The following is a 71,012-nucleotide window of genomic DNA, read 5'->3' on the forward strand; positions in this document are numbered from 1 at the left end:
CATTTTGCTTCTCTGCCCCACTCACCAAAAAATCAAGGCAACTGATTTGTAATAAAGCTCTATATAAATCCTGAAAAAAAAAAAGAAGGGTTGGGTAGGGCTAGGGTTGATGTCTGGGGTTCTCAAATCCTGTGGGTTCCCGTATATCACGCCTCATTTAGCTTCCTGTGTGCTAAGTGCTTTGCAAACCTCATTTCTTCATTCAATCAACAAATATTTGTGGAGCACCTACTGCGCCCCTGGCTCCGGGCCCACGCTGGGATATCATAGTGAACAGAACAGAGAGAACTCACTACCCTGTGGAGTTTATATTTAGGGGAAGAGGGCACACAATGAGCAGGGTAAGTGCAATATTATCTCCTCTGGTGATAAATATTATGGGGGAAAATAAGTCAGGAAACGGGGAGATAGGGAGGACTGGGATTGGGGTGGGTTGCAATCTTGCATGGGGGTGATCAGAAAAGGCTTCTCTGAGAAGGTGATATCTCAGTAAAGAACTTCTTCGCTCACTTCCTTCAGCTACTGGGGGCAAAACATTTCAGGCAGAAGTCACAATCAATGTAAAGTTCCTGAGGCAGAAAGGTGCCTGGTATGTTCAAGAGGCAAATGTGACTTTAGCTGAGTGAGCAAGGAGAAGGCTGCTAGGAAGTGAAGGTCAGGGAGATAGGGGGGGAAGGGGCATAGCTGGATCTCAGAGGCCACAGTGAGGACTTTGGTGAGATAGGAGCCCTGGGATGGTTTTGAGCAGAGGAGGATGGTGGCCCGACTCACTGAGCAGAATCTCAACAACGCTGAGCCCACTGGTGCAAGGTTACTATCCCCACTGTACTGGAGGGTTGTCCCTGCTCATCTCCGGCCTTGTGTTTCTCTGTTTGTGTGACAGCAGCTGGTTTAGATCAGAGTTTCTTAACTTTGAGGCTCCTGGATGGGTTTTGATGTTGGGTGAATTTGATGCGTTTTTTGGGGGGGAAAGCTCCACAGCTTCTAACACATTGCCAAAGGGGTCTGTGCGGAATCTATAAAGTGTTCATAGCAGTCTTGTTCATGAAAGCAACCAATTGGAAACAATCTAAATATCCATCAAAAGGAGAATAGCTAAATACACTATGAAATACCATGTGGCTCTGGGAAATCATGAGACAGCACTTTCACTTTCAGGAATTTATACTAAGGATATACTCAAATGTGTGAAGTGATGTATGTCCAGGAAGAGCAGCCAATTGGAAAAAACCCATATGTCCATCACTAGGGGATTGGTTGAATAAAGGCTGTTCTCTCCATGTAGCGGAATATATATATGCAGCTGTGAAAAAATGAGGAAGCTGCCTTTATCCTGAAATACTAAGGTCTCCAAGTACTTTGTTAAGTAGAAAAACAAAACGAAACCATTTGCAGAAGTGCAGGGTAATATGCATAGACTGCCACCACTTGTGTTTAAAAAGAATAAAAAAGAAAATATATGCATTTGCTTGTAACTCACTAGGAAACTGATCACCATGTGGCTGCCTCTGGGGGTGAAAAGGGAAATGTTTGTACTTTTAAAATTATATACCATGAGAGTGTATTACTGATTCAAAAATGAAATAAAATTACAATGTAAAGGGAAGAGGTCTGGACCCAGAAAAGATTAAGGGAGACTGCTTTGTTTCTGGGGTTTCCCCCAGTCTGAGATTGTGTGGTAAGGAGACCTCTGAGAACCAGTCTGAGGAACTCACCTGGACCCGTGACTGGACCTGAGAATCACTCAGTCACAGCCACCTGGAGGTGGGACCCGGGGCTTGGAGGTGGGAAACACCCTGTCAGTGGGCTGAGGGCTCCGAGGTAGGAGCATTTCTAGAATTTACTTTTTTTTCTTTAACATCTTTAATGAGATATAATTCACATATCATATTATACAATTCACCCATTTAAAGTGTACAACTCAATGGTTTTTAGTATATCATAGAGTTGTGCAACCATCAGCACAATTAATTTTATAACATTTTCATTAACCCCAAAAGAAATCTATTAGCAATCACTTTCCATTTACCCCTACCTCTCAGACCCTGGTAGCCACTAATCCACTTTCTGTTTCTATAGGTTTGCCTATCCTGGCTCTTTCCTATAAATGGAATCATACAATATTTGGTCTTTTGGGACTGGTCTCCTTCATGTAGCATAATGTCTTCAGGGTTTCTCTAGAATGTACTTAAAATTTTTTAAAAATTTTTTTACTTTTTATATTTTTAAAAAAATTTTATTTGTTTAATTTATTTATTTTTGGCTGCGTTGGGTCTTTGTTGCCGCATGCGGGCTTTCTCTAGTTGCGGTAAGTGGGGTCTACTCTTCGTTGCAGTGCGTGGGCTTCTCATTGCCGTGGCTTCTCTTGTTGCGGAGCACAGGCTCTAGGCATGCGGGCTTCAGTAGTTATAGCCCCTGGGCTCAGTAGTTGTGGCGCACGGGCTTAGTTGCTCCGCGGCATGTGGGATCTTCCGGGACCAGGGCTAGAACCCGTGTCCCCTGCATTGGCAGGCAGATTCTTAACCACTATGCCACCAGGGAAGCCCTAGAATACACTTTTAAAATGCCCAGAGAGGGACTTCCCTGGCGGTCCAATGGTTAAGACTCTGCACTTCCACTGCAGAGGGCACAGGCTTGATCCCTGGTCAGGGTCCCGCATGCCATGCAACGTGGCCAAAAAATAAAATAAAATGCCCAGTTACTCCAGCAGGTTGCATAGGGGTTGTCTCTGGGGTTGGGATGTGGGATCAGGTCGAGGACTCAGATTGAAGGTGGACCTTCCCCTTTCTGTGAGATGTACTTCTACATGACTTGTTGTTTCATAATAATGTATTCCTTATATTAAGGCTAATTAAAATGATAACACATATTCATTATAGAGAGTTTGGACATATAGATCAGCTCTAAACAAGATAAAAATCATCCTGTCCCCACACCTATAAATGCATAGAGATAACTTCTGAATATTTAAGGATTTGGGCAGGGTGTAGGAGAGGCAATTTCTGCACTGGGGAGCAGCAGTGTGTGTGTGGAGGTGTTGTGGTCCAGGGATTTCCAAGATTCCACTTAAAGAGGCTGTGACTTTGATTTTTGGTTACTTGCTGTGAACGTCCTCCCCCTCCCCACCTTCGTCTCTGTTTACTTATTGCAAGGTGGAACTATGCATTTATTTGGGGAATCATTTATTCATAAGCATTTTGCAGTAGATGCTCAATAGAAGGTAAAAGATAATGAAACAGACTCTATGACCCAGAAATAAATGTGTGTTTCATTTTTCAGTTATGTCACTCATGCAATCTTCAGTTATTAATCACCTACTGTGTGCCAGGCTCTGGCTAAGTCCTGGGGAGACAGAGATGAGTAAAGCCACCCTTCTTGGCTTCCCTAGGGACTTTCATGTGGTCTTTTCCAGGATCACTATCTAATTCAATAATTGTGATGATAATGATGACGGTAATGATCTAAAGTAGTGGTTAGGATTTCAGGCTCTGGGGTGAGGCAAACGGGATTCATGGCTTTGTGGCTTTGAGAACTGTGGTGCTCCGGGCACGAAGTCCATTCTTCCCTGGGCCTCAGTGTCCTGTTCTACAAATGGATCCTAGCTGTGCCAACCGCTGGATTGTGATGGAGATGCACTGTGACAATGATGCAACGTGCTGCATCTGGCCTGGTCCCATGTAAAGTGGTGGTGATTGCTGAGAGCTTAGCATTGACTCCACTCCCCATTTGTCTGCAGTTCACTTAGCACCACTCCCAATGGAATCCTTCCAGCCACCAATGACTCAGGTACCACCACCTGCATTTTGCGGATGAGGAAACTGAAGGTGCAGTCAGCTAAGGAGGGAGTGAGGACGTGGGCTCCCTCACTGTCTCACTCCCGGGTAGAAGGGGCCAGTGGGCTGCGGGTTGAGAGGAAGGGGCTCTTCTCCTCGACCCTCTCTCTCCATTCCCTGGGAAAATCCAACAGGTGGTGGGGCCTCCGCTCTGGGGGGCCATTGTGTGGGGGGCCTGGGAGGGTCGGAGGGCCCAGTGTGTGTCTGGGAGAAGATGGATGCCTTCATTACCATGTGAATCCTGGGAAACTGCCTCCCAGGCTGGGTGGTGGGTGGGCGTGGGCCGCGGGGCTGGGGGGCTGGGTGTTCTCAGGCCTGGACCACACAGCGGCTGGGAAGGGGGTCTGCGTGGAATCCTGAGGGACCCATTAAAAAGAGATAATGGGGTTTCCCCTCTTGTTTAATTTCTTATTTTAGGACATCTCCATCCTGTGGGGCTTAAAAGAGACACAGATTGAAAACAAAAAGTTTTTTTTTTTTTCCTCTCAGTTGCAACTTTCCCACTGATGTGCTGCACATCTGGGCCTGAACAGTTCGAGTAGGAGACTTTCACAGCATAAAGCACAAATCAGCGTCTCCGTGGGGCATTTCCCAGCGCTGTTCCCTGAATGGCTTTTTTGTTCATGGAAAGTATGTCCTAGGTAAATCCAGGGTGATTAGCAAATAGTTGCTGAGCAAATTGGGAGAAGCAGGTTTTAGGCTTAAAAAACAAGGTGTCATCAAGTTGACTGGAGCAGTAAGGACTGGCCGGCATTTGGACAGAAGGCCGGCGGTAGAGAGAGAATAAGGTATCAGAATCCGAACAGCACCCGGTGACTGGGTGTCCTCATCTGTAAAATGGGGCTGAGGCTTTGGAAGGACCCAGGCAGTGGGGAGCACAGACCATAGCACGAGACCTGGAACACAGACCTACTCACACATGAGGGCAGAAAGTAGGTGGATCAGCACACGTGCACCAGCTCGAACCAGCAGAGCCTTTCCGCAAACCCTTTCCCACAGTCACACGGGATGGTCCTCTCTTGCTCTCTCTCACACACACACCAATGCAAGCCTGGCTCACAAGCGTTCTCACAAACACACACTCTTAAAGACGCCAAGATAGATCCAGATGCATAAGCATGAGTTCACAACCACCACCAGGTAGAAACACATCTGCGTGAGTTCACAACCACCACCAGGTAGAAACACATCTGCAGCTCTGCCCCACGTAAGTTTTCCGCATCCTCACACTTACCCACACACTTGTACCAACCCCAAACTCACACAGATTCCACAAGAACACACACTCTTTCACCCTCACACACAGGTATAGTTGCACAGAGAACCTCTCAAGCAGAAAGGGGCCTGGCCCCTCCCCCCAACTCCACACCATGGCAGCTGGATTTCCGGCCTTGGCCCCTGGGTTTTCTCTACTCCCCACCCCCCCAACCCCCGCCCCATCACACCTTTGACGTGTGTGTCTTGTGTGCCTCCACCTCCCCTCCCCACTCCAGGGCCCCAGCTGGACCCTAGGGTAGCCTGAGAGGGGGTGGGCACGCAGCTCTTAGCAGCAAGGGGGGTGCCTACTTGCGGGGCACGGGCACATGGAGAGGCCCTGAATGCAGTGCCGAGGGGCTGGGCCTTCTCTTGGTCCCCTCTGCTGCCGCCCACCCTCCCCAATAGCTTGTCTCAGGAGGGCAAGGGTCTGGGCCCCTCCACAGCTTTGAGGAGGGTAGGGTGCAGTGGGGAGGAAGGGCCCATCACTGACCCCAGCGGGCCTCATCCGCCTCTCAGGCGTCCGCCTTCACATGCAGATGGCTTATTTGTCTCACCTGGTCTGCCTTAAAATGACAAAGAGGTTGGATGCTGTCTGGGTATTACAGAAGATGATACCTGACCAAAATGAGAAGGGAAAGATTGTCAACTACGGAAACAAAATAGATGTCAAAATAGTTTGCACTATAGGTATTATTTGTGCTAAAAAATACATAATAGAAAAAAACCCCTGAAATTTATGTTTAGCTGTTAACAGCAGTAATCTCTGGGTGGCAGGAATGTGCTGTTTTATTTTCCCATTTTTTTTAACACATATTCTAATTTTCTACAAGGCATGGATGCAACTTCTAGATAATAAAAGGTTTTTATAAATGAATTTTGAATGACATGAAAAATGACAAGGGGGTGGTGGCCTCATGTGAACTCAGAGCTGGGGAAGCTCTTGATTACTGTGTGGGCAGCTCCCTTCTCTTTGCCTTTATTTCCTCATCCGCATGATGGAGACTCACCACATGGAGAATGGAAGCACTAGGGATGGCGCTCGGCACACACTAAATGCTCAGTAATGGTGCTGCTGTTCTTCTTCTTCTTCCATGAAGGTTTCTTTTTTCTTTTTTTTTTTTTTTTGGCGGTACGCGGGCCTCTCACTGTTGTGGCCTCTCCCGTTGTGGAGCACAGGCTCCGGACGCATAGGCTCAGCGGCCATGGCTCACGAGCCCAGCTGCTCTGCGGCATGTGGGATCTTCCTGGACTGGGGCATGAACCCGCATCCCCTGCATAGGCAGGCGGACTCTCAACCACTGCGCCACCAGGGAAGCCCCATCCATGAAGGTTTCTGTTCACACTGCCCAGTACAGATTGGACACCTCCTGGGTGCCTGCAAGGATGGGTGTGCACGAGGCCCCTAGGCTGGTGCACATGCAGGTTCACACACATATAGGTCTGCCTGTGCGCTTATGTGTGCCTTGGGCACACCCAAAGTATGCACATTGCACTAGGAGCACTGCACTCCCATAGGGGCATCAGGCATATGCACAAGTGCCTGCAAACAAGATCACAGGCCCTTCCCTCCGAGTACACGCTGGGGTGGAAGAAATGCTGTCTCAGTCAGTTATCTACCCCAGCACGCGCTCATCCCTTGGTTCCCTTCAGCTCAAAGCTGCTGGGAATTTAGGCTTCTTTCCTGGCACCAGACTAGACTCAGGGCCCCTTCAGGGGTCTTAGGACATTTTTAAGGGTGGGAGTGGTATGGGTTGAACAACCTCCAAGGAAGAGGAAATTGGTAAGTAGAGTTGGGACACGTGGGTTTATGGCCCTGCCATGCTGCTGAGGGATATCTGGATGACCAGTGGGTCCACTCTCTGGCCTGCTTTGATTTCTCAATCTCTCTTGTTCATCTGCCCCTGGGGCCCTTGCCCTTTTATCACTCAGCGCATCACTATCACTGACCTGGGGCCCCATCCTTGGCTTCCAGGCCTTCCCAATTTTAATGCTTAGGAAGGACTATGTCACTCCCCGGCTCAGAATCCTTCCTTTGCTTCCAATGCCTCCAGGATAAAGCCAAAGCTCCACGGCCTGGCCTTGTGAGATCTGCTCACCTTTCCTTATCTCTCACTCTTTTCCACTCTGCTGCCCTCTTCCCTCTACTCAGACAGGGATCCTCTCCTGGAAACAGTAATGAAGGCTAAATGAGCCTCCTTTCCTCACTCCTCTTTGTTTTTAATTTGGAGTCTGACAGATTTGTGTTCAAATCTCATCTTTGCCATTTCCCAGCTCCTTGTGACTCAGAAAGGTTTTGGACCCTTTCTGAGTTTTAGGGGCTTCCTTTGACAGTTGGAGATAACAGCTGACATTTCTTTTTGCTAGGGATGGATTTATTTTTATTTTCAATTGTATTTGTTTTTGAAAAATTCAAAAACTAAAGAATACAAAGTATACAAAAGATTACATGTACAGTAAAAATTTCCTTCCAAGCCACCTTCATATTTTTCTTGTCGTCAAATGTACCCAAATTAGTATCTCTTTTTACACATCTTGTAGACTCTTCCATAAATATCATTTATTGGGGACCTGCTGTATGTGCTTTCCATGGATTATTTCAATTAAATCCTCACAGCCACCCGTGGGGCAGACGAGGAAACTGAGGCTCAGATACCGGAAGCTGCTTCCCTGAAGCCACACTGTGGGTAAGCAGCAGACCCAAGGCAATGTGAGCGTGTCCATTTATGAAGTGCTTTCTATGTGCCAGTCCCCTAGGATTGTCCTAGACCTGGGGCATTCAACAAGTCATTCAGCAAATACTGAGTGCCACTCTTTAGGTCACTGGGCCAGATGCTAGGTGACAACGGTGGGGAGGAAAGCAAAGGCTCAGCCCTCCCAGAGTTTTATCTCAGTGGAGATGGCCCATCGCTGTCGCCCCATTTTCTGGGTAAGAAAACCAAGGAACAGAAGGGAAAGAAACTGACCTGAGGTCACACAGTGATAAGAAAAGAGCTGGGATAAGCAGATGCATTTTACTGGTGGGGAAACTGGGGGACAGAAAAGAGAAGTGACTTGCCCAAGGAAACCCTGATAAGCAGGCGGCCGAGGCAGCGTCCCACGGCTCACAGGGTCTCGGCCGCGCCTGCGCCTGAGCCCTCCCCTCAGGGGCCGGGGCCACTTCGGCCCCGCCTCGCCACTCGCGTCCGCCTTCCTGGCAGCCCTGGCGGCTGTTTCCTGCCTGCGTAGCTGGGCGGGCGGCCGGCCCATCTGGCGGCCCCCGCCGGGCGGCGCGGGGAGGCGGCCCAGACTCGCTGGAGCCAGGCGCCGGCCCGGGCCCCCCTGACCGCCTGGAGAGCCCAGGTGTGGCCGCGGCGGGGGTGGGGGTGGTGCCTTCCTTCCCGCTCGGCCCTTCCTGACGCACCCGGGCAGGATGCTGCCTCCTCCCCAACCTCCGCCTCTCACGACCCGGCCTGGAACGTGGAGGGAATCCTAGCGGTGGGAGAGCCGGGTGGGCAGGGAGCAGCAGGCCCCGCCTCTGGTCTCCACTCCTTAGGAGACCCCCGGCAAGTCTTGCCCTTTTTTTGGCCTGGGGCCTGTGGCACCTCTTCTGCCTGAGGTCTTGACATTATCATTGACTTGACATTATCCATTTGTTCAGCCGTTTCAAGGCTGTCTCCCTGATCACAAGGTCAGCTGGGGAACCCGCGCTTGACCTGTGTTCCCTGCTGTGTCCAGCGGCTTGACCGATGCCCAGCTCATAGATGGTGCTGAAGCCCCAAAAGGGCATCTCAGGGCTTTACTCCCAGATTTGGAGCCACCCAGGAGGGTCTTACCCATTTCACAGCTGAGGAAACAGGACAGAGTGGGCAGGCCTGCCCGTCACGTTGCGGTAGGCAGCCCTGCTGTCGGACGCTGACCCTCTCCTCCACCACCACCACAAGACCGGGAACCGGAATTTAGCATCCTGACTTGCATCACCACCACCTGTGGTGAACATCGTGATTCTGGAAGCCAGGCACCCTGGGTTCAAATCCTCCCCTTGGGCACTTAATGTCTCTCTGCTTCAATTTCCTTTACCTGTAAAAATGATAGTACCTACCTCACAGGGCTGTTACATCGATTACATAAATATTTCCAAAATACATAGCATAATGCTAGACACATGTGAAATACAAATGAAATAATGTACTGGAGCTCTCAGCAGGGCTGGCCTTCTCCCTTCCCCTACATTAGACCCCTCCCACCTACCATAGTCAAGGGAGACTGAGGCCACACAGAGGGACACCTAACAAATCAGGGGCAGAATATGGGGGCTTTGGAGCAGTTTCCCAAGAATCCACTCCCACTCCAGGGTGAGGCTGGCACTAGGCCCACCCAGGGCCCTGCCCACCCCCACCTCTCCGGCGTGCAGACCCAATCCGTGCCCGGCCTGGTGCCATTTTTCCATGGGACTCTGGCTGTGGCGGTTCACATCTGGAGTCTAGACTCGGAGGCTCTGCGGGCCGGGCCTACCGCCCGGGCTGGGCCACCACTGCCCGCTGTTTGCTCAGCTGAAGCTGGTTAATTGGAATTAGAGTGGCCTCTGCGGTGCCGGCTGGCCGGCGGGCCCTGGCCGGCCGCTGCCGAGGTCTGTGGAACATCTGGCCGGGCCAGGACGGTCATTAGGTGGCAGGCGCCCGGCGCCACTGCCACCTCAGCCTCCGCCGGGGGCCGGCGGTGACTCAATGAGGCCTTTGTGGGCTCCGGGCTGCAGAACCAACCGTGCTGTGTGCCTGGGCTGCCTGCCCCATCTTCCGCCCTCAGAGTGGCCTTGTTCCAGGACCACACGGCCTCCCCTCTGGAGGCGGCTGGAGGCGGCAGAGATACGAGAAGTCCCTGAAAGGGACCCCCTGGACTGGGAGAAGCTTTTGAGATTTCCTACCCCTCCTTTCCAGAAGGCCCAGAGAAGTTGGTAGGGACTCAGGCCCAGGGGTCTGCAGAGGAGTTGCAAAGTCCTTAGGAACTCTGGAATTTGATTCAGATTGCTCAAGGTCAAATCCATGTCTATGATTAGGTAATCTGCCTCAACTCTCTCACTTGTGCAATGGGGCTTATACTAGCACCCACAGCCTGAGAGTATGAGAATTAAGTGAAATCCTGTATTGAGGTGCTCGGTACACGTAACAGCTCCCCTTCTCTGCTCCTACCTGTGCTTTAGCTCCAAACTGTCTGGAAGCCCCTGTCATTTTCAGCCTTTAAACCTGAAGCTCAGGCAAGAGAGATCTCTGGGTGGGGTGTTGAAGGTCTGAGTCTCGGGCCAGTGGCCACCCTCCCCCACATCAGTTTCTCCACCCAGTGACCCCACCCCAGGCAGGCAGATGAGGGCTGTGCCCACCCCTGGCTTGGTCCACTGGGGGTTCTCCTACAGGACAGAGCTGCTGTCTTCAGCAAACCTTGGAGAAACCCTAGCTATGGGATCTCCAGCTCTCGGGCCTGGATGGCCTCTCGGAAGCACTGGGCCCAGTCCTTCCACCCCCGCCCCCCAGCCTCTCCAGGGGCCCTGGGGGCAGCTCCTAGAATCAGGATCTTTCTGGCCTTATAGTAGTCATTTTGGGAAGAATCTCAGGAAGGGGCAGAATGGGAGCAGTGGGGCCTTCATCTCTAGGGCAACCTAGAGTCCAAGTGCTCTCCAGCTGAAGCCATGGGGACATCAGGATCACAGATGACTTCTGCCAGCCTGGGAATAAAATCCAAACTCTTTCCTGGGGCTCACGTGGCCCTGCCCATTTCCTTGGCTTTGCGGATAATGATCCCCTTGCTGAGTCAGGCCAGCCTTCTGGTACCATGACCTCCTCCCTGCAAACCTTTCTGCCAGTAGGTAATGCATCCAGCACCTGTCCAACACCCTCACTGCCCCCAAGTATTGGGAGCAGCATGGCAGGAAAACTGGATGGCAGGGGAGAGGGCTCAAGGGCCCCCTCTTCTGGCCAGAGGGTATCCTGGGGGTGCTGAGCTGGCATACTGGCCAGGCACTGGGTGGGCATACAGGAAGGAGGGGCCCAGAGGTCAGGGCCTCAACACAGGTTGCGACGGTCCACAGTCCCCTTCCTTACAGGAAAGTCCCTGGGTGGGAAGGTGAGACCTAGTATACCCACTGTAAGATACTGGGTAAGAACCTTCCAGAAGCACAGTGGACTGCCCGGGCAATGGGATGAGTTTTTAATGCGAGGCAAAGTCAGTCCACAATACAAAAGTCTAAAAATCAGACCCACTTTTCCCACCTGGCACCTGGGGGGGTGGGGGCAGTTGGGGGCTTCCTTTGCGGGCAGGGATGGGGAGGGGCACAGCGAGGCCAGAGACGGGGGAGAGGGAACCAGGCCCCGGAGGCCCCGCTGGAGGGAGCCTGCTGCCCCTGCCCCTCTCCCGGAGCCGCCGGTCCCCTTCAGCAGGACTGCGGTCGTGCGGGCCCGTGTGCGGGGGACCACCCCACCCGTGTGTCTGGCCCTCAGAGAGGGTCAGGCACCAGCCGCATCATTTCTCCTTCTTCTCCAGCCCCTTCGATGTCGAGGCCTCTGTTCCCTCTTTGGATTCTGTCACTGCTGCTGGATCCTTAGGATTTGACTCCTCATAACTGACCAAAAGAACAAAACAACAACGGCGACACACTTAGAGGAGGGAAGAGCAGAATCTTTGTGCCCCACCTCCCACCATCGCGGGGAAACCCCTGGGCGCACACATCCTCGGCCCAGCACCTTCCAGGACTTGGCCCGGCCCCGCTGTGTGCCCTCCTCAGACAGGCTGCCTGCTCCGCTTTCTCTGTGCCTGGTGGTGCCAAGAGGTGGCAAGGGCAGCGGCAAACGGGAGAGGTTGGACTTGGGCTTGTGAAGACCAATTTTAAGCTTCTTGAACCTTCCACTGGAGAGAATGGGGGGAGAAAAGGGGCAGCCAGGATGAGGCTACGGGAGATGCGCTGCCTCCCAGGGCACACGGCAGGAGTCAAAAAGCTCAGCCCCAGGGGTGCGGGCAGGCAGGGGGCTGCTCTACTGGCAAGTGGCAGGGTGCCACTCTCCCAGGCGGACACCCTGCTTAACTCTTACTATGGGCTCCACTTATTGAGCAAGTGAGCTCATGCCAAGGACAATACTCACATTTCCTTACCAGATCAACCACACAAGGCAGGCATGTGCCCACTTACAGATGAACAGAGAGGTTTCCGAGAGAGGAAAGTGACTTGCCCAAGGCTATACGTATAGGGTATACGGTATACGGAGAGTGGTAACAGTGTCTACTGCTGTATGACAAGGGCTGCTGACACCCACTCTCACATGAGTCCCACCGTACTGGTGAGGACACCAGGGTTCTGAGGCCCTGCTCCCCCACCCTGCGGCTGGGCACCGTGACTGCCTGGTGGTGGTGGAGGAGCTGCCTCTTGCCACCTGTCCCTGGCAAACCTCCCTGCCCTGTACACTGGAGCTGGGGTGTCTGCCCTACCTTGGGCCCCAGGGCAGTGGGGGGAAGTGGGCAGGTGGGCACCCGCTGGGCATTACATGGCGCTGGGATTCTGCGGGCGCCGGCGGCGAGGGCCAGCTAGCTTCTGCTGCATGGAGTCCGCCAGGCTGGCTGGGGAGCCCGAGACTGTGGGGAAGTGGGTGAGCCTCGGGGTATGAGGCAGGATTTCCGCTGAGGACTCGTAGCTGTGTGAGAGACAGACAGAGAGACAGAAAAAAGAGATGGAGAGGAAGAGACTAAGGGAGGACAGGGAGCAGGAGCAGGACTGGGTCTTACGTTTACCTATCTCTGCACTTTCAGGCTCTGTGGAAAGAAGCCAGTGTTACTTGGAGAACAAAGAAAAAAAGATGCACCTACATAGGGGGACACTCTGCGAAAGAACCAGGATGCCCTAGATGTATACGTGCTGCTGCGAAAACATCTCTCAGATACACCCTTGTGTGAAAAATCAAGACGCAGAATGCTCCAAGAATGCCATCATCTGCACAAGAATGTGTACACACATACGTGCTTTTAGGTGCAGAGATGTCTCTGAATGTCCAGGGACAGAGCTGGCCTCTGGGGGTGGCTGAGGTCTGAGGGGTTGTCCCTCTCATGCTATGGAGTTTTTTTTTTTTCATGCTGTGGAATTTTGACCGATGTGCATGTGTTACCTATTTAAAAAGTAAATGAATTTTAAAAAAAAGGAGAGTGCCAATAAAAAGAAAAGTAAAACCAAAGATAAGGTGGAGAATTAGGGAGAGAGATGGGCAGAAAGAGAAGAGAGAGACCATTTGCTTTATCACCTCAATCTAAGAACCTCCTGGGGAGTGGGGGACAGAAAGGTGGGGCGCCCATGTGGGTGAACATTTAGAGAAACAAAGCACCGAGTGGTTAAAGGCAGGCACTCTCTGTCCTGGCTGGGGAGGTGACCCCAAGTGGGGGCTGGGAGCCGAGGGTGAGGGTAGGGACTGAGCTCAGGGCTCAGGTCCCACCCCTGCCCCCAGAGCTCCCCCAGATCTGCCCCCAAGTTTACCACCAGCCTTGCCTCAGAGTCCACAGGGCTTTGCCAGGCCAGGAGCCACGAGCAGGCAGGTTGGGAGCCTGGGGCTCCTAGGAAGGGCAGAGGCAGGTACGGGGGAGGGGTGAGTCACAGGTTCCCCTGCAGGCAGCCAGGTGCACAGAAGGCTCTGGCAGCTGCTCGAGGGACAACCGGGAGGCCAGGCAGGTGGAGCTGGGTGGAAGGCCCCTGAGTGGGCAGCTTCAGTTGCAGCTGGCAGCTATTTCTGGGTCCCTGGCGGGCGGGGTCAGTGCTGCTGGGGAGCAGACACCTGTCGGAGTCATGCAGGCCTTGGGGTCAGGGTGGGGCTGATCATCGGTGTGGCACGTGTGCGGACGGCCATGGGGAAGGGGTATATGTGCGACTGAGACAGAGAGAAAGCAGCTAGCTGTGGGTTACGGCCACAGAGGTGACTGGATGGGGATTGACACTTGACTTCTAACAGCGCATTTCCATCACACTAGGGTCTCCTCTACTACTCATGTGTAGAAACTGAGGCCGGAGGAGGGGAAGGACATGCCTGAAGTCACATGGCAGCAGAGTCAGGAATGGGAACGCAGGGCTCCCAACAGTGGGGCAGTCTGGGGGGGAATCTACACCAGCCAGTTCCTTCTCAAGACTCAGCTGGCATCTGGGTGTGGGGGCTGCCTCGAGAGCCCCAAGGCCTTGCCCTCCCCTGGCTCCTGGCCCCCAGGAGGGTTCCGCTGGTGCCCACGGGCCTGGTACCCATGTGCTGGTGGAAAGGGCAAGGGGTAAGGCCGGTGGTGGGAACAGTGCTCCCCTGGAGACATGTACCAACCGCCCTGGCAGGCTCCACTAGCTGCCTGCAGCTGCACCTGTGCCATGCAGACTTCTGCCCCCTGCCGCCTCTTACCTGAACATCTCTGTCACTTCTCCCTTGGCCAGTGCCACCAGGACAGGAAAGCCGATACAGGCGGGGACCAGGTACAGGAGTGCAGGCTGAGAGAGAACACAGGCTGGTGAGGCAATGATGGGCAGGGCACATGCTCAGGGCTGTGCCCATCACCCAACCCTCTCCCGGGTGTGACTGAGGGACACTGACTGCCCAGGTTCACAGAGCAAGTCAGTGGCTGGGCCCAAACCCAGGGCTCCTGACTCCAGACCAGGGCTGTTCTTCTCTGGGAGGGAACACAAGAAACCCAAAGAAACTCAAGTATGCAGGGCTTTAAGGGCGCCCATTAGTCTGGATGGCAGCATCCCAACTGCCCAGGACATCAGGTTCAAACTTGCAACCTCCTGAGTTGGTCCTATTCCCAGAGACCCTGCTTGTCTAGGTCTGGGGCTGGAAGTCTGCACTTTTAGCAATGCTCCAGGAGATGCTGTTAGAATGACAATGATTACGACATAGCTGCTATGGATGGAGTACTTTCTGTGGCCTGGATTGAGGTCACCCAACTGGTCATTGGCTCCACCGGGATTCATGCCCAGGTGGTCTGGGCCCACAGCCTGTGAGGAAACTCCTGGTGGAGCTGGGTCTGGAGGACGGGACAATGACACTAACAGGTCCTGCTCCCAGAGTACCTACTGGGTGCACCGAGCTCAGCCTCTGGGGAGCGCTTCAGTCCATCTCCACACCCGCTGTGACCATCCTCCTTGTGTACGGAAGGGAGGCTGATGCTTCCGGAGGAGGGGGTAGCCCAGGCCTTGGAGGCCTAAATGGCAAACTGGAGGTTGAACTTGGGCACCCCCCAGACTCCAAAGCCATCCTCCTCCTTGCAGCATCTGAAAGCTGGACCTCATGCTACTGATCAACCCTCCGTGGCCCCCAATGCTCCCAGCAGCCTGAAGTCCCCATGAGACGTGAGCCCTGCTTCCTTCTCCAACCTCCCCTGCCCTGCCCTACTCTGGCCACACTGGTCTCACTGCGGTCCTCCTTGTCACCTGAAGCTACAGGACCTCTGCATGTACCGTTTCTGGGATGTTCTTCCCACCTGTGCCTAGGTTCCTCCTCCATCAGACCTCGGCTCAGCTGTCACTTGCGTGGGGTCAGGCCCTCTTGCTGCACGCTCTCAGCTCCCCCACTCCCCCGCAATTCTTCACAACATTCTCTGGCAACTTGGACTGAAACATTCCTGTTAGGCTGGCGTTTCTCTCCTGTTACGCTGTCAACCTCATGAGGGCAGGCCCCACAGCTGTCTTGTCCACTGCTGTATTCCTAGTACTCAGAAGAGGGCCTGGTAAATACGAAGCCAATGGCTTCCTCACAGATGCTCACAAAATTAAGGGGGTGTCCTGGAGATAACTAGGCTGAGGGTGAAGGAGACATCACTCCAAAGGCAAAGCCAGCACCTGACTAGAGAACAGGGCTCCACAGTCTCCTGAGGCTGACCATCAGACCATTTCCTGGCTCCTGCCATGTGTGAGCTGTGAACTACCCCACTTCTATATATTATCCTTGAAACTAATAACACCCTATTCATTTGGATCTGAGTTTTACAGATGATGCTATTGAGGTTCAGAAGGAAATGACTTGCCTGAGGTCACACAGGGTGTTAAGTGGCTGAGTTGGGATTTGAACTTGGGCGGCTGAGCTTCTTCTCCTGCATCAGGTATTTGCTATGAGATAGGCTTTGGGCCAAGAATGATAGAAATCACAAGACGACTTGTGAGAGGCAGCCAAAGCAGTACTCCGGGGAAAATTTGTAACCCTAAGTATATTTACTAGAAAGACTGGAAATAAACAATCTCAGTTTTCAAATCAGGAAGCCAGAAAAAGAATAAAATAAACACCCCAAAGTAGGAAGAAAATAATAAAGGCAAAGCAAAAATTAATGAAATAAAAATAAAACAAATATAAACTGATTAAAATTTAATTTCTGAAAAGTAGATCACTTTTATAGATGAAGAGACTGAAGATCAGAGGAGAAAAAAAGATCTGCTCTAAATCACACAGTTGGTCAGGATACAGACCCCACTTCCTCTGTCTCTAAGTCCAGTATATTTTCTTCACCAAGGCCAGGCTGGGCAAAACAGAAGGCTTCCCAGGAGGAGGGTGCGTAGAAGTCTGGCCCCACCATAGCCTGCTGCACTTAAGAGCTGGCAGCAACTGAGGGGCTCCTTTGGGAAGAACTGAGTTTGCTTAGTATCACAGGGACACAAACCTATTCTTTTTTTTCCTCTCAAGGCACCAGGGAACCTCTCCAAAGAAAGTCAGTGCTAAGGAGAGGATGGGATGTACAGCTTGGGGCAGTGTGGGGGTCAGGACTCCTGCCTCTCCATCTTGCCTTGGCTTTGCTGTGTGACCACAGATAAACCACGTTCCTTTCTGGGCTTCCCTCTCCGTCCATATGATGAGGACACCTGATCATCATTAAAGGCCTTTCTAGGAGGCTGCTAGTCCTGGCTTGGAGTGCATTTTTTTTTTTTTTTTTTTTTTTTTTTTTGCGATACATGGGCCTCTCACCGTTGTGGCCTCTCCCGTTACGGAGCACAGGCTCCGGACACGCAGGCTCAGTGGCCATGACTCACGGGCCCAGCCGCTCCGCAGCATGTGGGATCTTCCCGGACCGGGGCACGAACCTGTGTCCCTTGCATCGGCAAGCGGACTCTCAACCACTGCGCCACCAGGGAAGCCCTGGAGTGCATTTTTGATAGAAGCCAAATGGGAACACAGAGGCAGAGGTGACCCCTACCTAGGGAACTGCTCGCACTGGGACTGCCTATGTCTTGGAGAGGGAGAAGGAGCTCAAAGAACAGGTTTCCCTTGTGTCCCAATCCCCATCCCAAAAAAGATTTTCAGAGAGATGCCCGTGTGGATGACTGGGGAGAACAGTTGGGCTGCTGCTGGGGAGTAGCAGAGGCCTGAGACCAGGAGTCTAGGGCTCTAGCCAGGTCTCAGCTTGACTTGCTGTGTCACCCAGGGAAGGCTCCTTTTCTCTCTCCCACAGAGAGGACCACCTCTCCCACCTCTGCCCTGAGCCTGTGTGAGAGCTCCCAATGGAGCCTTCTCTGAGTCTAGCCCAGGCAGAAGGCAAGCCTGCCACCTGGTGGCCCTCTGTGGAATAGCTCTGGGCTTGGACTCTGACGGGACTGACAGCTGGAGAACAGACCTCCAAGGAGGCCCAAGCACTCTCTGCGCCCTCCTTGCCAAGTGCATGTCCCTCTAAGCTTGCAGGAGCTTCCAAGGCCATTTGGGGCAGAAGTGAATGAGAGGTGCTTCCCCACTGGTTCTTGGTTTCTCTATGGGCCAGGGGACCTTGGACCTTCTGTAAAGCATCAGTATCAATTTCACAAACACTGTAGATATGAAAATATTGTAAGGACTAAATGAGTTAATGAGCGAGAGGGCTTAGCACAGTGCCTGGCACAGAGTAACTGGCCAGCAGCTCTTGTGATTAACTTAAATGTGGCTTCCCTGTGGCCGGTGCCCTGGGGAAGCGGGAAGGGAGGAGGAGGAGGGGAGGGTGGAGGGGGTACAGTAATACTAACTGGGCCAGGCATGGTTCTGAGCACTTTACTTATATTAACTCATTTCACCCTCAGACGACCCCAAGGTGGCTACTATTATTTATCCTCATTTTCTGTTTTCACGAATCAATGAGGAATCCTGACTATAACTTCAGCAACTTGCCCAGAGTCCTGCAGAAGCAGACGGTGGAGCCTGGATTCACACCAGCGCTCCCTTAGCCTCCACTCCACACTGCCTCTCCCATGGCCGGGGGTTCAGAGCCTGGGCTTGGTCTTCACGTGACACAGGTTTGAATCCTGGCTCCACCACACACCTGCCACGTAGCACCTGAACTCCAGTTCCCTCATCTGTTCACAGGATCCTCCTGAAGTACTGAGCAGAGCCTGACCCATGGGGAGTGCTCTTATTTCCAGAAGAAGGCAACCTTGCTTGCCGGCTTTCCCCTCGCCAGCTCTTCTCCAGGCCACACTGACAGCTTTCAGCCCCAGCCCAGCCTGGTTCACTCTGTGGCAGCTCAGTACCCATCTAGGTGGGAGAAGGGGGCAGAGCCTGGCCTGCTTGGGGAGTGATGGAAGGGGGGCCCTGACATCCTATCACTTACCTGGTGGGTGGACAACGGGCTGAGACGCCCAACACCCACCTGATCCCGTTCTGTCTGCTCCCACTACCGAGGCTGAGAAGCCATGGCCACATTACAGCTGGGGCCCAGGGACACTGATCTGTCCCAGGAGATGTGGGCAAAGATCTGCTGAGAGGACTCGGAGAAAGGTGTCGCCTTCCTGATGAAGGTGACAGGCAGGCTGGCGTCCTTCCTCCTTCTCCTCGCCACCAGTGTGCGTGTGCTGCCTGAAGTAGGGCAGTCACCTTGCAACGACCACAGGTGGAAAGGCCAAGAGAATCACAGACACGCTTGCTCTACACCACTGGACTGCTTGCATGTGGGACAAGTAAGTGCCCATCACTTGCAGTGAAAGCACTCCCGATACACTGAGGAGTCATGCTCACCTGGGCGTGTTTGAAGATGTGCATGATGAAGATGGTCAGGCCCAGGCCGAAGATGTAGGCTGCAAAGCTGGTGTAGAAGTAGGTGTGGGTGTTCTTCTTCAAGCTTCAGTGATGGTGTGGGGAGAGAGGAGGGTGAGATTGAGGCACTGCAGAGCAACAGTGAGGAGGAGGGGAGCTGGGGAAGACCCTGGAGGCTGTGTGGGGTGGCTGAGAGCTCTGGGCTTGGAGGTGGGCATGCACTCTGATTCTGCCCCAGCTAAGTGTCTCTGGACCAGTCACTTTCCTTCTTTCAGCCTCAGTTTACTCATCTTCAAAATGGGAAAACCATGAGCCATCTCCCTAGTGGTTGTTGAGTATCAAATGCTATAACCTAGAACAGTGGCTAGGAAGCTCAGGCCAGAATAAAAATCACCTGGACAGCATGTTAAAAAAATAGAGCTGTATGGGGGTTCTCTGGTGGTCTAGCAGGTAGGATTCTGGGCTTTCAATGCCGTGGCCGGGTTCAATCCCTGGTCGGGGAACTGAGATTCCGCAAGCCACGCAGCACGGCCAAAAAAACAAAACAAAAAACAAAACAAAAACAAAACAAAAGAAACACCCAGAGTTCTAAGTCCAATTCCCAGGGAGTCAGATCTAATAGGTCTGGGGATCTGCATTTTTTTAAAAAATTTTGTAATAACTTTATTTATTTTTGGCTTTTTTTTTTTTTGGTATGTGGGCCTCTCACTGTTGTGGCCTCTCCCGTTGTGGAGCACAGGCTCTGGACGTGCAGGCTCAGCGACCATGGCTCATGGGCCCAGCCGCTCCACGGCATGTGGGATCCTCCCGGACCGGGGCACGAACCCGTGTCCCCTGCATCGGCAGGTGGAGTCTCAACCACTGCGCCACCAGGGAAGCCCGGCTTTTTTTTTTTAATTGAAGTATAGTTGATTTATAATATCATGTTACTTTCAGGTGGAAAGCACAGTGATTCAGATATATATATACAGATATATATATATATTCTTCAGATTCTCTTCCCTTACAGGTTATTACAAAATATTAAGTATAGTTCCCTGTGCTATACAGTAGGTCCTTGTTGGTTTGGGGATCTGCATTTTGAATCTGATACAGGTGGATCATGCTTTGAGGAACACTGATACAGAAACTGTACAGCTAAGTTCTTTTAAGCGCAGTGGAGCTAATAGTTCAGTAACCCGCTGTGAATACTGAATGGATGTTGATTACATGGATAGAACGCCACTGGCTTTCTGGGCGATTCACCCAAGATCAGCTTCAGAAGAGTTGACCCGTGCAACCTGGCACTGCCATCACCTGATGCCCTTTCACAGTGCCAGCTCAGGACCTGTGCCTGTGTCCAGCAACATCTGTGGAATGAATGAGTGCTTCTGATGCCCTTCCCTCCTTACCCTGGCGGCTTCTGAGCCTGGAGCTGCAAGTACACTGAGACCTGTCCTGTTGTGCAGCCTGGAGGGTAACGGATTCCCTGTGGGAATGTCACGCAGATTCTGGAACCATCTTGGAAGGACCTGCTTATCCTGCAAGTCCAGGCCCGGAAGGAGATCCTTCCTCCGAGGGTGCTGCCAGCTGAATCTGTATCTCTAGCAAATGGCTGGGAGGCTCTCGTGGGTTGCTCTTTGTATTACCTCTGAACATCTAGGGGCACAGCAGCTGGCACAGATGTGCTTCTACTTACAGACTGGCCAGGTCCCTTCCAAAGGCTCCACAGTGGCACTACCCAAATAACCCAGATCTATGTCAGTGAGGAAAAGTTAAAGTTTCACATGCAACTTGGATTTCCATGACACTGGCACTGAGTTTCTCACTACCACTTTCAACACTATTACTGTTTTGGCAACTACTGGGCACAAGGAGATTAAGAAAAGTTCATAAACCACCTCAAAATTAAGCGCATACACAGCAAGCCCTCCACTGGGAAGACTGAGCACCACTTACTGGTGGCAGGCCCAGCTGACCAGGTGCATTAACTCGGGTGTGACCTTTTCTGAGTTTTAAGGGGTGGCTCAACTTGGCCCCCTTCCCTCGCCCTTGTGCTCACTTTCTACAATGGACTGAAAACGTCTGAGCAAGGAGAGGGTGCGGAACAGCTAGTGCAGCTGGGACACGGTGACCTGACCCCGGGCTGATAAAAAGCGATAATGATGACGACGGTGCCTGCAGCTGGACTTCCCTGGGAGCCGCTGGGGTCAGCCTGTGCTCAGCACTCCCTCCGCATCTTCTCGGTCAGCCCCAGGCAGGAGCTCCTGTTTACTACTAACTTAAGGATGAGAAACCTTCCCTCAGAAAGGTCAGTTCACTTGCCAAGATCACACGGTGAGAAAGCTCTATGGGTACCACCAGGACCCTCTGGGTTTAAACCTCACTCTGTGATTCATACCTCCCCCAACCTCTCCAGGCTCTTTGAACACTTAGAACCTCAAGATGCAAAATGCAGATAAAATCGGAATTGCCCTGGCTGCTGCGGGGGTGGAAGGTGTGGTCCCGAGTTACCTCCTTTGGGCTCCTGGAAGCTGAAGAACCCCAGAGAACCTCCCTGCCCAGGGGAGGCCCCTCACTTGTGGAACCTGAGCATTAGGGTGCCTAAGCGGCTTACCTGATGTCAAAACGCAGCAGCAAGGCGATGAAGATTCCTGCAGGGAGAAAGCCAGGTTAGACAGTGGTAGAGGAGGAGCAGGGTAGTCAGCTAATATGCAACTGGGTCCCCACTTGTTCTCAGCCACGGAGCAATCATCAGGGGCCAAGGGTGTGGCTGACACTGCTAACTGCCAGCAGAACTCCCGTTTCTCCACCTTCAGGCCACCTGGAACAATGAGACGGTCCCAGGATTTTGCTTTGGTCTGGGACCACGTTGACCTGGCACCTCATAGCACCACAGTGTGGCACACTGGGCCCACCCTCCCAAACATTTACAGGATGCCTAAGCACTAGGCACTGTACGCAATACAGGGGGAAGCAAAACCACTGCTCTCAGAGCCCAGCCGAGGGGGCAGGGCATGCTGATCGAATATTAACAAAAATCAATGTAAGTAATCGGAAAAGAAGTAGTAAAGCTGTCATTGTTTGCAGATGACATGATACTATACATAGAGAATTCTAAAGATGCTACCAGAAAACTACTAACCAATGAATTTGGTAAAGTAGCAGGATACAAAATTGATGCACAGAAATCTCTTGCATTCCTATACACTAATGATGAAAAATCTGAAAGAGAAATTAAGGAAACACTCCCATTTACCACTGCAACAAAAAGAATAAAATACCTAGTAATAAACCTACCTAAGGAGACAAAAGACCTATATGCAGAAAACTATAGGACACTGAGGAAAGAAATTAAAGATGATACAAAAAGATGGAGAGATACACAATATTCTTGGATTGGAAGAAGCAACATTGTGAAAATGGCTATACTACCCAAAGCAATCTACAGAGTCAATGCAATCCCTATCAAACTACCAATGGCATTTTTTGCAGAACTAGAACAAAAAATTTCACAATTTGTATGGAAACACAAAAGACCCCGAATAGCCAAAGCAATCTTGAGAAAGAAAAATGGAGCTGGAGGAATCAGGCTCCTGGACTTCAGACTATACTACAAAGCTACAGTAATCAAGACAGTATGGTACTGGCACAAAAACAGAAATATAGATCAATGGAACAGGATAGAAAGCCCAGAGATAAACCCATGCCCATATGGTCACCTTACCTTTGATAAAGGAGGCAAGAATATACAATGGAGAAAAGACAGCCTCTTCCATAAGTGGTGCTGGGAAAACTGGACAGCTACATGTAAAAGAATGAAATCAGAACACTCCCTAACACCACACACAAAAATAAACTCAAAATGGATTAAAGACCTACACGTAAGACCAGACACTACAAAACCCTTAGAGGAAAACATAGGCAAAACACTCTATGACATAAATCACAGCAAGATCCTTTTTGACCCACCTCCTAGAGAAATGGAAATAAAAACAAAAATAAACAAATGGGACCTAATGAAACTTCAAAGCTTTTTGCACAGCAAAGGAAAACATAAACAAGGTGAAAAGACAACTCTCAGAATGGCGGAAAATATTTGCAAACCAAGCAACTGACAAAGGATTAATCTCTAAAATTTACAAGCAGCTCATGCAGCTCAATATCAAAAAAAACAACCCAGTCCAAAAATGGCCAGAAGACCTAAATAGACATCTCTCCAAAGAAGATATACAGATTGCCAACAAACACATGAGCAGCAGCTCTATTTACAATAGCCAGGACATGGAAGCAACCTAAATGTCCATCAACAGATGAATGGATAAAGAAGATGTGGCACATATATATGATGGAATATTACTCAGTCATAAAAAGAAACGAAATTGAGTTATTTATAGTGAGGTGGATGGACCTAGAGTCTGTCATATAGAGTGAAGTCAGTCAGAAAGAGAAAAACAAATACCGTATGCTAACACATATATATGGAATCTAGGGAAAAAAAAGGCTCTGAAGAACGCAGGGGCAGGACAAGAATAAAGATGCAGATGTAGAGAATGGACGTGAGGACACGGGGAGGCGGAAGGGTAAGCTGGGACAAAGTGAGAGAGTGGCATGGACATATATACACTACCAAATGTAAAACAGATAGCTAGTGGGAAGCAGCCATATAGCACAGGGAGATCAGCTCGGTGCTTTGTGATCACCTAGAGGTGTGGGATAGGGAGGGTGGGAGGGAGATGCAAGAGGGAGGAGATATGGGGATATATGTATATGTACAGCTGATTCACTTCGTTATACAACTGAAACTAACACACCATTGTAAAGCAATTATACTCCAATAAAGATGTTAAAAAAAAATCAATGTAAGACTGTGCCTGTGAAAGGGTGCTTCCTGTGTCATGGGAAGGTCTATCAGGGGATGAGACTCAGGCTGGGGGGAGGTGGGGAGGAAGGAGGGCTTCTTTGAGGAAGTGACACTTGCCAGGGAAAGGGAACAGCATGTGCAAAGAGGAAAGAGGGCTCAGGAGGTGTGGCAGGGCTCTAGGAGCCAGTAAGGCTGAAGCCCAGAGCAGGAGATGCTGGGGATGGACCAGCCATGCAGGGCCCCATGGGTACAAGGAGTGGGAGTAATGGGACACACTGGAAGAATTCTAAGTGAGAGAATAACCTAAAAAGATTTTGAGAAAGACCCTCATGGCAGTTGCTTGGCTGGAGGGAGAAAGAGTAGGAGCAAGCAGACCACCGGGAGGTCCTGCAGGAGCTGAGACAAGGACGGTGAACTCTGTCCACCCACTGCACTATTTGCACTTCAAAACCAAGCCCAGTCACGCTGCAAACTTGAGTCCCTGAGACACAGCCAGCCAATCCAGCCTCTGCATGTTGCACACGTCCATCTGTGTGTCTGTCTCCCTGACTTATCTTTGGGCTCAGACAGAGCAGGGCTGAACCTCATTCAGTTGAGAGCAGGTTCTCAGGAGCCAAAACATTCCGTGCTCATCAGAAGCGCTGACTGGCAACGTGTGATTAATTTCAAAGAGGAAAATGAATTAGTCCTCACTGAAGACTGTGAGTAGGGAGCTGGTGGGTGGTGAGAACAGACAAATGCTGCCGTTCTGGAAACAAAACTGGGAACCCAGTGGCCCCTGGCAGCTGAATTCTACAACTGTTCTTCAACTAATCCACGGGCCAGAGCTCCCAAGAGCTTTTACTCATAATAATGCATCTGATCCTCAAAGCCACACCTCACAACCCATTCTTCCTTCAAGGTCATCCCCGAGGCTCTGTGAGGGTACAACTCACACTGATTGTGACTGCTGAAAAGACTCAGATACACAGGAATATGAGGATATGCAGTGATGTCCCATGTAGGCCTCAAGCCTAGAACCACCCAACAAGGACAGTGGGGAAGTCTGCGGGTGCATGTGACAGACCCCCCCCCACCCCCGCAGGGCGAGACGAATGCTTTATGGGACTCGGTTTCTTCAGTCGGATGGAGCTGCTTCCCTCCTCCCAGAACCACCAGCTATGGGAACACCTGGCTTCAAGACCATGGCCCCACGGCCTTAGGCAAGTCTCTTTGAACCTCAGTTTCCTCATCAGTAACATGGAAATACCCTCTACCTCATCGGGCTGCTAGAAGTAGCAAAGATAACGTATTAAAAAACACCCAGCATAGTGCTTGGCCAACAACAGGTGCTTGACAAATGATAGTTCTGGGACTATCTTATTATTGTTATTACTGTCATAAAAGCAGTTCTGGTAACATTTTTTGCAGTCAGATAGACCTGGTCTGAGTCTTGGCCCTTTTGCTTCTTAGTGTGTGAATTTACCTTAAGTCCCTTCATTTCTGAGCCTCAGTTTCCTCATTGGTACAAGAGAAAAAGCCTTTGCGTCATCATCATACGTATCACAAAAGGAAGGTATCACAACACAAGTGCCTGTACCATCCCTGCTTACTAGCAGAATTGTTATTATGTCCTACACTGGAAAATAAATTGGCTTTTAATTTGTTCCAAACTTTCTTCTTTCAAGCAAGCACCAGGGGTGCTAGAACTAACCCTCTGACTCTGAGCCTCTGGGACTAGGGGAGTAAGAATGTTCTTTGGATGTTCTGTGCCCCTGTCACCAGGCCTGGATCTCGCAGACACACAGAATCCAAGCCTCAGCCATTTCAGCTGCCCTCAGAGAGGCAGCTCAGCTTTGCCCCCAGGTAGTTCGGGCTGCAGGCCGCCAGGGATGTATGTCCAGGCTCAGACCTTCACACGGGGCACCTGTCTCTGTATCCACAGGTACGCTGACTAGCACCCACACATAGATGATGGGTTCAAAGGCCAGCTCGTGCAGTCGAGCAGGTGCGTGCCACCTGTCTCTCTGCTAAGACTGCAGACAAAGGAGCCCACAGCCATGGTGCCCTGTGTCCACACATAGTGCATGTTCTCCCTGGAGCCCTCCCAGTACTGGGGAGAGGAGGACCAAGGGGACTGTGGCAGTTCTAGCACATTTGTGTTACCTGAAAACACTGGGAAGGGGTGTGTACACGTGCACGTGTGTGAGGGGATCAGATTCCTTTAACACTGCCACAGAATGTGCTTTTGTAGAGTGTATTTCGGTCATATACATTTACTTCTGTAGTTCTTGAGTAATGTCTGCTCACCCAGTCAGAAGCTCCGTGAGAGGCAGTCTTGCTCAGCACTGTCCCTCCAGCGCGCAGCCCATGGCCTGGCCCAGGACCGGCACTCCACAGTGTATGCCGAGGTGGACCCCTTCACCAGACCCCCGGGCAGGGGGCGGGGGGATCTCCCAGCCTAATCCTTTCTCCTTCCCTCTCCTGGTGGGTAAGGCTGTGTTTCACAGGACTCCTCCTTCTCCAGGGAAGCCCCCTCCACCCTTTGCACTGTGGCCCCCACCTCAGCCTGGTCACCTGGAATGACGATGTCTCCAAGTCCCAGCATGGCAAAATTGTCCGCTTCCAGGCCCTTCTCCAGCAGATCCTGGGGAAACACCACTGCAGGGGGAGGCAGGGATGCGAGGAGGTGGTGAGAGCCCAGCGCACTCTGACTCCTACCCCTCCACCTCTGGTGTATGGAACTTACACACTTGCATTTCTGGGTGGGGGGATGGGAGTGGGGAGCTGAGAGGATGTCGAAGGGCTGAAGGGCAATGTCTCCATCTGGAATCACAGCTGGTTAGAGCAGGGAAGAATCTAGGATCATCTAGGCTAAAGGTTTAATGCCTTTATTCAGCTGTAACTCACATGTCATACAATTTCAGTGCCCTTTTATAGCTAGAACTCTGGTTAAATGGGATTGACCCTAAAGCCTAGTATATAAAAGATGAAACAGCCCACACGGTGCTGGCATCTAATAGGCTTTGCATCTCACTGCAGCTGGGGTGTGGACAGACCCTTGTTCTGAAGCAGGGAGAGCTTGGGCTACAGGCTGTTTCTGTATCTGCTGAGGGTGAAGAGGTCACATACCTATAAATTCCTTGCTTAGAGCCCCTTACTCAGAAATCCTGCTGGCCAGCTTGTTTGGATAAATACAGATTGAGAGAAATGCCTCCCTGTCTGTCCAGTTATGGCAAGAGGCAGCTGTAGCTGGATTTCATCCATAGGGGCCTGGAGCAGAGAGCAGTTACGTGTGTGCTTCAGGGTCAGACTGTGTGGGTCTGAATCCTGGCTCTGCTCTGTGACTGCACAGTTTACTTAACTGCTCTGGGTCTTGGTTGTCTCACCTATAAAATGGGTATAACAGCTGAACTGACCCCATAGGGCTGTGGTGAGGATTAGGTGATTTGCACACATTGTTAACTGCTACGTCATGCCTTCTTTACTAACCCAGTCCTGCTTTTGTGTGGGGCCGCCCTCCCAGGGGATGAATCAAGTGTGGCATAAGGCTAAGACAATCAGGACAATCTGGTCCCCAAATTCCTGACTTCCCTTGCAGCTAGGAGTGGTCATGTGACCCAGCTCTGGCCAATGGTACGTAAGCAGAGGTAAGCTGGGGGTTCTGGGCAAGCTTGTGCCTCCCTCATGAATTGTACAGAGGCCCTTCCTTGCCTGCTTCTTCCTGCCTTGAATGCACAATCACAGTGACTTACAGCTCTCCTCGTTTGATCCTCCCAAACCTGGTACCATTCAATTCTGAGTGGCAGATGTGGAAAGCAGGGCTCAGGGAGGTGAAGTCTCTTCCCTCAGGCCACGCAGCCAGCGAATGTCACATCTGGGATGCAAGCCCAGGCCTCCTGACTTCTGCATCTGTCCACTTAACCACTCTGCTAGGCTGCCTCTGACCTCTACTCCTAGCGGGGGGGGGGGGGGCAACGGACTTTCTCCTCACACCAGAAAACCAAATTTCAAGCACCAGAAACCAGAGATGAATGTCATTTCCCTGTTCAGAGTCTTCCAATGGCTCATCCACTGCCTACTGGGCAGTGTCCAGGCTCCTTGACACGCCATCCTTGGCTTCCCCATATCTGGCCTCTTTTCTGCTGCTCCCCTAAACTCAGCCACATTCCCTCCCCGATTCTCTGCTCCCTCCATGCATTTTCCTAATTGTAGCCCTTGGCTGAAGCTGTACTCTCTCTTTCAAATGCCCCTACTGCCCCTGCATGCTTGGTAAACACATATTTATCCTTCGTGACCCAGGAAAGCTTTCCTGACACCTTGGCTGAGTTCATCCATCACAGCACGTAGGGCATAGCTGCTCTTCTTTCTGGCTTGCCCAGCATCTGTTCTGTTGCTCTGAAGAACTGCCCTCACCTTACACCCTTGGTTCTGGGAGGCTGCTGATTCAAATACTCTGCCCTCAGGCACTGGAGAGGGCAGTGACCCTGGCCTTTCCACCACTCCCAGCTGGAATGCCTAGCTTACGGGCCAGGCCAGGCTCCATGGGTTCATCCAAGCCAAAGCTGGGAGAAACTTGTTTTCCTCTAGGGTCGCTGAGCTGCGACTGCAGCAGCTAGGAACGAGTGGCCACCAACCTCTCCCCAGCTCACAGAGAGGACCTGTGTGCATCAGGGGAGAGTCAGACCGTGAGGAGGACAGCCATTTCCTGACACCTGGGGCTGACTCCACCCCATCTGCCCGCTGCCCAAGCAGCACTCCTCGTGGAGCTGTGAGGTCTTCCTCACAGGATCCCCCTGCTTCCTTCCATCATGTCTTACTGATTCCGTTCCTCCTCTTTGGGTCTTGTGATGCCAGGAGGTGATTCTTGATCAGTCTAAGGCTTAAACTCCAAGCTCATCATGATTTTCCCATCCCCCTTGATGATGAATGACAGAATTGGGCCTGTGACCCAATTCTGGCCAGTGAAACATGAGAGAGGCTACAGGGGGGATTTGGGGAAAAACATCCCTCTCTGATGAAAGAGAGACATAAAGTTCCCCCTTTCTGCCCGTGAACATGTTGAGAATGGTGGGGTGGAGGGCTGAGGTGACCTTGGCTCTTGGCAACGCCACTGAGGGTCAGAAATCCAACTCTAGATGCTCTGCCACTGGGCTTGCTGCAGTGTGAAATAACAACATTTCCACTTTTTTTTTTTTTTTTTTTGCCACGCAGCATGGCATGCAGGATCTTAGTTCCCTGACCAGGGACTGAACCCGCTCCCCCTGCAGTGGAAGCACAGAGTCTTAACCATTGGACCGCCAAGGAAGTCTCCACATTCTTTACAGATGCTTGTAGGTGGGCTTTCTAATATTTATAACAATGGATACACTGAAGAACAAAATCAGGGCAGTGTGAGAGGCATGGGGCAGACAGCACCTGATATTTATGTACCAAAGGGATCCAGGGAGAGGGCTCCAGGTCTTGGCGTGGGGGATATCCTCCTTTGGAGGCCCCTGCCTGTCCTGCACAGGCTGCATCAGACACCCATCTCTGCGCTCACGCCCATTCCAGCTCGTCCCACAGAGCCATGCACTGTGACCAGACGGCCGGAGGCCAGGGTCTGGGATGGCTGTGCAGGAACACAGTGGACGAATCAAAGGGGAGAAGGAAACCAGGCTGGAGACACAGGGGAGCTTGGAGGAGGAAGAGCTAAGGGAGGGTACGGACCAAAACAGGGACCACGAGGGGATGGGCCACCAGGGTGGGGGCAGACGGGCTCCCCATGGTGGGGTGGTCACTTACATTTTATTGGTGCCTCAAAGGACTTGGCCACTGTCACCATCACATTGGTGCCAAATACCTAGGAGGAGAAGAGAGGAGTCTGGAGGGAGGTGAGGGCTGGGTGGGAAGGAATGGCTGTGCTTGGGCTTCTCAATGTGCTGCTGCCTGGGACGGGCGGGAAAGGGGCAGGGAGCCAGGAAGGGCTCCAGAGCAGATGTGAAGTTGAGATGAGGTGGCCACCGACACTGGCCATGTGGACATTTCACAGGGCTCCTTGTTCTAGGTAGCAACGAGGGGCAATTCCAAGGAGTTGGTAAAGGGCCTCTGATGGCCCTGGCCAGGCATCCTATGTTAGTTCAGGAGTCTGCCCCTCCCAAGAGAGAAAGTCCTCCAGCACCACGTACTTAAGGGGAGAAGAGGCTGCCTGAGGCCACGGAAAGGGTGCCTGAGTCAGGCTGCCCTCGATCCCTCAGCGGGGCCCCTCAGAGTGAGTGTGGCAGGTCTCTTAGCCCAGGGCTGGCACGCGGCCTACGTCCTCAGTCGGTGCCTTGCTCACCAGCGTCCACTCATCTGCTTTAACCAACCTGCCTCAACGTCTCTGAGCCTCAGCTCGCTTGCTGGAGAGACACAGGATAAGCAATACCCCTGCTGGGGCCACCACGAGGAAGAGAGGGCGGCTGGAAGGCACTGGGCATAGGGTGCGCTCTCAGCAAGTGAGGACTCTGTTCTCTCATCCACTCCACAGCTGAGGGCACTGGGCCCAGAAAGGACCTGCTCTGGGGTCTTACTTCCAGGTCAGGGCAGCTTCCCTCCATCAGACGACCGCAGCTTGGGCCGGAGACGGGGGAGGAGGAGGCGAGGGGGCCCAGTAGCCAGACATCCTTTGCGTCCCTGCCCAACTCACCCAGAAGACATCGTAGACGAAGAGCCCGCCCAGCAGGATGCAGCCGGTGCTGACGTTGTTCAGGTGCAGGAGCTCCACCCCGTTAAGGGAGAAGGCCAGGCCGAAGAGGTTGTTGGCGACCCAGTGCTGGGGAAAGATGAGAGTGAGACCAGCTCTCCTGCCCCCAACCTGCCCCTCAGGCGCTTCCCCCAACACTGCCCCAGGCCCTGGCTACTTACCTTCCTCAGCAGGTACCAGACACCAACGATGCTGCTCAGGGCCAGGCACACCAGGTCCTTGGTGTCAAACTCATAGTTGATGATCTCTGGGCAGAGAGGCCGGGTAAGTCCACTCCCCGGGGCGGGGCTGCCCCTCCCACCTGTCAGCCCCTGGACGGAGGAGGGCATGGCTGTGGGCTCTGTCAGAGATCCACAGGTTGGGGGTGCTCACTGGAGCCCCCCCACCCAGCCCCTCCAATTTCCTAGAGGAGGGAATGGAGGCCCAGAGAGCACCCAGGCCCGACACAGGGTCAGTGGGAGGTGGCTTGTGGTTCTGGATGCACGGGCTCTGCGCTTGTAGCTGGGCGGCCTCGGGGGAGGCAGTTCCCTCTCTGAGCTTCCATTTCCTCATCTGTAAAAAGGGGATCACAGCACCTCCCTGGTAGGACTGCTGTGGGGAGCAAGTGAGACGGCCCTTACACAGCGCTCAGCATGGAGCCTGCACACAGTGGGTGCTCAATCAATGCTGACTGCACTGAGCCCAAGGCTTTCGCAAGGTCCCAGTTCATTCAGGAATCTTTCTACTGTGCCACCAAAGGAATCAAGAAGCTTGCTGGCAGCGCTGTGTCAACAGCACAGGAGGAGGAAGGTTAAGAGAGGGAGGCCTGGAGATGCAGCAGGCGGGAGGCCCCCAGGCTGCTCTGGTGGGGAGCCTGTGGCAGACGTCCTGATGTTAGACCCCTTCTCCACCACCTCCAAGTGTCCTATTAAGGAAGCCCAGAGAGACGGTGGAGCTTGCCCAGGGTCACAGAGCACAGCATTTCTCTTGATTCCAGGCTGCAGCAGTGCTGGTTGGCCCCAGTTGTTGTTCACTCCTTTGTGCTAACAATACCCTGATGATTTTCACCTGGACACAAGGCCAACTAGCTTTCGGCCACATTTTCTAGCTTCCCTTTAGCTAAATGGGCCCGTGATACAGTTGTCTCTCCTTCCTTCGGGAGGGCCCGTGGAGCAATGGTGCGCTATTCTGGACCCGCGGGCCCCTGAGTGCGGCAGAGCACAAGACAGGTGAAAAAACTCAACAGTCACTGGCTGGGCACAGATGCCTAGAAATGCACAAAGGAATCCTGCTCTCCAGGGACAAGGCAGAACATGCTAGGCACATTCACAAGTGCGACATTCTCAAGCTCAGACTTTGACACGAGAGAGAAATACCTTCCATCTGGCCAAGCCGCTGATAATCCTGTCACAGCAGCAGAACCCACAACCTAACTAACCCACGTGACCCAGGCTTTCCCCAGTTCCCTGCGGTTTTCATTTTTTCGAAAGCCACGGAATTCCCCTTTCAGATCTTACGTGGGGAATAATCACACTGAAAACTGACATGATAAAAACAGCCACGAGAGCCAACTGTTTACTGTTTACTGTGTGCCAGGCGGCGTGCTGAATGCCGTCTACTCATCACTTACTTACAGTCCTAACAACATGCCTGTAAGGGAGGTACCAGATTATGATGTTCATTTTACAGATGAAAAAAAACAAAAACAAAAAAACCCCAACCAAACCACTCAAGGCTCAGAGAGGTAACGGTGTGCACCCAGCGGCAGAGGTGGGATGTGATCCCAGAGCCCACCTTTTCCATCACTCGCTGTACCGGGGAGTCCCAGTATTGGAGAGACAAAGGCGGGGGTGGGGGGAGACACCCAAAGCAGGGGCAAGTGGGCAGCACTCACCTTCCTTGTTCTCCCCAGAGCCCTGGGTGAAGAGCAGCTGGTACTGTCGATTTGGGAAGTTGGCTGGAAAAAACTTATTCATGAAGGGGCTGGAAGGAAAGACAAAGCAGGTTGGCAAACAGAGCCCCCATGGGCAACAGTCACTGAGGCCCTCCCCAGGTATCTGTTTACAAGCTGTTATCTCCCAACAGCCTCACAGCTGCCCTGAGAGGTAGGTGTTATTGTGCCCATTGTACAGATGTGGAAACAGAGGCCCTCAGAGGGCAAGTGACTGCCCAGGTCACATAGGAAGTCAGTATCTGAGCTGAGACCTGAACGTAGGCCTCTGGACTCCTAGTGCTTCCGTACTGCCTCCTAGTTATCACCCAAGAAACACAAAGCAGTGGCAGACTTTCACATAAAACACAGTTTTTAGGACAGCAATGGATTCCAAAGTCTAGTTTATGTACCATCTGTATCAGAGTCCCTTGTCAAGAATGCATATTCTGGCTCAAGCCTGAGTAGGGCAAGTCCTCATTCTTGAAGGAGACCCACTGAGTCTAGGCAGATGGCAGAGCTGAAATGAGGTGCCAACCAGTAGCCTGGGGTGAGATCTGACTCCTTAGAGGGTGAGCATGCCTGGGCCCCATACTGCTTAGGAGGCTGGAAGGCTAGCAGCAGAGAGGGGCTCATTAACCTCAGATGGTCCTAGATAAACCACTTTCTCCTTGCCGGCTCCCCCCCCAGCCAGAGGCAGCTGACCTGGCCTGGTCCAGAGTAAAGCAGAGGATGCGTCAACCATGGCCAGGCCCACAGAGGGAAAGAAGATCTGCAGCCCTCTCTCCTGGGCTGGAGGTAGAGAGGTAGATGGGTGAGGAGGCATGAATTGTTTTTGTTTTTTTAAAAAATAAATTTATTTATTTATTTATTTTTGGCTGTGTTGGGTCTTCGTTGCTGCGTGTGGGCTTTTTCTTTAGTTGCGACAAGTGGGGGCTACTCTTTGTTGCGGTGCATGGGCTTCTCGTTGCGGTGCCTTCTCTTGTTGCGGAGCACAGGCTCTAGGCGTGCAGGCTTCAGTAGTTGTGGCAAACAGGCTCAGTAGTTGTGGCTCGCGGGCTCTGGAGCACAGGCTCAGTAGTTGTGGCACACGTGCTTAGTTGCTCCGCGGCATGTGGGATCTTCCAGGACCAGGGCTCAAACCCGTGTCCCCTGCATTGGCAGGTGGACTCTTAACCACTGCGCCACCAGGGAAGTCCCATGAATTCTGCTTTTGACTCTAGGAACGGAAAGATAAACCCCTTGTCCCAATTCCTCAGAAGTCTCTGTTTATTCCCAAAGCCATTCAGATGTGTTCAATGTGGCAAATCAAAGCTGCAGCATTCCTTTGCATTTTGAGGCTATTAGAGACTTTCCATTAAAATGTCCATCCAGGGCTTCACTGGTGGCGCAGTGGTTGAGAGTCCGCCTGCCGATGCAGGGGACACGGGTTCGTGCCCCTGTCCGGGAAGATCCCACATGCCACGGAGCGGCTGGGCCTGTGAGCCATGGCCACTGAGCCTGTGCGTCTGGAGCCTGTGCTCCGCAACGGGAGAGGCCACAACAGTGAGAGGCCTGCGTACCGCAAAAAAAAAAAAAAAAAAAAAAAAAAAAGTCCATCCAATCACTCTTTCAAAGGTAGCCTGTTAAACTATTTTAAAGTTTTTTAAACCCCATAAAAATCTAGCACACTCCTCTCTCTCTAGCAGTTAGCAGACCCAGAGCCAGCCGGCGTTGACTATAAAGTACACTATTCTGGGGATTTGTTTTAACTATTTCCTTTAATTTTCAGTTTCCCAGAACACTTAGCTATGCTGACATGAGGCATTTCCTTCTAGGTGATCCCGTAAATATTATATAAACTATGCCAACACAGATAAAGCATAAACAGTATAATGTGAATTATTGTTACCTGCACCTCTTACTTCAATAATAAGCATGGTGTCAGCTTTGTAATCCAAATAAAAGGAATTAAATATGGGGAAAAAAAAGAATGCATACTCCTGGACTCCCTTCCAGACCTATTAAGTCAGATGACCTGATGGACACCCCACTCCACGACCTGTTAGGCCTGGGATTTTTACAAACTCATCCGGACTTGATCAGCTAGATGAATCACAGCCCCTTGGGTGGGAGCAACCTCACATTCACTCCTTCTGTGAGGCCTCTGTTGCTCACGATGGGCTTGGCCTCATCTCTGGAAGCATTCTCTCTGATTACTCAGCATGGCCCACTTCCTGGCCAGGCAGGGAGCAGAGACTTTCTTTTCTGGATCACCTTCAGAGCAGGAACAGAAAACCAGGGGCTTCTGCTCAGCCTGGTGCAGCAGCATCGTGGAGTGGACACAAGCTTGGGGGGCCCAGCCCCGAAACGTGTTCTGCCACGTGAGGCCCTGGGCGAGCCACTTTAGTGGCTCAGTCTCCTTGGTTATATGTGGGGATAATACCACCTGACTCAAAGGGTTGCTGTGAAGGTAGGAGAGAAGGTGGGGAGAAGTTTAGCCCAGCACTGGATCCTCAACAGGGGTCATAAGAACTGTGAGTGTCCATCATCGCTGGCACTTGTCCAGAGCCTGAGCTCGAAAGCATTTGGCAGCACCAGATCAGACCGACAACAACTGATGGGGTAGGCAAATCCAGAATGGTGCTCCCAGCTGTAGGGAAATGGACCCAGGCTGAGTGGTACCGAGGGCACAGCGGCAAAGGCAGGGAAAAGGGAGCTGTCCAAGACCCTGGGGCTTGGAGGAAGAAAATATGGATTAAGAACCATCTGTGGGCCTCAGTTTCCCCACTTGTCCAACAGCCAATCCCTCCCAGTCTGCAGGGCTGTGGTGTGAATGATGAGGGGGCTTCGTGATTATGTCGAGACATGGTCAACACAAGGATGCAATTGGGAGTGGGTTTCTACAAATGGGCTCTGAGCAGGTGGGAGGCAGCTGCTGGGATGGATGGGGCTGGAAGGTACTTTCAGCTCAGTTTGCTGAATCACTTTTAGGGAGTTTGAAGCCAGAGGGTGTGTGCAGAGGCAGAGAGAAGGCCTGAGGCGCTAAGCCCTTCACTCCAGCCTGGCATCTGCCTTAGGAGCTCAACCAGCAGAATGCAGTGGTTAAGAGTATGGACTCTGGAGCCAGGCTTCCTGGGTTCAACGCCTGGCCCTGCCACTGAGCTGTGTGACCTTGGCGAAGTTACTTAACTGTTCTGTGCAACTGTTTCCTCATTTGGAACACTATAACAATATCTTTCTCATAGGGATATTAAGAGGATTATATGAATGCTTGGCACCCTGTAAGCTTCACTGCAGCTTCAACTCCAAGTAGGAAGTCTCTAGACTGATGTCTTTGTTATCTCGAGAAAAGAGGGGCTGCTGGGTAACAAATGGTAAGAGTCAAGCAACCTGGCCGGTGTGAGCCTGCCTTGAGGGCAGGAGTCCTGACTTACTGCCTTCACTACACTCATGCCAGGCTTGGGGCCTGGGAGGCAGCTAGTAAATGCTTGCGGAACACCTCTGAATGCGGGCTTTTGTAGCAGGCAGAGACTCCTTCCGGCCCTCGATGGCTCATGCCAAGCCTAAAGGTCACTGCTTCCTGCTGGGAAATCACATCCTGGTGCCCTTCTCCCCTGGGGGTGAAGGCAAGGGTCAGTGAAACAGGTGATGTGGCCTCGCCTCCCTGGGGTGGCAGATTTTGGTCTTATGAACCTTTTCGTCTAAAGGTCATCTGGATGGGATATGAACTCAAGAGGTGATAAAAATAAGCTGTGGTTCCCTTGGAAGGAAGGATATTGGCATGGGCTTGAGTCTTGGTGACCGTACAAGGTGAAGGCAGGCTGTGAGCCCTTGCCTTTCTCCAAAACCTCAAGCTGTGCTATCTCTCCAGGGAGGCTTGAGGCGGCCGGGGGAAGTGGAAGGAATCCCATGAGCATCTCTGCCTGGGCTACCCAGCTCCGGGCTCAGCTTCTACAGCCTCTCAGCAGGCCTCTCCTCTGCCAGTCCTCGGGAGACCACAGGCCCACCAGAGAGGGTGCGCAGGCCCCTGTCTTTAAGTTGTCTCTCCCCTTCACTTTTGCCAGACCGGAAAGAATACCTGGCCGTGGAGTTAGACAGACGTGGGCTCAAAACTTCACTCTGCTCCTAGCAGCTACGAAGCTCTCTGAGCCTCAGTTTTCCTGTCTTAAATCTTTAGACCTTGTTTGGATCCTGAGGCAGGTCTGACTGAGTTTGTGGATACATATAAACAATTCATCAAAATTCTAACAACACTGTAGACTTCTTTGAGAAAATATTTAAGAAAATTCAATTTGATTGAAGAAAAGTAAATTTAATTCTTAGATCAACTACCTAAATAGCATGATTAAACTATGCCCTTCCCCTTTTCTACTAAAATTATTTTCATCTGATTCAGTTCTTTTCCATGTACATTTTCCAGTAATGATTTCTTTCATCCCAGCTTTTAGCCCGTATCAATTTTTTTCAGAGGATAGCTCAGACCCTAAATGGTGAGTACCCTTTATGCCCATGGCCACCCATTATTTTCATAAGGTCTAATCTTCCCAGGTCAAACTGTGTGCTCTAAATCTTATCAAGAAAATGATTCTTCTGTTAATTTTTAGTCACTAACAAATTTTACCATGTGCAGTTTTAGTTGCTTTGGTTCTATTTTCTTTGATAATTTCTAACAGTAAAAATTATGAATTGGTTAAAAGACAGACAACTGTTTCTTGGTTAATCCATGGGAAATTTGGGATAATGTTCCATAGTTACTATTCTAAAAGGGAAAAAAAGGTCTCTGGTGTCAAAATGACACAGGCTCAAAATACCCTGCTCATATTGATTGTAGGATTGTTGAGATAAAGTGAAATAATCAACTCCTCAGCACATGGCCGAACAAAATATACTGGGTTCTTGCACTCTGAGGTGGTGGCTGGGCTGTGGGGAGGACTGGGGTCTCAAGGCTCTTGTAGATGCTGGGGGGTGGGGGGAGATGGGCTAGAATTGGGGGGGGATCCAAACCAGCATGGGAAGTGACTGCTCCCACACCAGTCCCCCAGGAAAGGAGAGGTCTGTCCTTTGAGGAAGGGTGACTGGGTCTGCCACTATCTTGCTGGGTCCCGGTCAGTCAGGCTCTCTGGGTTTCCACCCTAAAAGGCTGGTGGGGCTGGCGGGAGGGGGGGCGCTAGAACAAGGCCTTGTGGGTGAAGGTAGGCATAGCTGGAGACAACACTGAACTCAGTCCCAGCTGTGTGAATTCGGGCCAGCCGCTCACTCTCAGTGCACTTGGCACTTGCCCTGGGCAGGTCACAGACGTGCTCACTTGATCCTTCCCATGCCCCTACGAGGAGGTACTCGCAGCATCTCCATTTTATAGGTGAAGAAACTGATGCTAGGAGAGCCTGAGTAACTTGCACAAATAACAGAGCCTTGGTTTTAGGGCCATGTGCCTTTTGAGCCTATGCTCCTGACTTCCAGGGTCCTGCTTAGAGGAACGAGGCCAAACTCCCCCTGGCTCTCCACGCTTCCGTGAGGATCCTGTTCTTTCTCTCTGACTATTCTGGGAAGATCCCGCCTGCACTGTCAATGTGCACAGACCTTCCAGCTCCTGGCCTGGCATCTCCCTCCTACACCCTCTTCCGGGTTTCCTACCCTTCGGAGTTGAGTCCAAGTTGTGTTCCTGCCTTCTGGAAACGTTTCCTGGTCTGCGGACCACCTCTGTGGTTCTCAGCCTGAGGCTGTACCTCCTCAAGAGACCAGATGGAAATAGACTGGGATGCTTTTGTAGTCACAGTGAGGGGGTGTGCTGGGGGCACAACTCCCATTTGGTAAGCAGCCCCACCTGAGGACCAGTGGCTTAGACCCTTCCTCCCCACTGAACTGACACAACATGTGGCAACCTGAGCAGGGTGGCAGTGAAAAGAGGATGGGCTCTGGGGCCATAGAAACTTAGGTTTGAATCTTGGCTCTGCTGCTTATCAGCTGTGTTGTCCTAGCAAATTTCTTAACCTCTCTGAGCTTCAGTTTCTGAATGTAACAGATAATAATAATAATAATAATAATAATAATAATAATAATAACAGCGGCTAACACTTATTGAACACACTGAGTGCCAGATACTGTGCTAAAAGCTTTCCACATGACCCATAAGGAAGGTACTATCAGTTTTCTTCATGTTCAGGTGAGGAAATTGAGCCCAGAGAGATTAAGTAAACTGCCCGAAGTCACAGGGCTATTAAGTGGCAGAGTCTGGATTCAAAGTCAGATCGTGAAATTCCAGAGCCTGTGCTCCTAGCTTCTCTCGATACTGCCCCGCTCTCTGATGAGCTGAGACCACATGTGAGAGGCCAGCTTAGTGCGTGTGCAGCAATTATGACACCTCGCAGGTGGCAATGGCATCACTCTTCTCAGTACTGTGACAACTACCGTGACATTACTGTTCACAAATAACTTTCCCAACAACCGTGGTGGGAAATACCCACTGGATATCCTTACCATTCCTTGTAAAGAAACTGTGGCCCAGAGAGGTTATGGTTCTTGTTCTAGGTCACCCACGGTATAACACAGGGGAAAGATTCCCTTGGATTTTACAGCCAGGATTCAAACCTGGCTCTGAATGACGCCAGAGGTCATGTTCTCATCCGAGACCCTGTACTTGCTCTTGAGAAAGCTGCTTCAAATGTCGCAGAGATGCCTTCTGACCTGATGGTGTGGGACAGGGCCAGGATTCCCAGCACGAAGAAATACATGGACAGCAAGAGGTTGATGTACTCCTGGGAGAATATCTGAGGCAGAAATACAAAGAGAAACAGGAAGTCAGGGTTGCCAGTGGCTATGAGGAAACCAGAATCCACGCTTCTCTTCTGGAGTTGGGGAATGGTGTCAGAAAGACTCTCAAATGGTACTGGGGGGCCTTCTAGTTTCTATGGCAACGGGTAAAAGGGAAAGAACTTCAAGCCCTCAGATGCACCTCCCAAAGGAGTCTGTAGGTTTGCGCTTGGTGGCTCCATTATTTGCAGACAGGCAATATTGTGTGCGTGTCGAGGGTCCTGCATGGGGGAGGGAAGTCTGAAGTTCAGAGTCCCAAGAGAGCCGTCTGAACCTCAGAATGCACTCTTCCAAGCTTCTCTCTGCTCAAAAATCTAGGGAGCCCCCTAACAGCGGCCACCCAGTTATGAGTCACCTGCACCCTGTTCCATTCTCCAGGCTCTTCTGGACGACCCCTCCCACACTGATTCTGAAGCTCTGATGGCAGGCCCTCACAGCTGCTTCTTGGTCCTGTTATTGTTAGGTGAACACAAGGAATGTTGTCTCTCACAGGGCTAAAGCCAGTGGTCACATGTTGTTAATTCTGGACTTCAGGCAGGCTGTGCCATATGGCTCCATGGTTGCTGCACTGTCATTTTTTTCATAAAGTTATTTTTATTTATTTTTGGCTGTGTTGGGTCTTTGTTGCTGAGTGTGGGCTTTCTCTAGTTGTGGCGAGTGGGGGCTACTCTTCATTGTGTTGTGGCGCATGGGCTTCTCACTGTGGTGGCTTCTCTTGTTGCGGAGCACGGGCTCTAGGCATGCGGGCTTCAGTAGTTGTGGCACACAGGCTCAGCAGTTGTGGCGCACGGGCTTAGCTGCTCCGTGGCATGTGGGATCTTCCTGGACCAGGGCTCAAACCTGTGTCCCCTGCATTGGCAGGCGGATTCTTAACCACTGCTCCACCAGCGAAGCCCTGCATCATCTTCTAATTTGTTATTGTGAGGCTTTCTAACTGGGAGGGAATAATGTGCTGTGGTGTGGGGTCTGGGGCCACTGGTCACTCTCAAGTAGGGACCTGTTTAAACCTCTGTCTGAGCCCCTCGATCCGCTGCTTAATGCCTCTCAGCAGCTTCCCTCTGCTCCCACGAGCTCAAGGCCCACATCCTCCCCTTGGCCTCCCATGCTCTCACGGTGACCACCACAGGCCTCCTCAGCCGCTCCTTCTCGTTCTCCGTGCTGTGGCCACACTGGCCTTGTTGTGCCACATTCCCACCCACGGGTAGCCCATGTACATGCCTCTCTGCTGCCCAGGACGCTCTCCTCTCCTCACCCAGGCTTCCAAGCAGTTTTCCTTGACGTGACCTCCGTTAATTCAGCTCATGTTTACTGACTGTCTGCTACGTGCAGTGTGTCGTGCTCAACACTGGAATAGGCAGAGAAGTCCTTGCTCTCATGGAGTTCATGTGCCAGTGAGGGAGAATCTCAAGAGGTGAACATGCAATACACTGTCCGGTGGAGATGGGCGCTAAGAAGCAAAGCAAAGCAGGGCAAGGAGGCCGGGGGTGGGGGTGGGGCATCAGCCAGGTGGCCTGGGAAAGCCTCCGACACTGACTTCATTCAGGAGGAGAGCCCTTAACGAAGTAAGGAGCGGCTGTGAGGGTACCTGGGGGAGGAGCCTTTGAGGTGGAGGGAAGGGTGAGTGCAAAGGTCCAGAGGTGGGCAGGCGTTCATGTGTGCAGGGGATGGTGAGGGCCTGTGGCCAGGAGCCAAGGTAGGAACTGAGTGTCAGGAGACGAGGCGGGGAAGGTAGGAGGGAGATGGACCGTGAAAAAGGCTTTAGCTTCGTCTGGGTAAGACAGGCCGATACTACAGGGCTGAGGGCAAGGCTGTGATCTGATCTGACGGCCTGAGAGGATCCTTCTGCTGCTGTGTGGAAGGCAGACTCCACAGGGCAAAAGTCAAGGCCGACAGCCCAGCGAGCGAGCTGCATCCAGTAGGATGGTGCCCTGGGCTGGGGGGCAGGAGGGATGTGATGAGCCGGGGTCGGATCCCCGATCAGCTCTGGACTAGCGAAGTGGGTTGTGCCGAGGGCTGTGCGCTGAGAGGAGGGAGGAACCCTCTTAGGGTTTTCGGCCGAGCAGTGAGGTGGGTGAGGTGTTGCTGTCTGAGACGGGGGCGTAGGCAGGAGCAGATTCTTCCGTGCTCTTCTGGTGCTACAGACCCCGCGTTCACACCACTTTCTAGGACTGTCACTTTGCATTTATCTGTGTGACTGCTTGACTGGTGTCTGTTTCCACCATTTAACAAGAAGCTCCTTGAGGGCAGGGGTGGGCCAGCTGTTTTTCTCACTGCAGTGTCCCCAGTACCCAGCATAGGATCTGGTGTGTGTTTGTAGAATGACCGAATGGACGAGCACATCAGTGGCTACAGTGTGAATGCTCCTACCCACAGAGGCGTGTGGACCGTGTTTACCCGTGAAGCCATGGTGCCCTCTCACACAGTGTTCTTTCAACATGGGCCCTGGGGAGAAATTTCTCTCTGGCCACACCTTTGAGCTTCTGGTTGGCTTGACTGTGTGGACTATGAATTGTGCACCAAGTCTCACTTTCTTTGTGCTTTGGCTGCTAGAAAATCAGAGTCATGCCTGTGTCAGAGGCACTTCTGGCAAGAGTACAAGTCTTTAGACTTTAGAGCATGGGGTCTGGGTATGGTCCTCACCCAAAGCTTCACTGTCTTTTCCTATTTTATTTTTTCTCCTTTACCCCAGTTTCTTCCTTTATTATTTTTCTTATGCTGTTGGATTTAATTTTTATAAGCTGCCTCAAAGCAATCAGGTTTAAATGAGGTGGGATAAGGTAAATTTTATGATTTTGAGAAATGCAACAAACTCCAGTGCCCCAACCAGGAAAGGAGGAGGAAAGGGGCACAGTGAGAGCCACTGTTAAGCAAACCACAACCAGCAGTCCGTCTGGAGTCTGGAAGGGATGTGGTGGCCGTGCTATCCAGGCAGCTGCCTTTCAGACATCTCAACAAGGACACTCTGGTGACTTGGGAGAAGGTATGCTGTGTCCTCTGGCACAAGGCAGGCTGGGGCTTACCTGCCTGGAGAGGAGGACAGGCTGAGCAACAGGCGTCCGGGGCCTTAAATAAAAATGTTCACACCCTCTGCTGCCAGAAAGTCCTTTCTGGGGAATCTAGCCTAAGGAGAGAATCCTAAATACTAAAAATGTTAGATGGTCCTGAGGCAAAGGCCTGGGTGTATATACCTAGCACTTAGCACAGCAGAGACTTGAGAAATATCTGCCAAAAGCCAAGTCAGAGGCAATGAGCTAGATGTGTACAGAGCCACAGAGAGATCTCAAGAGCATAGGGCAGAGGAAAAGGAACACAGTTCTACTTACAGAAACTAGACTCTCACTAAATACACACAGATACATTAACACCATATATTTTATAAAAAGACACACATCCAAGGACACAAATCAAACGCATTAGGGCAGGTGCCTCTGGTGAAGGGAAATGAAGGTGGCAAATGTGATGGGCATCAGGGTGAAGGTGGTGAAGGAAACAAGGAGGGGGGCCTGGCATGGGCCGATGCCAGTGTGCTGTGAACCAAAGCATGTGATAAATTCACCTCTCCTCCCGAGGTCCGGGAAAAAAAAAAAATCAGTGAATACCTAACGTTATTTGATGCACTCTTACTTATAAGACTAAAAATCAGAACGATATTTTCTGTTTAAAGTGAGGGGGATGCTATAAGTCAGTCGTGGTGTATCTGCTTGTGGGGATATTCTGAAATCATTAAGAAGAGCAGTTCTGATCCAATAATGAGGGAGTGATGGAACAGGAAGCAGGCATTAAAAATTATGTTTCTGACTCACTCACAGACTGGTAAAAATAAAGAATTCTGATGCGAGTCAGTCTAGGTGGGAGTACAGTGAAGCCAGCACACTTATAACTGTTGGAGGGAATGTAAATTGGTACAATCAGAGGGATTTGGCACCAACTATTCCAGATGCTGTTTGATCTGGTAATGCTACTGCAGATATACTTGCCAAGATACTTACATGAGGATGCTCATGGCAGCAGTGCTGGGACATCCCACCACTGAATGCCCCTCAGGGGCACATCCACGAAACACAACCACAAGCAGCTGTTACAAAAAATGAGGTAGCTCTGACTGTGTTGATATAAAAATATCTCCCTGGTAAGAACCATATGTTCGATACATATATTTGTTTTAAAATTTTTACATAAATGTAGATCTATGCATAATAGAACGAGTCACAAGAAACTATGTTGGGGAGAGGATTATGGCTCATTTGCACCTTCCCTTAGATTGAAAAAAATTTTCTTAAACTATGTACATGTATTTTTAAAATGTGAATTAAAAGTTATCCTTGAGGAGGGATTTCCCTGGTGGTCCAGTGGTTAGGACTCTGAGCTTCCACTGCAAGGGGCACAGGTTCGATCCCTGGTCGGGGAACTCAGATCCCATGTGCCGAGCAGCATGGCGGGGGAAAAAAAAAAAGTTATCCTTGAGGAATTTTCAGTGACCAGGAAAAAAGCGCTTGTAATGTATTATTTAAAAAAATTAGTTATAAAATGATTATAATTAGGTTAAAAATATGATTATGAAAAGCCTGAAAGGAGATAGGCCAAAACGTTAATAGTGATTACCTCTGTGTATTTTTCCCTCTCTTTAAGTTTTCTGCATATATTACTTTTATAATCAGAAAACAGTACGTTATATTAAAAAAAAAAGTTTGAGAGTTTGCAGTAACATGAGAAAATGCTCATGATGTAATTAATGTGAAGTGAGAAAAGCAGTTACAGGACTGAATACACCACATGTTCACAGCTATGGAGGAACCATGCACAGGGAAAAGCAGAGGAAGGACACACCTCCAAAGGGACTCTGTGACTGTCTCTGGCAGGGGGGTTTTGGATGGCTGCTGTTTTCCCCTTTTTACTTTTCTGTGTTTTCCAGGTTTTCAACACTGAGCCTGTGTAACTTTTATTGGGAAAATAAACCTCGATAAATTAAAAAAAAAAAAAAGCAATTAGTATGGTAGAGGTATGTCCGAGACATAGCTATACCCCACCCCAATATGAAGAGTACAATGAAACCAAACCGGTATCAGGAAAACAGAAGAGAAAGCTCCTTGAAGAAGGGAAATAAAGACTGGTGGTGGGAAGGGGCCCCCTACATCACAGTGGGGTCTCTGGGTAGTGGGTCTAAGGGTAAATTGTTATTTTTCCTGCTCTTTATTTTCTATAAATGAACATGCATGTCTCCTGTGATGGGAAAAATAAAACAAAATCAAATAAAGTTATTCAAACCAAATGCTACAACAGGTGACAAAGGACTTACTTTGAAAAAGAGGTAGAGCCCCAAGAGCGTGCAGCTGGCGATGATGGGGAACCGGGCAGCGTCCCGGCTGGTGATGGTCTCGGGCATGTCCGAGGCATTCTAGACGAGAGAAGAAAGGCCCTGCTGAGTGCGGGGAGTGCTTCTGGCCTCTGAGGGCTGGATGCTGGCGGGAATTTGGTGCCCCAACAGCTCGTTCATCTCCTTCCCCTCCTGCCATCACTGAGGTGCCTCAGGGGTCCCCACGTTCTCCTGACTCAGGGCTTTGCGAGTGCTGTTCCCTCTGCCCGGGCTGCGGACCACCCAACTTGGGGCAGGACGCTCTGATCCCATCGTCTTGCTATTGAGGAGACCTGGACTCCAACAGGGACAGTCCTGGGAGGGCCCAGGGCACATGCGGCAGAGGCAGTGGGTACGTAATAACTGAAAGAGAAAACCCTGGATACTGGTGACAAGAGAGCAGTTCTGGGCCTCGTGAGGACTACTTCCAGTTTTCTTATGGATTAGCTGAGATGTAAATATGATCAGTCCTTTATCCAGTAGGCAGTGAATATTATGAGTGGAAATAAACCAACAACACACAAAACTTAACAATGGCTAAAACCGAGTATGGGAAGACGCCAACTGCAAGGAGAAGCAAATCTGGACAAAACTCAAACTCAAGAAGTGTGACTGTGAAAACTGAATCTGGTCAGAGTAAAAGCCACCTTTAAATTCACAATGGCAGATGCAATAGCTGGCAAGAATGGAATCTAGGTAAAGAGCTGACGGAGGATAAATATTTACATGAAGAACAACTGAAGGCAATCAAAATCACTTCAGTATTATCAAAATGGAAAAAAAGTGGAAATAGAGTAACAGTGCAACATAGAAAATTAAGTCAGCTCCATAGAATTCATGACAGAAGACTTTCGAATGAAAATCCACCATAGTAGTATAATTCTGGTTTAAATTTATATTTAAAATGTTTTTTAGTCAAGTGGGAAGGCCCTTAACCAAACCCCAACATATGCATGGCTGAGGTGGCACAGGGCTGAAGGGAGACCTGCCCTTGTGGAGGGACCAGGTAGCCCTGTGTGAGTCACTCTCTGGCAGCTTTGCTGGGAGTGGGGTGGCGGTGGGTGAGCAACAGTGACATGGAGAGGCAGGGTCATCTTCCTTCCCTCTTCTCTCCCAGCCCTTGGTTTCTGCTTTTGGCAGCACTGTGCTGTGGGGTCTGGGCAAATTCATCGCCCTCTCTGTGTATCTCCATAAAATCATTATATTTCCTGTGTAGCAGCAGGGTGGGCACAAAAATAAATGAGCTCCTGACCATAAAGAGTTCACAGGCAGGTAGGCCAAGACCTTGACATGTAAACAGAATATCACCACATAGTGTGACATGTGACAGAACAGAGACACGCATACTGTGGTGGTACATGGCATGAGTGTCCAGTGGTGAAGGGAGGGCTCTGATGTCAGCAGGCCCAGCTGCACTCCCAGCTCTGCTTCTTTCCAGGTTTGGGACCTTGGGGAAGTTATCTTCCTTCTCAGAGCCTCAATTTCCTCAGCTGTAAAATGGGGTGCCAGGATTTGATGATTTTTTTTTCCCCACAGCACTGGAAGTACTTGTGTTGTGCCTTGAGCTTCCCACAAGTTGTATAAACTATTTGTATTATTCTTATGTATAAGGGAATCATGAGAAAGCAGACAGGACACTACTTTCGCAAGGAAGCAGGGGAGTGTCAGAGGTGGTTAGAGCAGATATCACTTAAGCAAGGCCTTGAAGGCCAAGCACAGGGTCTGGTATGTAGTAGAAGCCAGATAAACGCTGACTAAGTTGGGGAGTTTGCTTTGTGTACGAGGAAGGGAAGCGCTTACCAGGCAGAGGGACCTGTAGATGCAAGCAGGGCACATGGTATGAAAATATTCACGGACTCTGGCTTCACCTACAAACCAGTGTTACCACTCATTTCCACATAGTCATTTCAATTCAGCCCAGGATCCTGGGCGGGAAGAGGCTTAATATTATTTGATGACAAACCAGGCTGGACAGATGCTCCATCACACAGAGGAATCTGGTCTCCTCTGTGGGTGACTATTGGAAATATCCCACGTGCAATGTTGAGTCAGAACGGGAGACTTGAAATCTGACCAATGATGACAGTAACACGGATAACACTTCCGGAGAGCTTTCTAGGTGCCAAGCATTGTTCTAGGTGCTTTACATGATTTCATCCTCACAGTAACCCCAGGAGGCAGGTACTTTTAATAGCTCCACTTTACAGATGAAGAAACTGAGGCTCAGAGAGGTGACGTAACTTGCTTTAAGGTCACACAGCTAACAAGTGGCAGAGCCAGGATTCACACTGAGGCAGTCTGGTTCCAGAGCCCAAACTCTTGGCTATTACCCCCTAGACGTCCTCTACCTTTTCTATGTGGAAATTTCTGCTGGCAAGTTGTGACAAGATGCTCAGGGAGCCTGCGACCTTTCTGAGGAACAGAATCCTGAAGGCAACAGAATCTCTGTAGTTGGAAAAATACAAAAAGTTGTCAGGATTCTCCACTGATTCAATTTGGATTTTTAAACTAGACGTTCTTGTGCAAATGCAATGGCTCCTGAGATGCAAAACATACTTGGGGGCGGTGGGGGGGGGGTTGGGAACTGACACAAAGAGCAGAAATAAATTCAGCTTCCAGTGACATTCTGCATGCTCAGTTATCACGGCGGAAGCAAAAGCAGCGAGGGAAGATGGCTCGCTCAAGTCGTTGGCTCAGCTGGAGCTCTGGGAGTTCTGCTTCCAGGCCATGCCCTAGAAAGGACCTGGAATGCGTGGGCCATTCTGTTACCCCAGGGTCTCCTCTCCTCACTGCCACGTGCACTCACTCACCTGAGCATCTCCTGAACTAGCCCCCACCCCAGCCCTTTGCCCCTACTGTAGTCTCCACTAGCACCACCTCACCTGCCCCCTTCCCGCCTGTCACCTCCCCTATCAGGAGCTCTTTCTGAAGGACCTGATCGCATTCCACAACAGCTCAGAAACCTCTGGAAAATGGGCTACCAAGCAGCCATCAAACAAGAACTGAGGTCACTGCAGGTGGGAGTATAAACTGGTACAACCTCTATGGTGGATAATTTGATAAAATCCATCTAAATCAAACATGCACAGAGCCTTTGACCCAGCAAATCGATTTCAAGGAATTTATCCTACAAATACACAGAAAAGTGTAAAGTAACACATGTATAAGATTAATTTCAGCATGGTTTGCGATAGCAGAAGATTGACACACCTAACTGACCAGTGGAGGACTTCAAATGAGGGGCCCTCACACTTGGGCTCGCATCAGAATCGCCAGGAGGGCTTGTGAACAGATCTGCGTTTCTAACAAGTTCCCAGGTGATACTGATGCTGCTGGTCCTGGGATTACATTTTGAGAATCATGGCTGGGGGGTACAGGTGGACACCACACAGCTGTTAAAGAACACAACTGTGCCATGTGTACTGACATATTAGATCTCCAACATATAAGTGGTGAAAACAGCAAGGTGTAAAAAAAGAGGGTATCTATAACAAAATGTAACAGCTATGTATCAAAAAATGGGGGGAAAGCATATGCTTATTTATTTGTAAAGGCACAGAGGTTCTCGATGGATAGCCAAGAAACAGGTAACAGGGGCTCCCTCTGGGGAGGGAAACTGGGCAGCTGGGGTGGGAGGGAGATTTCACTTTGTCCCCCTGTACCTTTGGAATTCTACACCTTGGGCGTGCGTGACCTACCCTCCCCGCCATAAAACAACAAGGTACATCTGCATGTACTGACACAGGAAAATGACCAAGACATACTGTTAAGGAAAAAAAAAAAATCAAGTTTCAGAGCAATTATGTACCACAAAATCCCACTTTTATAAAAATAAATTTACATATGTATATACACATAGGCATATACATGTTTGTATATATACAGAAAAAGGTCTGGAAGATGGCACACCAAACAGCTAACAGGGTTACTTCCACAGAAGTGGTACTGGGGGGCTTTTCCTTTATACTTCTGCGTTGCTTGAATTTTTACAAATGCAAACATGTAGTAACTACGAAGATTAACGGGTGCGTTGCCCTCGGGATTCTGTACCTCAGAAGGGCCGCAGGATCCCAGAGCATCTTCCTGTTACATCACCTGAGTACCTGTACTGGGCTCACATCAAACTGCTCACTGCCTCCTGGAAAACACCTGTGGGCCCACGCCTCCCTCTCCTCCTGTCCTGCCTGCTGAGCTCTCATCCACCTTTGCCAAAGATCACTGCTACCACCTCTAGCAGTCGGCTGGTCACACAGCTGTTTCTCCTTGGTGACTGCGCTCTGTGAGGGGAGGGCTTGACCTTCTTTGTCTTGGCACCCCTGGTACCCAGCCCAGAGCAGGAACCCAGTCCAGCTGGCTGAGGGGCTCCTCTGAGTTACAGGCCAAAGGCCTTTGAAGCAACGAGTAGTAGCTGTTGCTGGGATTTGCTCCCTTCTGGGAACAGAGGTCTCTGACAGGAACGGGCACTGCTCTCAGATGGCTCTGCCCATGGCTACTTCTTCCCAACACACTCCTGGACTTCTCCTCCCATAATTTCACAACTCACCCTGCCTGTCATGGACAATTTGCCCCCCGGGAGAATTCTGTCCTCACATGCCCTCTCAGCTGGCTGTGGGGGGTCTAACACTAGTGGGGAATCAAAACTCCTGGGCCCCCAAGCTAACTTTTCTCTCCTTGTCAAATGATTAGAGAAACAACTCAGGGTAGGAAAAGGGAGTCGTTTGGCCTGTCCTCTCCCTAGGCCAAAATGCCACTTGTATGGGTCTTCAGAGGCACCTGCATCAAGGAGAGAGCCCTGGACTAGGACCAGGGACACCTGGTTCTGCCCCTAATTGGCAGAGAAGTCATTTCTTTGACTCTCAGTTTCTCTGTACAATGGTGTTAATAAAACTGGCTCTGCCTGTCTCACTCAGTTGCTGGGAGAATCAGAGGGCGAAGGCTTGTAAACTTTAGAATACCCTGGTTACTGGTGGTGGGAGGCTACTAAGGGTCAGGCTGTTTGCAATTCCATGCACAGTCTTCCAGCCCCCCTGTCTTGCTGGAGATGCTGGGAAGAGGTATTTAGATGCTTCAGTAGATCTAAAGCTCTCTTCTATCCCTACCCTCTGCTCCAGCCACTCCAGACCTTCCACCATCCCCTAAACTGCCTCGTACAGCTGCTTTCCTGGTTTCCTCTGCCTGGAATATCTTCTGGGGGAAATTCGACCTCTACATCAAGGCTCCAGCCCACCTCCAGCACAAAGCCGTCCTGCCCTGCCCCAGGTGTGCTCAGTCTTTCTCCCTAAAGCCTGCAGCACTACCCGTACTACAATCACAGATCTAGTTATTCCTCTCTCATCCAGACACCTAAAGTCCTTGGTGACAGGGCTCTGACCCACTCATCTTTGCAGCATCCGTCTGCCCTGGACAACAGGGGAGGTTCAGGAAATTCTGTTGTCTGGAAGGTGTTTTCTGAAGAGGTTACTAATCCATGTGTAGACGGTGCCCAGGAGAACTACTCAGTACAGGGAGCCCCTCACATCCAGTGCCCAGCTCACTCCTTGCGGCCCTTCCCCTTCTTTGTCCTGATCTATTTCAGAACATCCCCCTGTACCAAGGGTTTGCCCGAAAGGCAAAGGTGGGGAGGATGAAAGCCACCAGAACTCTGCTTAGAAGAGGCAATAGTAAGGAAAATGGGGCCACCTAAGCCCTGCGTGACCAATCCCCTTTGCATCTGACCACAGAGGGAACCAGCCTCAAGTTCTCTGATCTTGAGAAAGGGAGGTGGCAGACCTCGGCCACTGCTCAAGTTGGGTAATGTTTTGAGAACCTGGGCTTGAGCAGTTTCAAAAGTGGCAGCTCCTCTATGGGTCTGCCCTCTTTGGGCACGACGGCTTCCGCTAAGGTTCAACTTCAGGTCTGGGTGGGGGAGGAGCAGCAGGGAGCTGCAGATCAGGAGGTGGTGGAGGATGATGGGAGAGGCTGCCAGGAAGTGAGAAGTCACTGGTGCAACGGGCTAAAGAGGGCTTAATATAGGGAAGAAGGGTGACAGAGAGGAAGTCAAAAGGTGGAAGGCCCTGGGGTCCTCTTAGGTATCCAATGGGACAGATGTTGAAGGACAGGGATGAACTCTGGCCCAGATTCACAAGAGAGGCCTACAGCAGCTCAGTTACTCAGCAGGTCAGCCCAGTTTGGTGGAAAGACTGTCTTAAGGGGCATGAGAAGAGCTACTTTGAGGTAGGGTCTGGGGTGGGAACAGGGTTAGGGTTAGGGGTTAGGAATAGGGTCTGGCCTCAGGCTTGGACAGGTCCAAGCTTGGGTGTAGTCAGGGAGAGGAAACCAGCAAACCAAGGGTCTATGGCTGGTTAAAAAGAGAGGCACCAAAGTGCCAGGTCCTGAGGAGTTGGCTGACTGGAATTGGTTCCAGAAAGTAATGCAAAAAACTAGGAGCTGAGCTGGGGTTTCCAGGAGCTAATATTCCTGTGTTAGTTTTTTTTTTTTTTTTTTTAGGTGGGGCAAAGGCTTGATCTGGGGGTTCTAGGAAAGCACTCTACGGGTCACAGATTCCAGCTGGACAGGTGTCAGAGTCTAGGGATGAGCCTGGGTGCCAGAATTTGCCTTGGGTTAGGGTGAGGAATGACAAGAGGCTGTACCATTCAGGAGGTGTCAGAACCAGTGCCCCATCAGATGATGGATGTTGACCCAGAGCCTGGGATGGGGTGACTGTCCCAGATGGGATGAACAGCCAGAGCAGAGGGTGAGGCTGGTCTGGCTGGGTCCAGCAGGCTCAAAACAATTAGTACCCGAATCACAGTGTCAGGGTCGGCCAAGTGCTTCCAGCATGGTGCACAGAGGGAGGGATGTGTCAGGGTCCGAACGGGGGTGGAAACCGCTCCCTATTTGAGAAAGGTGTCAGTACCTGGTTCGCGGATCGGTGCCCAGATCCTGGGGCACCTAAGGTCAGCCCCGGGATGTGGGCCCGGGTTGGGGATGCGGTGGTGAGCAATGCTGGGAAGGGTCAGTGTCCGGGCAGAGGAGGTGTCCGTCCCGTCCAGGGCGGGCGGGGGAAGGGTCCGTGCCAGCCGTGTCAGGGTGGGAGGTGGACAGCGCCCGGCTTTGCCGCTGACCCTACCTTGCCGCGGGCGCAGCGCACGGAGCGCAGGGCGCCGAAGAAGATGGGCAGCAGCGCCATGAGCAGGAGGCTGCCATAGGCCAGCGCGATGCCCTCGGGCGTGGAAGGCGGCCGCGTCGTGCCGTTGGTTGGGCCGCCTGCCTCGACACTGCCGTTATGCGGGTCGCTGAGGGCGGAGTCCATGGCAAGCCTGCACTCGGGGTCCGACTCCAGCTCCGGCAGCTGCAGCAGAGACGCAGAAAGGAAGACGTGCACTGTGGGGAAAGCCACGTTCCCCTAAAGCAACAGGAAGTGACGTGCTTCCCTCGCCGGCCTGCGCCGCGCACGCGTGCGCGTTCACGTCTCCCCGCCCGCGCGCCCTCTAGCGGTGGCGGAGGGACAGGCGGCCGGTTGCTAAGCAACTTGCTGGTAGCAGGGAGAGGAACACTGGACCACTGCGGCGGGTATCCATCCCTAGGGAGACCTGAGGACCCCCATTCCCCAGTCCCAGTCAACCTCCTTAACTCTAGGATGTCCCACTCCCCGCAGATACTAATAACTAAGAATTTGTTTACTCATGCAGGCATTCATCCAATATTTAATCATTCCCTCACTCCTTAAGTATTTGAGTATCCCATCATATCCAGGCACTGTCCTAGGCTCTGGGGACACAGAAGGGAACAATATAGGCAAAAGTCCGTCCCTGCCCTCATGAAGCTTGCACTTTTAGTGTGGTGGTGGGGTTGTTGGGAGGATAATAAAGAAAATGAATAAAATAAATAAATCAAAGTCTATAAGATGTTAGTGTGTAGTTATATGTTACTAGCATGTTTTTTTAAAAAGAATTTATTTTAGGCTGCATTGGGTCTTCGTTGCTGTGTGCGGGCTTTCTCTAGTTGTGGCGAGCGGGGGCTATTCTTTGTTGAGGTGTGTGGGCTCTCTCATTGCGGTGGCTTCTCTTGTTGCATAGCATGGGCTTGGGCTTCAGTAGTCGTGGCACGCCAGCTCAGTAGTTGTGGCTCATGGGCTCTAGAGTGCAGGCTCAGTAGTTGTGGTGCATGGGCTTAGTTGCTCCGCGGCATGTGTGATCTTCCCAGACCAAGGCTCGAAACCGTGTCCCTTGAATGGGCAGGCAGATTCTTAACCACTGCACCACCACGGAAGCCCTACATAGGAGATTAAGTAATTTAGAGGGAGATTAGTAATTTAAGTAAATTAAATTAAATTAAGTAATTTAAGGGAGATTAGTCATTTAGAGAGACCTCCCTCTCTAGGAACCTAGTGAACTTTTGTATATGGCTTGGGCCAGGATGGTTCCAGCCAGTTCCAGAGGACAAAAGTCAGGTGGCTTGCTCTGCAGATGGTCATCTCTGTGGGGTTCCCAGTGTATGTGTGTCCAGGAGTGAGGAGAGGGTGTGGGTAGGAGTGACCTGAACTTGGGTGCAGGCCCAAGCTGTCTGGGGCTCCTGGCTCTGCTACTGATGCTCTAGTTAAGAGCTGGAGAAAGTATGTAGCAGACAAATTGATGAAAGCTGTACCCGGCAGGCACCTAGCACTGGAGAAACCCTGTGCCAAGCAGTGGGAAAAAAGCATGCTCTCCGGGAACCCAGGAAGTGAGCCAACCTCGAACCAGGAAGGGAAGGTCCATTCTCCTCCAGTGTTCCTCTAGTATACTCTACTGAAAAGGCTTAAGGTATGTCAGCTGGCAAGGAAGAAATATTTACGAAGTCTGGCTCCATTATCACAGAGCTGGCAAAAAGAGTGGTCTTAGCGCAGAGAGGCAATAAGTTGATAAGTGACACTGATAGTGTAAAATCACATGGCCTGGTCCAAGCTGGACAGGTGGTGAGGTGGGGTTGGAGTATAGGGTTCACAGTGAGAGGAGACAAAGGCAAGGAGTCAGACTATAAAAGTTTGCATAATGGAGTTTGCCTAGTTCATGCCAGGCACTGCACTGGTAACTTTATAGGTGTTTTCTTTGATCTCAATAACACTGGTAAGATATGATGAGTCCCATTTTGCAGATGAGGAAACAGGCTCACAGAGGTAAACTAGCCAGCCAGGTCACACAGTCCAGCAGAGGAAGAGGAGAGATTTGAACTCGGGTCTGTAGGGCTCTGAAGCCCCTGCTCTTTATAATCTTCTAGCTACAAAGAGGGCTAAGGAGTTTGGACCAGAGTGACTTAGTTCTGGGCAGATGGTGTACAGTTTCAGGCTCTGTTTTTCAATAAGCTGGACATGACCTGAGTGGATGGGTGAAGGCAGTGTGCCTGATGAATTCATCCATCAATAATTCAGGCCACAGGATTTGCCCAGCAGCTGGGCCTCATGGCTCCGAGCCTCTTCATCTGAGAGCATACAACTGGAAATCAGAGACACTCCTGCTTCATGCAAGGCTGAGCACTTGATTTAGTTTGGTCTGGGGCAGATCTGGCCATCTCCCTTTACACTCATGGGAGACTGTGAATATGACCCAGGGAACTGAGGGGTCGACTCAAGTTCAGAAAGCTCCTGTCAAGACTTCTGGAGGGTTGGATTTCTGGCTTGGAGCCAGCCTGTCTTAGTATTCTCTGGAGACAGGGATAAGACAATCTTGTGCGTGGGGGGGTGGTGCCCCGAGGCTTTATCTGCCAAGCCTCCTGTATGGTGTTACTTTCCCAGAGGAGATCTGAGCTGAGGTCAATAATGGAGCCTGTCTAGAGCCTGGGATAGTTAAATTACCAAACACTTGTTCCAGAGAAAGATGCAGACTTACTCCCATCCCATTTCTCTTATTACTGTGTTCAGTCACTGTGAATGGATTTCAGTTTTTCCAATTTTTTTCTCATATATGTGCACACACGTATACACACACACACTTACACACACATTACATGCTTAAATAATTCTGAAAATAGTAAGCAAGGATCATTAGTGGATGCTAACCCTTGGGAGAAAGGTTTTTGAGGGACAGGGTAGTCACACAACTTACCCCACAGATTACTAGTTATTTATAAAAGGAAACACTTCCCTTTAAAGTGGAGTGAACTGGTGGACACTCCCTTAACCAAGCGATCAAATTTAGCATCACCGAATGGGATGGGACAAAATGACTAGACGTGATGCAATGCGGGGGACACATCACCTGCGTAGTCTTCTTGCCAAACATGTTTAACCTGCATCTACTCATGAGGAAGCATCAGGAAAAATAAGAAAAAGCCAGACCGTGGCATATTCAGAACAACTAGCCTGAACCCTTCAAAAATGTTGGTGCCATGAAAGAGAGAAAAAAAAAATCCATGTTGTAGATGAAAGGAGAATGAAGGGGGTGGAAAGCAAATGTAATCTATCATCCTTGATTGGATCCTGGATCACAACATTTTAAAAAAGTCTCTAAAGAGGGCTTCCCTGGTGGCGCAGTGGTTGAGAGTCCGCCTGCCGATGCAGGGGATGTGGGTTTGGGCCCCAGTCTGGGAAAATCCCCCATACCCCAGAGCGGCTGGACCCGGGAGCCATGGCCGCTGAGCCTGCGCGTCCGGAGCCTGTGCTCCGCAACGGGAGAGGCCACAACAGTGAGAGGCCCGCGTACCACAAAAGGAAAAAAAAAAAAGGCTCTAAAGAAAATTTTCAGACACGTGGGGAGATTTGAATGTGGATTGCTTGGGAGTGATAATGGTATTGTGGTTCTGCAGGACCTTGCTAATCAGGGCTTGATCCCCAGACTAGCAGTAGCAGCTGGGAGCCTATCCGAAATGCAGAATCTCAGGCCCCACCCAGACCTACTGGATGGCCCGGTGATCTAAGTGCACATTTAGTTTGACATATGCTGGTGTAGGAGACCCACTGTATTTGTAGGAGGCATAGTCCTGCCTCAGGAGCCCAGGTGATCCTGTATTCTTGGTTCTTGGGAGAGAATGGGCAGGGAAGCCGTAAAACTCTGTGTAAATGTTTCCTGTTAAATTACCTACTGAGGCTCCAGGACCTTTAAATATATGTGCTCAATAAATATTTATATGTGAATGAATGAGTTTATTGTTCCCTCCACCTAACCATGTTTATCTTTCCTCACAACACTGGTTAACCCCTACTCATTCCTCAGAGCTTGAGTCAAATGTGATTTCCTCAGGGGACTTCAGGGAACTCCTGTATTTCTAGCAGCGTTGAGCCAGCGGTAAGCGCCACAGGGGTTTTACTAAGATAGAAGAAACAGGGAGCAACACTCTCTGTGCCCCTACACCTCCTTACAGTAAGACTGGAATTCTCATTCGGGAAGATTGTTTTGGAGGCTAAAACTGCTCATGTGGCTTGTGTTTTCAGTTCCATCATCCTAGAGAAATTCTCACACAGGTCTGTTAGGGAACATGTCTGAGGATTTTCCTGCAGTGTTTGTTTTTTTTGTTTTTTCCTGGTGTTAGCAAGAAGTTAGAGTGAACCCAGGTGTGTGTCCCTGAGGAACAAACAGACAAAATGTGCTGGGTGTATACCATGGGATACTAGGCAGCAATGAGAAGCAACGAGCCAAGTGCCTGCTCAGTCAGTGCAGTCAGGACAGTCATGGCTTCTGCCCTTTGCCCTGGACGACTTTTTTTTCAGTATTTTTTATTTTTATTTTTTTCAATATTTTCAATATTTTCAATATTTTTTTCAATATTTAAAATTTTTATTTTCAATATTTTCAACATTTTAGTTGATTTACAATGTCGTGTTAGTTTCTGCTGTACAGCAAAGTGATTCAGTTATACATATATATACATTCTTTTTTTTTAATATTCTTTTCCATTATGATTTACCATAAGATTGCCCTGGCTGATTATTAATAGAACCCCTTGCATTCTCAAACATGTACCAGTTTGGGTGATAATGCATGGTCACTCTCATAGGTCAGAGAGCCAGAGATGAGGATTCTTGTTTAACTGCCTTTGGTGGGGAGTGTCCTTAGGAGGAAGGGAAGAAGGAAGGAAGGCAGGAGATAAAATGCCAAGTGAGGATAAGGTCTCTGCCGGGGACTCGCTCCAGCATGACCTCATGGAGACCTCTGTGGCACAAACTGTGCCACAGACTTGTTCCCACCTTGAGGCCTCTTGTAACCCTGTATCTGTCTGTCAGTCACTGGCCAAGTCTAGGGGTCAGGGAGGGAGGCGGGGAGTCTCCTTGGCCAGTTGTCTGCTGTTTGACCAAGGGCAATTCTCCAAGAAGGTGGCAGCTGTGAGTGTTTTTTAGCCAATACTTACAATAGCTGGTGGTCAGGCCACTATGTCTGGTAAAGGGGATCTGGGTGGGGCAGCAACTGCATCCCTTATAATCCCCCTACCCTCATCAACATGTGTAGATCTTTAAAACATAGAGCTGACCATTAAGAAAAATGTGTGATATGATTTATGTAGATTAAAAGCACATATCAGGGACTTCCCTGGTGGCAGAGTTTACCTGCCAGCTCAGGGGACACAGGTTCGAGCCCTGGTCCGGGAAGATCCCACATGCCGCGGAGCAAGTAAGCCTGTGTGCCACAAATACTGAGCCTGTGCTCTAGAGCCCATGAGCCACAACTAATGAGCCCACGTGCCACAACTATTGAAGCCCATGTGCCTGGAGCCCGTGCTCCGCAACAAGAGAGGCCACCGCAATGAGAAGCCCGCGCACCACAACGAAGAGTAGCCCCTGTTTGTCGCAACTAGAGAAAGCCCGTGCACAGCAACAAAGACCCAATGTGACCAAAAATAAATAAATTAAAATAAATAAATAAAAAACAAAATGTTAAAAAAAGCACATGTCACACTGATAAACCCTAATGGAAAAGAATATGAAAAAGAATGTATACATGTATAACTGAATCATGTTGCTGTAAGTAGAAATAAACACAACATTATAATCAACTATACTACAATAAAATAAATTTTAATAGTACATATTACATAGCAACATTGCAAATCTAACAAGGATATTTACATATTAAAGAATACGTATTGAGCACATTAGAATGGTTACCTATAAAGGGATGGGAATGAGGATGGGAACTGGTAATTAAAACAAACAAAAAATATGTACATAAGTAAAGTAAAATAGGGGCCTTGAGGAAAAGAGTGATGATGGTCTACTATGAAGGAATGAGTGTGATGAACCCATCCCTCTGCTCCTGACATTCAAAAAGGAAATAAAAGATCTTTGAAGACTAAAGAAAAAGTTGTCACTTACAGTTCCCTTTCTTCCTCGCTGGGTTGGGGATAGAGGCTGGGTTTGCCAAGGGAAAGGCAGTGCCTCTCTGACGGCGAGTCAGGGCGCCGTGGTTGGTGGAACCAGGAAGGCCAGCCGGACGCACTTTAGGCAAAAGCGGGAATGTATAGGCTCCAAGGAAGGGGTGAAAAACCAACCCCTGGAAAGGACAGGCAGGGACAGAGCTGGACTTCAGTTACCCCCCGAAAACCAGGATGTCTATATTGCCAGGATCCTTTCTCTGCATTGTGTCTTTATTTTCTTCCACAGCAAACCTGTGCACTACAATGGCAGCCCCCATGAGCTGAGTTAACATGATGTGATTTGCCTCAGGAACCCGGAGACTCCCTTGTGGTCAGGGTGTCCAGTTCTACTGACACAAGTCCTCTGTGGGGGGTGAAGCATCCATTACATGGTCTGAGTCTGGGCTCAGCGGGGATTTCAGTAATCTCAGGCCACGCCATAGGATGTTGGAATGATGGAATGTTAGTCGTAGAATGTTAGCACCACGCTGTACCCAGGTGAAAATGTTATTGTCTTGGTATTTTTCCTGGGGAGGGAACTGTGTATATGTATAGTATGGGAAGGTAACCTTGACAATCTGCTTGAGGGGAATGTGAGACCCCGAGAGCCCTCGCTGGCAGGTGCCAAATACACAGAGATGGCAAATGTGCTTTGCATTAGAAATGATAAGGAATTTGTGGGAGGGAGAGAATGAGACAGACAGAAATGAAGGGGAGGATGGAGGCAGGAGAGGGGCCAGTGAGATGGTGAGGCTGGGACACCACGTGGAGAGAGGGGGAAATTCCCAGTGGTGGGCGAGCAAGTGCGTTTGTGAGGCTCGGATATGAGCATCTCTGTTCTCCTGAATCTTCATATGATTTTCCACGCCTGCAGAGTGCCCAGGGTGGATGGGGCCGTGTGTGTATCAGGGATTTCCCTATTTGGTTCAACATTGAATGGTATGAGGAGCTATACACTGAGGAGAAAGGATTTTGGAGTCAGAGTATACCATGAGCACTCTGCCTGCTGAGTGGGAAATGGATTGGCCAGGACAAGAGTGACAGTGAACAAATCGGCCAAAGAAGAGATAGTGGTGGCTTTGGCTAGGGTGTGTCTGGTGGAGATGGAGAAAAGTGGACGTGATTAGATATATTTAGGGCATTTCTGATTTAGGATTTTAAAGGGACTCCCTGATGGGGAGTGAGGGAGAAGGAGGAACTGAGTCCTGGGTTTCTGAATTGAGCTACCGGATGATAGAGATTCTATTAACTGAGACGGGGAAGATGGGTGCTGGCGAGGTATCCTTTTTTTTTTTTTTTTTTTTTTGCGGTACGCGGGCCTCTCACTGCCGTGGCCCCTCCCATTGCGGAGCACAGGCTCCGGACGCGCAGGCCCAGCGGCCATGGCTCACGGGCCCAGTCGCTCCGCGGCATGTGGGATCCTCCCAGACCGGGGCACGAACCCGTGTTCCCTGCATCTGCAGGCGGACTCTCAACCACTGCGCCACCAGGGAAGCCCGAAGTATCCTCTTTTAATTGAGAATTGTGCAGCTTTGGGAAGCAGCTGCTCCCTTTGCTCTAGTGCCCTCTTCTGCCAGCAGAGGGCAGCTGAGGCCAGTTAACAGATTCAGCCCAGGTGAAATGGGGGTGTCCAAGATGGGCCTGGGGGACACTGGCTATGGGAAGGCCACTACCTGGCTGATGTAAAAGCAGCGGGTTTGCTTTGAGGCTTAAATCCAGCCTCTGATTTTGAGGCCAAGCCAGACAGAAATTTGGGGCTGTCCACGTCCAAGGCTGCTGGCCAATCCAGGCCACATTGTCTCTCCCAGGCTATTTTAACAGTTTCCTAATTTGTCTCCTGAAGTCAACTCTATATCATACCTCTTTGCTTGAAACCCTTCGATATCTCCCAATGGCCCTTAAAATAATCTCATACTCCTCACCATGGCCTTTGAGGCCCTGCATGTACTGCCCCTGCCTACATATCCATCTCATCCATTACCACTCTCCTCTTTTGCATTAAGCTCTTTTCTGCCTCAGGCCCTTTGCATAGGCTGTCCCCCCCCCATCTTCTCTCTTCCTGATTGTTTGTTAAGCTAGCTCCTTATCATGGGTGACACCTTATACATTACCTTCCCCACAACATTTCCTATTCTTTCTCAGCTACTTAAAAACAAAAAAAAATCCTCATAACACATAGCACTTCAATGTGCAATGTGCTATCTACCAGGATAATTTGATATGTTAATTTTTTTCCCCTCCCCTTTCTGTATCTCTTGGCTAGAAGAGGTTTGGTCACGGGGTTCACAGCAGAAACTGCCTCTGACTCTTTCCTTTCAGGCTTCATTTTCTATGTGTTTAAACATCATAGAGCAGACATTGCAAGCTGCGTTTCCTAGGCCCTATCCTGTTCATAGACGTGTTCTGTATGCCCTTCACCAAGGTTTAACAACTGCCTTCACTCAGTTGCCAAAGTTAAAAAACAGCAATTTCAAAATAAAAATTTGGATATTTGGCTTTTCTTGAATATTTAGAAGATCTGGCAGTCTCAGCCCTGAATTTTCATGAGATGAGCACTGATATTTACTGAGTACCTACTAACGTCGGGCACTGTTCAATGTGCTTTCTCACAGGAAGTTGTTGTACAGGAGGTATGAGTATTATTCCTTATCGTGGTTAAGGAAATGGGCACAGAGTGGTTAAGTGACTGGCCTAAGAACTCACAGACAGTAAACAGCAGCATCAGAATTTGAACCCAGGCAGCATAGCTCTAGAATGTGAGCTCCTAACCACTGGGCAACACTGCCTTATGGCTGTTTGGTGAGCTGAGCTGTGCTGCCTCCTTTAAGTGGGACCTGTGCTCTCCGGTCACCAAGTCTCACACTTTTTTTTCGGTTACCAGTTTGTCTCCTGGAGACTCAGAGTTTGCAAACCTTTGGTGTAGAGAGAGTGCTCATTTCTTCTGAGGTCAAGGACAGGGGAGAGGAAGGAGCTCTTGGAGGCTGTGAACTGAAGGAAGGTCAGTGGAGTTTGGGATCAGGGGATCCTCCCCCTTCTTGGCCAGACTGTGGGCATGAATGGACAGGGTATAGGGAGGCTGGACCCAGTCCATTGATCCCAGCCTCCAGCAAGACCCCCAGGTCCCTCCTTGGCTTAGAAGCCGGGGCTGCTGGACTCAGGTGTCCTTGAGGGCTTGGGCACTGTGGTTAGAAGCCTCACATGGTCCAGCGCTACTGAGAGCCCCCTGGCTTCCCTCTTTGTCCCCTGGCAGGAGTAGCCTCCAGTAAGGATGAAGACTGAATTTCCCTCCAGTCCAGAAGGATAGAGGAGTAGTAGAACTTAACTTGGTTTTTGAGAAGTGAATATTCCTTGCCCACCTGAGTTTGGGGGTTAAGATTTACATCTGACTGCAACAATTTGTAATTATTTTTATTTTTTCTGTTTTTATGAAGTTTTCTTTTTCGGTTTGTCTCCTCCATTAGACTATGAGCCCCTTGAGGGCAGAATAATGTACAGTGTTTACCAGTGTTCACACTGTACATCTACTGTCTAGAGGGTTCCAAGCACATAGTAGATACTCAATAATCATCATAATTATAGCACACATTTATGGAGTACTTATTCCTATGCACTGTGCTTAACATTTACATGTATGTATTAACTGACTCATTTGAGCCTCACACCAGCCCTTCTGTGGGCAGGCATCTTCACACAAGAGGAATCTGAAGTGCAGAGAGGCCAAATAATTTGCACAAGGTCACACAGCTCAGGTTGTGTCTAACAGATACTCAGTGAATGAATGGATGAATGGTTCCCTGGTATACACCTTGCTCTCTTTGCCTCCAGGCTGTCCCTCATCCTACATAGTTGTATCCCACAGTATTGGAATTATGTGGGTCAGACCCAGGCAGGGGACTGTCTCAGAGCATTCAGTGAGTCCCTGAGGTCCATGGGGCAATGTCCTCACACCTGGGACTGGTGTGACTGATCCTTTTCAATCACCTCTGGCCTCTCCTTGTAGCCTCTTCCCTTCATTCCCAGCCTTACACCCTACACTTCAACACACAAACTACTCATAGGTTCCTAGATTCTTTTCGGCCTCCCTGCTTTTGCTCAAGCTCTTCCCTATGTGGGGACCATCCTTCCAAACCTGAGATTCCATTATTCTAGAAGAAGATAACAGGAAGGTAAGCAAGTTCTTTAAACCACACTACCCCTTTTGTGGTGATACTACGATGCCAAATTTCATCTGGTCCCCAGCAGCCTTAGGATGGTGGTGGTAATGGAGGCGATTATAGAACACTATGCTCATCCCCATCTCTCTGGAAGGATACAAGTCCCAGAGAAAAGAAGGGACTTGAATAAAGCAAAACAGGGGTCAGACTCAGAGCGGGGAGGGCTAGAATCCAGGCCATTGGCCTCCCAGCCCAGAGATCTCTCCACAATGAGGCAGCTCTGTCTGGCATCACACAGGGCCTGACTGCCCCAAAAGAGCTCCTCAATTCTGAGCTAACAGCGCCTGAAATTCCAACATAGGAGATCATTTCCTTTGAGGGGGGGGGCAGAGGGTGTTGAAGGCTTTTCAGTCTTCAGGGAGCCCCAGCTAATGATGAAAACCCCTGTGATGGGTCCTACACTAAGCTCATGTCAGCCTGTTCCCAGGAAGATGAGTGGCTGACAGGCAGCCAAGGGTGAGATGCCGTGGGAAGGAGATCCTGACCGAGGGTGGAAGGAATATGGGAAGCACTAAGGCAGGAAAAAAAACAGGGGCAGGGGTGGGGGTGTCAGCCACAGAAAGGGCGGGGCAGCTGTGAGCCTTGGGCTGGGGACTCAGGAAACCTGGCTTCATCACCAACTTGCTGTGTGATGTTGGTCAAGTTTCTTTCCTACTCGGAGCTCTGATCTGGGTCAGTGCTATGGAACAAACTTGCTTCTGGGTTTATCTTAAGGCTCTTGGTGTCAGAAAGTTGGGGCCCTGGATGGTGGTTGCCCTGACAACTATCTCTGTGGCGATAGTGACCAAGGAGACTGTTGCCAAGACTATAATTACCAGGTACAAGAGTCAAGTGATTGGTTATCAGTTCTGTCTTAGGACAGGTTCCTCCCTGTCACCTTCTTCCATCACCTGCTAAAGTTTAGTGTTTGTGGGGCCAGACGACTTGACACCCAGGGAGTTGTCAGGAGTCTGGGACCTGTGTTCTATTGTCCTCGCTTATGCTGACAGGCTGTGTGACCTTGGGCAAGTCTCTGCTTCTCTCTGGGCCTTAGTTTCCTCATCTGGAAAATGAAGAGTTTGCACAAGGCCCTTTCATCTCTAAATTTTTATCAATTTGCCTTTAAACAAGGGACAAAGTTATAAGCGAAAGGGTTGTTTCTAGGAATGATATGAAAAGTGTTAGCAACAGTTATGACTGTCACTCACCAATATATCCACGCAGTCCTGGACAGCCCTGCTATGGCAGTTATTACCCCTTCAGTGGTTGTAAGTGGGGAGGTCTGCGTGGTCCCAGAGGAAGCTCTGGAGTGGCCATTACTTGGGGGATACTTGGGGGACATTTGGGACAGGGGTTCTTAACAACTAGTAGGAATGTATCTAAATATTTTGACAACTGGTACAGCCATACTTTGCATCCTGGCTGAACACCAGCCTCGGTCGAATCTAGAATGGTGGAATTGCAGGCACTGTGAGTAGCAAAGGGAGATTTTCCAGGCAGAGGGGCTGCATGGTTGAAGCCAATGGCTGTCAAGCCCAGCCCTGGTCAAGATCTCCAAGAGTAAGACCAGTCCTTCTTCCTGGCCACTGCACCTCCCTGAGTCAGCTGTGCACAGTCCCCAGAGAGTCGGGTTTGCCAGTGTCTCAGTTCTCGGATGGCTGATGCCCAGACAAGCGGGCAGGGCACAGCAGGAGCTGGCAGAGGGAGAGAGCCCAAGGAGGAAGTGGGGAGCTCGGGGACGCCTGCTCCTCCTCTCGCAGGAGACAAGGCCCTGGGCAGATGCCAGATCTTTGGCCTCCCGGGTCTACTCCCCCTCCCCCTGCATTCCCCTCCTTGCATCTCCCAGCAGGACGTTGCAAACAGCCTCTCCAGATGGGGATGGACGCGGCTGCCGCCTCCTCCCTGCACACTTTCCATTCCCAGCCCTGAGCCTCAGCCAGGGTTCCTCAGGAAAATTGGCTGAAAGAGACATTTTCCATGCTCTTGACTCCTCTGCTGGGTGGCTGTCCCTGCCTCCACTCTCTTGTCTCTTCTGCAGCTGGTCACCCAGGCCTGGAAGGAGGGGAAATATTTGGTCAACTGGTGGCTGCTCGCTCACCATTTAATTTTATATGTTATTTTGTCTCCCTGGGCTTCACTTTCCTAATCTGTGAAATGAGCTAGCTACGCTGGGAAGCAGGCTTGGGAGACAGACATTGTTGCTTTAATCCTTAGCTCTGCAGGTTACTAACTGAGTGACTTTGGACAAAATACTTAGCCTCTTGGAGCCTCAGTTTTCCTCATCTGTAAGATGGTGTTGTCTCTTACTGTTGTGAAGATTAATGAAACAGCTCTGGTATCTGGAAGAAAGAACACCCTTCTACGCCAGGCAGATAATGAAGAGTGGAGTAACCTAAGCTAAAAATTTAATCTGGTCCTTGGAAGCTGTAATTTCAAAGTTTCACTGGGATTTTGGGCAGCGAATAGGCACACTCATTGAGAGAAATATTGCTCAACTTCAGAAGAATCAGAGAAATGCAAAGTAAACAATGAGACATCTTTTTTCCCCCCAACCTTCCCTCATCCTGTCCCTGAGAGAATGTCAAATGAGAAAAGACTGGTCTTTTGGGTTCCTAGACCCAATTCCAACGTGTGTGTGCATGTGTGTGTGTGTGTGTGTGCTTCCCCATACCAACAAGCAATTCTTGGATACCCTGCTGGTGTCAATCCTGATGCCATCTACCTGGAGATAGCATCAGATCTCCTAGGTACAGGGCTCAGTCCCACAAGACAGCCCTCCACTACAGATGCCGGGTTGTTAGCTGTACTTCTGGCTGACTGGCTATAAATCAGAGGTTCCCATGACCCCTTTCTTGGGTTTGATTAATTTGGTAGAATGGCTCACAGAACCCAGGAAAACCTTTTACTCACTAGATGACTGATTTATTACAAAGGATATTAAAAGGACACGAATCAACAGCCAGATGAAGAGGTGCATAGGGTGAGGTCCTGAACAAAGGACTTCTGTCCTCGTGGATCTTGGGGCCCAGCACGGGGATACATGGACGTGGTCTGGTTCCCCAACTTGGAAACTCTCTGAACTCCCTTCTTTGGGGCTTTCACCTGGGCATGTTTGATGAACTCATTGGCCATTGGTGATTGATTCAAACTCCAGCCCCTCTCCCCTCCTAGGATATCACATGGTGGGACTGAAAGTTCCACCCCTCTATTCAGGGTTGGTTCCCCTGGCAACCAGCCCCAATCCTTAGGTGCTTTCCAAAAGCCACCTTTATGAACATCAACACAGTTGTGGCAGAAAGGGGTTTGTTATGAATAACAAGCCACCCATTTCACCTTTATAGCTCTGAAGCTAGTTTTCTGGAACTGAGGTCAAGAGACCCAATATTATAACAAAACACGCTCCCATTGCTCTTATCATTTATATCAAGGGTGTTGGGACCTATGAGGCAAGAGCTGTGGATGAAGATCAAATACACATGAGGAATATATTTTGGTTGTCTGAACGACCAAATATATATGTTTCCTATAAATTACAATATAGGGGCTTCCCTGGTGGCACAGTGGTTGAGAAGCTACCTGCCAATGCAGGGGACACGGGTTCGAGCCCTGGTCTGGGAAGATCCCACATGCCATGGAGCAGCTGGGCCCGTGAGCCACAACTACTGAGCCTGTGCGTCTGGAGCCTGTGCTCCGCAACAAGAGAGGCCACGACAGTGAGAGGCCCGCGCACCGCGATGAAGAGTGGCCCCTGCTCGCCGCAACTAGAGGAAGCCCTCGCACAGAAAGGAAGACCCAACACAGCCATAACTAAATAAATAAAGCAAAACTGTCAACAAGTAAAAATAAATAAACACTATAAAAAATAAATAAATTACAATATAGCAACTAGTAACATCTAATGTGGGGAACTGGGCACTGTTGATATGAATATAAACAAAAAGAGTCCTTTTGGAGGGCAAGTTGGCAGTCTGTCAAAATGTAAAATGTACATGCCCTTTGACTGAGTGAATGTGAATTCAGTAATTTCTCCTCTAAGTGCAAGAATATTCACTGCCTCAAACAAACAAACAAACAAAAAACAAAAAAACAAAACCAAATAAACCCCAAAGGGACTTCCTGGTGGTCCAGTGGTTAAGACTCCACACTCCCAATTCACGGGGCCAGGTTTGATCCCTGGTCAGGGAACTAGATCCCACATGCCGCAACTAAGAGTTCGCATGCTGCAACTAAAAGATCCCGCATGCCGCAATGAAGACCAGGCACAGCCAAATAAATAAATAAATAAATATTAAAAAAAAAAAGAATATTCACTGCCACACTGTTTGTAAAACAGTTACACTAACCTAAATTCACTCACCTTTGATTGGTAAAATATGTAATCCATATTGTGGAATATTTTGCAGCAGTGAAAAGAACAAGTTAAAGAAAAAATGTACAGACTGAAAGGAGAAAAAGACATATCACAATTATAATTGAAGATTTCAACACTCCTTTCTCACAAATTGATAAAACAAGTAGACATAAAATCACTAAGTATATGGAAGACTTGAACAACATTTTCTTTTTTTGCAATAAAATGAATTTTTATAAGAACTTTTAGGCTACAGCATTATTTCAATATCTCATTGATTTTTAAAAAAATTTATTGGAGTATAATTGCTTTAAAATGGTGTGTTAGTTTCTGCTTTATAACAAAGTGAATCAGCTATACGTATACATATATCACCATATCTCCTCCCTCTTGCGTCTCCCTCCCATCCTCCCTATCCCACCCCTCTAGGTGGTCACAAAGCACTGAGCTGGTCTCCCTGTGCTATGCGGCTGCTTCCCACTAGCTACCTATTTTACATTTGGTAGTATATACATATATGTCCATACCACTTTCTCACTTCGTCCCAGCTTAACCTTCCCCCTCCCTGTGTCCTCAAGTCTATTCTCTATGTCTGCATCTTTATTCCTGTCCTGCCCCTAAGTTCTTCAGAACCTTTTTTTTTTTTTTAGATTCCATATATATGTGTTAGTATACTGTATATGTTTTTCTCTTTCTGACTTACTTCACTCTGTATGACAGACTCTAGGTCCATCCACCTCACTACAAATAGCTCAATTTCATTTCTTTTTGTGGCTGAGTAATATTGCATTGTATATATGTGCCACATCTCCTTTATCCATTCATCTGTTGATGGGCACTTAGGTTGCTTCCATGTCCTGGCTGTTGTAAATAGAGCTGCAATAAACATTGTGGTACATGACTCTTTTTTTTTTTTTTTTTTAATCCTTTTTTTTTAAGTTTATTTATTTATTTTTTTAATTAGTTTCTGCTTTATAACAAAGTGAATCAGTCATACATATACATCTGTTCCCACATCCCTTCCCTCATGCATCTCCCTCCCTCCCACCCTCCCCATCCCACCCCTCCAGGCGGTCACAAAGCACCGAGCTGATCTCCCTGTGCTCTGCGGCTGCTTCCCACTATCTATCTACCTTACGTTTGGTAGTGTATACACGTCCATGCCTCTCTTTCGCCTTGTCACAGCCCACCCTTCCCCCTCCCCATATCCTCAAGTCCATTCTCAAGTAGGTCTGCGTCTTCATTCCCGTTTTGCCCCTAGGTTCTTCATGACATTTTTTTTTAAAATTCCGTATATATGTGTTAGCATACGGTATTTGTCTTTCTCTTTCTGACTAACTTCACTCTGTATGACAGACTCTAGGTCTATCCACCTCATTACAAATAGCTCAGTTTCGTTTCTTTTTATGGCTGAGTAATATTCCATTGTATATATGTGCCACATCTTCTTTATCCATTCATCCGATGATGGACACTTAGGTTGTTTCCAGCTCCGGGCTATTGTGAATAGAGCTGCAATGAACATTTTGGTACATGTCTCTTTTGGAATTATGGTTTTCTCAGGGTATATGCCCAGTAGTGGGATTGCTGGGTCATATGGTAGTTCTATTTGTAGTTTTTTAAGGAACCTCCATACCGTTCTCCATAGTGGCTGTACCAATTCACATTCCCACCAGCAGTGCAAGAGTGTTCCCTTTTCTCCACACCCTCTCCAGCATTTATTGTTTCTAGATTCCTTGATGATGGCCATTCTGACTGGTGTGAGATGATATCTCATTGTAGTTTTGATTTGCATTTCTCTAATGATTAATGATGTTGAGCATTCTTTCATGTGTTTGTTGGCAGTCTGTATATCTTCTTTGGAGAAATGCCTATTTAAGTCTTCTGCCCATTTTTGGATTGGGTTGTCTGTTTTTTTGCTATTGAGCTGCATGAGCTGTTTATAAATTTTGGAGATTAATCCTTTGTCAGTTGCTTCATTTGCAAATATTTTCTCCCATTCTGAGGGTTGTCTTTTGGTCTTCTTTATGGTTTCCTTTGCTGTGCAAAAGCTTTGAAGTTTCATTAGGTCCCATTTGTTTATCTTTGTTTTTATTTCCATTTCTCTAGGAGGTGGGTCCAAAAGGATCTTGCTGTGATTTATGTCATAGAGTGTTCTACCTATGTTTTCCTCTAAGAGTTTGATAGTTTCTGGCCTTACATTTAAGTCTTTAATCCATTTTGAGCTTATTTTTGTGTATGGTGCTAGGGAATGATCTAATCTCAAACTTTTACATGTCCCTGTCCAGTTTTCCCAGCACCACTTATTGAAGAGGCTGTCCTTTCTCCACTGTACATTCCTGCCTCCTTTATCAAAGATAAGTTGGCCATATGTGCGTGGGTTTATCTCTGGGCTTTCTATCCTGATCCACTGATCTATCTTTCTGTTTTTATGCCAGTACCAGACTGTCTTAATTACTGTAGCTTTGTAGTATAGTCTGAAGTCAGGGAGCCTGATTCCTCCAGCTCCGTTTTTCGTTCTCAAGATTGCTTTAGCTATTCGGGGCCTTTTGTTTTTCCAAACAAATTTTGAAATTTTTTGTTCTAGTTCTGTGAAAAATGCCATTGGTAGTTTGATAGGGATTGCATTGAATCTGTAGATTGCTTTCGGTAGTAGAGACATGACTCTTTTTGAATTATGGTTTTCTCAGGGTATATGCCCAGTAATGGGATTGCTGGGTCGTATGGTAGTTCTATTTTTAGTTTTTTAAGGAACCTCCATACTGTTCTCCATAGTGGCTGTACCAATTTACATTCCCACCAACAGTGCAAGAGGATTCCCTTTTCTCCATACCCTCTCCAGTATTTATTGTTTGTAGATATTTTGATGATGGCCATTCTGACTACAAACCTCACTGTAGTTTTGATTTGCATTTCTCTAATGATTAGTGATGTTGGGCATCCTTTCATGTGTTTGTTGGCAATCTGTATATCTTCTTTGGAGAAATGTCTATTTAGGTCTTCTGGCCATTTTTGGATTGGGTTGTTTGTTTTTTTGATATTGAGCTGTATGAGCTGCTTGTAAATTTTGGAGATTAATCCTTTGTCAGTTGCTTCATTTGCAAATATTTTCTACCATTCTGAGGGTTGTCTTTTCATCTTGTTTATGTTTTCCTTTGCTGTGCAAAAGCTTCGACATTTCATTAGGTTCCATTTGTTTATTTTTGTTTTTATTTCCATTTCTCTAGGAGGTGGGTCTAAAAGGATCTTGCTGTGATTTATGTCATAGAGTGTTCTGCCTATGTTTTCCTCTAACAGCATTTTCAATCACCTAGGCCTAATTGACATTTTTAGAAGACTACACCAAACAATGGCAGAATGCAGATTATTTTCAAGTATACATGGAACATGGATTATGATAGACCCTATATACAAAACGACTCTCAAATTTGCAATTGGATTAAATTAGAAATCAATAACAAAAAGTACCTACAGGAACCCCTCAAATATTTGGAAATTAAACAATATATTTCTGAATAAACTATGGGAAGAAGAAATCACAGGGGAAATTGGAAAATATTTTAAACTGAATGATAATGAAAATACAACATACCAAAATTTGTGGGTTGCATCTCAAGCAGTGCTTGGAGGAAAATTTATAGCTTGATATAAATTATATAGCTTTTTTTTTCTAATACAGCTTTATATGCTTGTATTATAAAAGAAGAAAGGTCTCAAATAATTGATCTAAGTTTCTAACTTAAGAAGCTAGAAAAAGAAGAACAAATAATAAGGTAGGTTTCTGTGTACTGGCATGGATAGAAAGCCAGGAGAAATTAAGTGAAAAAAGCAAATTATACATAATATGTACAGTATCGAGGCAACAATTTCTTGCTGCCCCTTGCTGTTCTTCTACCTTTCCTTCAAACATAGAATCCCTGATTTTGAGCTAGCACATGGCTATTCAGAATAAAGTATTCTGGACTCCTTTGCAATTAAGGGTGGTGATGTGACTAAGCTCTACCAATGAGATGTAAGCAGAGGTGATATGTACATCTTCTGAGAGGCTTTGCTTTTTTTTGAGCTCCTAACTACTTCCTGCTGGCTGAAATATGGATGTGACGACTGCAACTTGGGCAGCACAGTGGATTGAAGATGGTGGAACCACAAGATAGTAAGAGCCAGGGTCCCTGCACTGTGGAATGCCATGCCTGCCTTGGACTGCCCACTTCTGGACTTCTTCTGCATGAGGGAGACAAATACTTCTATTTTGTTTCCATCACTGCTAGTTTGGATTTCGTCCCTTGCAACTTTTCAGTCTTTTGTAGCTTTCATCCCTGTGCAACTGAACACATATAACTCTGACACCATTTATGTGAAAAAAAGCAAAGAAACCTATATATGTGTACCAGATGGATGATTTTGACTTTGGCACAGAAACCCCAAGGTAATTTGCTTCAACACTGAAGACATATTATCTTACATAACAAGTCCAGAGGTGGGGCAGCTTCAGGGTTGGCTAATTCGGTGGCTCGACTTCAT

General features: G+C 49.6%; 1 protein-coding gene across 3 annotated transcripts; it reads right to left on the bottom strand.

The window, feature by feature from the left end:
• Nucleotides 1-11,244: 11,244 nt before the first annotated feature.
• HM13 (histocompatibility minor 13) lies at nt 11,245-52,054 on the bottom strand. 3 transcript variants are annotated; one of them, XM_081255488.1, is made up of 14 exons: nt 51,757-52,054; nt 44,592-44,690; nt 39,170-39,252; nt 32,468-32,556; nt 30,756-30,841; nt 30,538-30,663; nt 29,655-29,712; nt 26,448-26,531; nt 21,645-21,681; nt 19,031-19,133; nt 14,471-14,556; nt 12,596-12,742; nt 11,801-11,963; nt 11,589-11,679 (listed from the first exon to the last, which is right to left on the bottom strand). In XM_081255488.1, the coding sequence occupies exons 1-14, from the start codon at nt 51,937-51,939 to the stop codon at nt 11,674-11,676; spliced, it is 1,350 nt and encodes a 449-aa protein (XP_081111614.1). In that variant the 5' UTR covers nt 51,940-52,054; the 3' UTR covers nt 11,589-11,673. The 3 variants fall into 3 exon arrangements, with proteins under 3 accessions (XP_081111616.1, XP_081111615.1, XP_081111614.1); XM_081255490.1 differs by lacking the exon at nt 11,801-11,963 and having other exon boundaries at nt 11,245-11,679; nt 51,757-52,030; XM_081255489.1 differs by lacking the exons at nt 11,801-11,963; nt 12,596-12,742 and having other exon boundaries at nt 11,245-11,679; nt 51,757-52,052.
• Nucleotides 52,055-71,012: the final 18,958 nt, after the last annotated feature.

This window comes from Mesoplodon bidens (assembly GCF_964165515.1).
Source record: "Mesoplodon bidens genome assembly, chromosome: 15".
Classification (NCBI taxonomy): domain Eukaryota; kingdom Metazoa; phylum Chordata; class Mammalia; order Artiodactyla; family Ziphiidae; genus Mesoplodon; species Mesoplodon bidens.

What these genes read in the sequence shown, in the direction of transcription:
- HM13 (XM_081255488.1), bottom strand. Translation starts at nt 51,939, where the DNA reads ATGGACTCCGCCCTCAGCGACCCGCATAACGGCAGTGTCGAGGCAGGC. An exon ending in TCGTCTACGATGTCTTCTGG is followed by an intron (nt 29,713 to 30,537) that starts GTGAGTTGGGCA and finishes TTCTCCTCCTAG; the next exon opens with GTATTTGGCACCAATGTGAT. An exon ending in TGGAGACATCGTCATTCCAG is followed by an intron (nt 21,682 to 26,447) that starts GTGACCAGGCTG and finishes TTCTCCCTGCAG; the next exon opens with GAATCTTCATCGCCTTGCTG.